This window comes from Magnolia sinica, chromosome 7, assembly GCF_029962835.1.
Source record: "Magnolia sinica isolate HGM2019 chromosome 7, MsV1, whole genome shotgun sequence".
NCBI lineage: Eukaryota > Viridiplantae > Streptophyta > Magnoliopsida > Magnoliales > Magnoliaceae > Magnolia > Magnolia sinica.
Window position 1 is genome coordinate 65309416 of NC_080579.1, and position 72089 is coordinate 65381504.

The 72089-nt window shown below is 39.6% G+C and overlaps 1 protein-coding gene and 1 long non-coding RNA gene across 2 annotated transcripts; both read left to right on the forward strand.

Moving 5' to 3' along the window:
- The first annotated feature begins 7461 nt into the window (after window positions 1-7461).
- LOC131252114 (uncharacterized) lies at window positions 7462-8101 on the forward strand. Its single transcript, XR_009174194.1, has 4 exons — window positions 7462-7541; window positions 7704-7778; window positions 7865-7966; window positions 8051-8101. It is a non-coding gene; the product is annotated as an uncharacterized LOC131252114 (long non-coding RNA).
- A 44741-nt stretch (window positions 8102-52842) lies between these two features.
- On the forward strand, window positions 52843-55154 carry LOC131250651 (uncharacterized). The gene is made up of 4 exons (XM_058250934.1): window positions 52843-53070; window positions 54197-54270; window positions 54409-54499; window positions 55074-55154. Exons 1-4 carry the CDS (start codon window positions 52852-52854, stop codon window positions 55152-55154), a joined length of 465 nt encoding a protein of 154 aa, XP_058106917.1. The 5' UTR covers window positions 52843-52851.
- Window positions 55155-72089: the final 16935 nt, after the last annotated feature.

The following is a 72089-nucleotide window of genomic DNA, read 5'->3' on the forward strand; positions in this document are numbered from 1 at the left end:
GAATCCACGAGGAAAATAAATAGAAATAATTTTAAAATATATGAAAGAAACTTGTTAATTATTGATAAAAGAGTTTACAACCCTTCAAATAGGAATACCAAGACTCGGAAGAAGTTTAGGAATTAAACTATAACTAAATCTCCCTAAAATTCATAATTTACTATAAATAGTAAATTTCTATTTATAGTAAGTGTCCTATGTGGCTTAACCACGTTATTCTTCTAATTTTTCTAAATACTTTTCATGTTGGACACAACTCCTAAAGCCAAACGGATGAAGAGTTATAATCAAATTAAAACTTACTAAAACTAGAAAAAATGGAAATAAACATGAAATTTGACCATGGATCTGATGGAATCTCACCAATTCGACTTAGGTAACCTAGCATAGCTAGGTTGGTTGGCTAAAGTAGCTCATCCTACCCCAAAATCATATATCTTACGTCGAGTAACTCATTCCAGTTTGTGAGATATGCCTGTTTTAAGGTTCTGACAGTCTTGATGACTTTTGCCTCTAATCGGGCCTTCTCTCATCCATCTTGGATATGAAAGTGTCCGCGACCCACTTTACATCACCACCTCTGAAACATTCATGGGCCGTTGAAAGTTTTCTATTATAATTTTATTTTTTCAATCTTAACCAGGTGAGAATGCTGCATGCTTTATGAATGATTTAGATTGCATATAAACATTATAATGGAGTCAGCGAGCTACCCCTGGCCTCTGGACCAAGGATGTTTTCGGCAATGTGTTTGTAACGGTCCAACAAGCTGCTGCCCAGCTAGAAAGTATTGAAAATCAGTGGCAGAATGATCCAGGTGAGGACCTTTCCATTGAGCTTGAGCAGGCTAGGCAACAGTTGGTGCTTGTTGAGCTCCTAAAAGAGGTTTTTTGGAAACAGAAATCAAGAAATTCGTGGCTTGAGGAAAGGGATACAAACACCAAGTACTTTCATTCTCTAGCCAAAGATAAAACTAAAAGAGTTTTCATCAGCTCTATAGAAGTAGAAAATGGTCGAGTAATGACGGACCAAATGTTTATTAAATCAAAAGTAATCAATTTCTTCTAAAAGTCCTTCAAGGCAGACCCCTCCCTCCTCCAATCTGACTTCTCTTCTATCATCCCAGCATTAATTTCTGCACAAGATAATGCTAGTCTCTTGGCCCCTCCATCCTTTAAGGAGGTCAAACAAGCAGTTTCAGCTATGTTGAAAGATTGGGCGCCAGGCCCGGATGGATTCTCAGAGGCCTTCTTCACTTCTTATTGGCCCATTGTTGGATCTGATCTCCACAAGGCTGCTTTCTTTTGGTTTCAAGGGGGTCCCTTGCCGAAACCGTTCTCTTCCTCCCTAATTTGTTTGGTCCCCAAATCTGCAGCGGCTTCTTCTTTTGGAGATTTTTGGCCAATAAGCCTGTGTAATGTGATCTATAAAGTGTTTTCCAAAATTCTGGCAGCTAGGCTTAGCCTCCTTCTCCCCAAAATTATTTCTGGTGAACAAGGTGCTTTCATTAGAGGTCGTTCTACTGCAGAAAATGTGGCCCTAGCCTAAGAAATGGTCAGGGGGCTAAATATAAAGGTTCGTGGAGGAAATTTAGTGCTGAAGCTTGACCTTGAGAAGGCTTACGACCGAGTTGATTGGAATTTCTTGAAGGGTGTGTTGAAGTGTTTCGGGTTTAGCGAGGCTTGTATACCATTGTTGGAATCATATTGGAACAACAATTGGTTTTTAGTTCTTATTAATGGGGAGGCAGCGGGCTACTTCAATTCCTCAAGAGGACTAAGATAGGGCGATCCGATCTCCCCAGGATTGTTTGTTGTTGCGGCTGAAATTCTAAGTCATGGCTTTAAGGCACTAGTGCAGTTAGGTGTTTGCCATCCATTTAATCTCCGTAGGGGCTGTCCAACCATTTCCCACCTCCTCTTTGCAGACGATACGCTCTTGTTTCTCATTGGGAGTTGCTCTTCTCTTCAGGCCGCGAAGGACTTCCTGCAACTCTTCCAAGATTTGTTTGGCCAAAAAATCAACAACATGAAAAGTTCCTTCCTATGTTCTGATAAATTGGCAGCTAGTAGAATTAGAAGCATCGATCATTTCTTAGGGATCTCCAAGGCCATGTTGTCTAGCCGTTATCTGGGCATGCCAATTATATGAGGTAGAGCCAAGACCTTTGACTTCCAATTCGAGCTCGACAAGGTCCTCAATTGCATCAGTGGGTGGAAGACTCGGCACCTATCTCAGGGTGGATGAGCCACCCTAATTAGGCACATTCTGGGAAGTATTCCCATCCATGTGTTGGCAACCTCGCAAGTTCCGTGGAAACTGATTAGGGCCCTTAAAATGAAATTTTCTGATTTCTCTGGGGCTGGGCTAAGGGCAATAGAAAGCTCCATTGGCTTAGCTGGAAAAAAAATCTCAAAGACACTACAGGAAGGAGAGCTAGGGATCAGATCCTTAAGTGAGGTGATGGAGGCATTCAGAATGAAGCTGGGCTGGGCTGTTTAGTTTGGTATCGGTGATTCTCTATGGGTAGCTCTCATGAAGGTGAGATATGGTAGCGACATTTTTGCTGGTAATGGTGTTGGTGCGGCAACTGCCCCCTCCCCACTGTGGAAGAAAGTCAAGGCCACGTTCTAGATCCTCGAAGAAAAGACCCAATGGTCATTGGGGCATGGGGACTGCAGTCTTTGGGAATCTAACTAGACTAATCTTGGGGCCCTCTCTAGACTCGTTGTCTAGCCTATCCCAATCCCTCTTCTCCATATGAAAGTGAGTGACTTCATTAGTGCCGCTGGCCCTCTTCCCCTATCCTCTGTTTTTGCTCTCCTCCCTTACGAAGTGGTGGACACAATCTTCCAGGGTGGCTTTGCAATATCCAAAGATTTAGACAGCTGCTTCTGGCCTCTAGACCCGTCTGGAAGCTTCTTTTTAAATCTACCTAGAGCTTATGTAGATTGCCTGGGCCTCAGCGGTCCTGGATGAGTAGAATTTGGCAGAGCAAGATGCCTCCAAAGATTATGGTATTCGTGTGGAGATTACTTCAAGGCGCCATTCCCCTTGATGAAAGAATTCAAGATAAAGGTATTCCTCTAGCCTCTAAATGTGTGGGTTCTCCTGAATGCAGGCCGAAAGTCGAATCCCTGGCCCATTTGTTCCTTCACAGTCCCTTTGCAAATCATATTTGGGTTCACTTTGGCAGAATTTTCGGTATCCCTCCCTTCGAGCTCTTTTGATTAAAGCCAAAATGAATCAATGGTGGCTCTCCTCTCCTTCGGGCAGGTGCCTTTCTTCCCTCTGTAACCTCTTCCCTAGCTTAGTGCTATGGGAGATATGGAAAGCTAAAAACGAGGCTAAATTCGACGGTAAGATTATGTCTCCTATAACGGTTATAGCTCGTGTGGTCTGGTGGCTGCAACAGCTAGGGAAGAACCTGCATCTTCCCACGCCTACTAAGCAATCTGCGGTTCTGACTTTACACAACCTCAGAATTAGCAATCATGTCTAACCTCAATCCTCTTTGAACCTGGTCAAGTGGGCTTCCCCTCTGACTGGTTGGGTAAAGCTTAATACAGACAGGTCCTCAAGGGGCAATCCAGGCCCCTCTGGCGGCGGTGGAATCTGCAGGTCTGAGAATGGGACTTTTCTTTTTTTGCTTTTGCAGTGGGCTACGGAGTTGGCTCCAACAACCTGGCTGAATTAAGAGTGGTTTGGGACGGTCTGATCCACTGGCTTTCCCTGGGCCTAACGAGGATAGTAGTAGAGTCTGATTCAAGGTTGGTAGTGGACATCCTCAACCACTCTTCCAACCCATGCTGGATTTGGAAAAATTTGCGCTCAAGAATCTCTAACCTGAAGAAATATGGGCAGCTATCATTTCGGCATGTGCTTAGAGAAGGTAACGCTCTAGCATATGGTTTGGCAAAACTAGGGAATGACACTACAAGAAAAGGGGGCATTAGCCTCGGTTCAAAATTGAGGCTAAAAAGGTTTAAAACTGAGGCTAAAGCCTTTAGCCTTAGTTTTGCCTCACTTATCCAAACCGAGGTTGAAACCCCTATGGCTAAAGGCTTTAGCCTCAGTTTTAGTAACCGAGGCTAAAATGACTTTTATAGCCTCCGTTCTTCAAGTGAGGCTAAAAAAACCTTTTTAGCTTCAGTTTTCTCGAAATGAGGCTAAATTTTGATTTAGCCTCACTTGTTTCCAATTGAGACTAAATCCAAATTTTAGCCTCGGTTGCCTCCAATTGAAGCTAAATCTATTTTTAACCTCGGTTCTCAACAACCGAGGCTAAAGCCTTTAGCCACGGGAATTTCAGCCTTGGTTCTCAACAACCGAGGCTAAATCCAAGCCTTGGTTACAAATTGAGGCTAAAAAATGTTTAATTTTTTTAAATATTTATTTAAACTACTAATCCATTCATTCAATCCACTCATGAAACAATCAATCATGAAAGCCATAATACCAACAAAATAGTTAACAACTCAATCAAACAATCAATCTCACATGTTTACTATTTAAAGTTTTCAAAACAAACTCAATCAAACTATTACACAACATTAGGTTCCACAAATAATACAAAGTCACAACGCAAGATTTAGGTATGACTTTTGCTTGGCTGATGAACAACTACAACTTGTTCGGTTGTTTGAAAGCATCTGCAAAGAAGAAGAACTCGCCATTAGTAAGCATCATACCTTCTTCACATTATTAGGTTCTGATGCTTCCTTCAGTACCTTTTGCACACAAAGAAGCTGAAGAACATAGCTTTCGAGCATCACCTGGTAAGATGGGTCACCACTGGCATGCCCCTCGCTCCCAATTTTAGTGTTAACAGCTCTAGAAGGTTCTTTCTCTGCATTTAAACGTCAAAGAAAACAAAGTTACCAAATGAAGTCTAAAATAGACTTGTTTGACACATGTACAAGCACATGGATATCCAAGCAAAAACATATGAGAGCAAAAGAAACAAAGTAAACCTTCATTGCCACTTTGCAATAAAACAGGAACATCAGCATCATTGTTATATCTGTCAAAAATGGTACAGATCTTCAGCAGGGGAAAAAAGTTCTTCAATCCAATGGTCAGAGTTACTTGATGCTAGCAGAATATATCAACCTGTATGCATGCACACAAACACTTTACATGTGGCACAAGTATGCAGTGTTACCTGGACATGACATGTGTGCCAAGTGTCGAAGTGTCTTGAAACATCCAACATGGGGAACTCCTAAAATCCAGGCACAGGGACACTCGGTACATAATTTATTTATTTTTTAATAAATAACTCGAAAAAAGAAACAAAAAATAAAAGGAAAATTGACAAGAACATTCATATTGTCTAATAAAAAACAATTAGTAATGGGGTAGACTTACAAAAAGAAAGATCCAAAATCATGCCATAATCATCTCAGTATATAGATGTTTGCATGAATGCTACTATCAACATCACCTGTTCTCTTAAAAGACCAAAGAGACCAAGCAAAAGAAGAACAATGCAAAAAAGAAAAAGAGTTGTGATTTTGTTTATGTGAGTTATAGTAGCTAAAATTTATTTACTTTAAATATCGAAAACCTAGAGCATAAAAGGGAGACCTCGTGAAGAGTCTCTTTCATGCCAAGAGACTAGAAGCAAGCTGAGGGCAAGGTGTGAAAATCTGCAGCTTGAAAAAAGAATTAACATAACAGAAAATTGAAATGAAAAGAGACCTTCATTGAGAATGTTCGAACACCTTAAATTGCCTAACATGTAACACTTTCCAGTGCCATAACTAGCATAAGTGATACATCCAAGCCATCCATCAAATATGGGTGCCACCGAAATTCCAAACTGTCCCCAGTCACATGTGACCACACATGTGATCATAGGGGTCTTATAGAGCATAAGATCATGGACCCTAAGTTTGCTAATAACATTAGCAAACTACCCTGCATATGAGAATACCATGCATAAAAGGTCCATGTGCATGGTACGGTTGGTGTTCTAGTCATAATTGGAGTCTTGTGGTTATTTTAATTTCCATTCTAATCCTACATTTCTAGAAGAATTGTACATTTCCAGAAGAATATGCCTTATCCATAAGTTTTAGATATCACTAGGATCCAGAGATAATTGTCATTTCTAATTTGATGCAGTTGGAAGTCCATTGGGTTTCTTGTATGCAAAAATGTCTATATCTATATAAAGGATATAGGGTCTTATGTAAGGACTGATTTTTCATTTCTTTCTGGGAAAATAAAAGAAATTATAAGTTTCCTTTTTTGTAGAAGAGAGGGGTGTGTGAATACCAGTCGCGACTAGTAGGTTGCTGGGAATCCTCCCACAACCATTTACCGTTACATTCTCTACTTCTTTCTTGGAGTCTTTCTGGTGGTCTTTATGCTGCAGATCTGGTAAACACTTTAAACTTCGCTGCAGTTAGTTTTCTTCTTGATTCTACTTGCATTAACAATTTGCCAGAACACATTTTACCATGTCATATCATGTCGAGGAGACCCAAGTGTCGGCACGGGGAAAAAACAAAAATTAGAAAGTATGTAGTTAACACTGTATGTAACTTAATCCAAACTTTCAAAATTATGGACCCAACCGAAGATGGGCCACAACCCAAAATTCACACTGAATGGATATTCCCAACTGTCCGATGGTGATTATTAAATGGACAGTTAAATGGGAAAAAATAGTTGATCAGCAGCTACTCCCATAAACAGAGTAAAAACAGAAAATATCAGATTCTCACCCTGCACAAAAAGAAAAGAAAATATCAGATTCTTGCCCTACACAAAAAGATGAGACCTAGATATGTGGAGCCACAAGAAACTATGTAAAGAACAAAACAGTGAAATTCAAGTAAGCTAACATGTTCAAGGTTTGCAAGATCTGGAAATCTGCCTCACGAAAGTGGGAAAAAAAAAAAAGAAGAGAGAAGGTAAAATATAGTGAGAATCAGCAAACAAAATGCAGAGGAGCTAAAAGACCCTGGTTACAAGTTCCAAAACCCAATTTCAGGTTCAAGATGATGACACTGAACCATGCACCAAAAAAATCTACATCTAAGAGATGATTGTCTATAAAGATGAATTGGATCCAGGGACTCTTACTTCTTGCCAAGGAACTGCCCCATACGAGCTTCCCATTGGCCACATTTGTGCAGTTAAATAATGATGGAAATCTGGACAAAAAAAATATTCACTAGTATTAAAGAAAGCATCAAATGACCTTGCTTTTGTCAGATAAATAATGTTGGCCAGTCTCTAAAGTTGTTGCCATCGGATATACTCCAACGGTCACGACCATTATAACAGTCATCCCGTCGTAAATTGCCAGAAAACCATGAAAAATCAATTTCATCTGTAGGCACCTCATCCATAACTTCAGCTGACAAACAATACTATGATTAGAAGATCATTGGATTGTAGATCGCTACTTAAGTATCATGTACAGGAGTATGAGAGGGTCTTCCGTGAGAAATTTCCTGCATGTTCAATTGTGGCAAAAAGGCGCATTAATTCCACAACAACGATCATGTATGTTCATGGCCTGGTATGTGGCATGTTTGTTCCTTTGTTGCAGTTGGCTTTTTGCATTTTGAATACACTTTGTATCTTTTACATTAGAGGGATTCTCGTCTCTTTGGAGATTCAGGTCCATTTGCATCAATATGGATGACACATTTACCTCACATGGGTTCATTTGTGAGACACAGGAGACAAAAAATTTAACAAAGTATGCTTGGGACCTCCTTGCTGGCATGCAGAAAATTGATTCGAATTACTATCCTGAGGTACCTAATTCTTTTTGTCACTGGGAATGTTCATGCTCCAAAAGTTTTTTGGTGAATTATTTAACCTATTAATTTATTTTATGCAGACATTACATCAGATGTTCATTGTTAATGCTGGTACTGCTTTCAAGATGTCTTGGATGAGTGTAAAGAAATTTCTTGATCCAAATACTATGGAAAAGATACAAGTAAGAGACCTTCCTTTGGGGACTGTGCTGATTTTATAGCTTTCTGCCGCTTTGGGCGAATATGTTTGGGTGCTAAATTTGCAGGTGTTAGGATCCAAATTCTAGAGTAAATTACTTGAAGTCATTGACTCGAGTTATGTTGATTTTTTCCTTATGCTTTTACTGTTGAGTTTTCCAAAATGTAGGATGTTTTCTCATTTTTCAGATTGTATCTTCTTTTAGTCAACTTCCAGACTTCTTGGGTGGCTCATGCACCTGTTCTGTTGAAGGAGCATGCCTTAGGTCTAATAAAGGACCTTGGAAAGATCTTGAAATTATGAAGGTAAGTTCTAATAAAGGACCTTGGAAAGATCCTGAAATTATGAAGGTAAGTTGCATTATGCTGTTGAGTGACTGGATGCATACTTCTATCACTTATTGGGCATGATTAACTAAGGAAAAAGTACTGATGCATACTGTTTCCTCATAACTTGTACACATTGCGGAAGCAACATTTGTAAGGGAAGTCACACTAATATCAGAAGGAGAACAGAGAACCAACTCCTATACTAAGCTAAAACCATTGAAGGCAAGACTCTATCGAGCTATTATAGGTTGTTGGTTTGGTATAAACGAGATGGTGTTGCACTGAAACAAGTTGCAGGACAAAGCGTAGGAAGAGAAAATTCAGCAAATGTCTTCCCACATGGATTAAGTTGTGAATTGGCAACAGTTTTGATAGCAGGGAAGTATGAGCAGAGATAATTTCTAACAGGAGATCAGAGTCGTATGTACAACTAGTAGATAAGAAGCAATTGAAGGTTCCTAAGAATCTGTGTTTTATTGCAGGTTCGTGTATTTCAAATCACCAAAAGAAACAGAAAATCCAATGAAATCTCAAAATGTATTTCAAATACATGATATTACATAAATCAAAGATAAATCTCTAAAATCTAAATACAAAAACCTAAATTACAACTTAAATCAGCAAGAATCGAAACAAAATCCAATGAAATCTCTAAGAATAAAGAGACATAAGTTGGATCAAGATCAAAACAGATCAAGCACCAGAAATCAAGAAAAAATTACAAAAATCAAAGCTCCAAACAATGAGATCCGAAAGGAAAACAGATCTATCAGCAAGAATTGGATCAAAATCCAACGAAATCTCTCAGAATCGAGAGACATGGATTCATATTAAAATAGATTAAGCACTAAAAATTGAGAAAAAAAAATCCATAAGTGGAAAAAAGCTCAGTCTTTTGAGGATCTGATGATCGGGGGAGAGAGAGAGAGAGAGAGAGAGAGAGAGAGAGAGAGAGAGAGAGAGAGAGACGGTAGATCCAATGAAGAGGAGAGAAATATTGGAGAAGATAGAGAGAAGAGCTAGGGTTCGTTTCAGTGAGGAGTTGCAATCGGTGTATATGCCCCTTGTTTATCTAGCCTGCACGGAAATCGGCAATGGAGGAGCAGATTTCGCAGCAGAGAACAAGGTTTTGCTCTCAGATCAAACACCAAACCCTAATTGCTGATATTGCAATGTAAAAATGACAGGATTTTCCACTTCTTGAGCAAGATTTCAGTGAAATCAGCAAAAAAAAACTCCTCAGATCGAACCAAAAAACGCGGAAATTGGATTTTGAACGGCCAAATGGGGAAAAAGCACGAAAATGAGAGATTTCTGCCCCGATTTCTGATTTTCGAGAGAAATCAGTAGAAAAAAAAAAAAGAAAGAGATCGAGTACATGAAATCGGTGAAGAGATTCAGAAGATGAAAAATTAGGGCTTGAGCTGCGGATTGATTGGAAAACGTACCGACTGCAATGAAATGCGTCGGCTTCGTTCTTTAAAGACTGTTAAGCCGACACGCGTGTACAACTCATCTAGTGCATAAACCACCACGTATGACAGCATGGCATATAGATGAAATAAATCCATTCCATTCATCATGTAGATCTCACTGTATATATGCTTTTATAAGGATATAAAGGTGGTCTACTCATTTTTTGGGCCACTAAATCAGAAGTAAATGGACGTGTTATAAAACTTCAATTGATTTTTTTCACAATGGTATTTTTTTCAATTAATTATGGCCCACCTGTCTAGTGGACCGATCTGGTTCCAGGGATAGTGAATCTATATAATGATGCCCTTCCAATGAATGGCTTGGATTTTGCAATCATGTGTCATGCTGGTGTATTTGCTGGCATGTGCGTTAGCTGAGGTTTACACGTGTGTGGGCTTAGCAAAAATAAATATAAATAAAAGCAAAGAGGGGTTGAGAAGCTGGACCGTTGCACTTCAGAGTGAGGTCCTTCATATCAACGATTTGGATCACGGGGAAGTCAGCCACTCTTGTAAGAAAAAGAGTAAAAGCTGTGAAATAGTAATACTTTCTTTTTCATACGAAGTAAACTTTTGGCCTCGGTTTGTAACTGAGGCTGAAAACGTAGAGTTTTGGCCTCGGTTTGTAACTGTGGCTAAAAGAAGGGTTTCAGCCTCAGTGTCTCTACAACTTAAGCTAAAAAAATTGACTTTTGGCTACCGTACCTATACAATTTAGGCTTTAAAAAAAGGCTAAAAAGTAGGTCTTTCACCATGGTTCCTATGCAATTGAGGTTAAAATCTAGACCTTTCGCCTCGGTTCCTATGCAACTGAGGTTAAAATGTAGACCTTTTGTCTCGGTTTCTATGTAAAGGAAGCTAAAAAGTAGACCTTTCGCCTCAGTTTTTATGTAACTGAGGCTAAAAAGTAGACCTTTCGCCTCAGTTTCTATGTAACTGAGGCTAAAAAGTAGACTTTTTGCCTCGGTTTCTATGCAACGGAGGCAAAATTGTATATTTTTGGCCTCGGTTCCTATGTAAATGAAGCTAAAAATTAGACCTTTTGCCTCAGTTCCTATGTAACTGAGGCTAAAAAGTAGACTTTTCGCCTCGGTTCCTATGCAACTGAGGCTAAAAAATAGACCTTTCGCCTCGGTTCCTATGCAACTGAGGCTAAAAAGTAGACCTTTCACCTCGATTCCTATACAACTGAGGGTAAAATGTAAATTTTTCGCCTCGGTTCCTATGCAACTGAGGCTGAAAATTAGACCTTTCGCCTCGGTTCCTATGCAACTGAGGCTAAAAAGTAGACCTTTCGCCTCGGTTCCTATACAACTGAGGTTAAAAAGTAGACTTTTAGCCTCAATTACCAGCAACTGAGGCGAAAAATGAACTTTTAGCCTCAGTTCCTTAACAACCGAGGCTAAAAAACACATTTAGCCTCCATTTTTTCAACTGAGGCTAAAAAATTGAGGCTAAAAGCCTACTTTCTTGTAGTGTGAATCCCGTTCTTATTCCTATTTTTCTATACCCACCTTGCTTCCACCGTCAATTTGTGGACTGCTTTTCCTAGATAAAATTGGCCTAGGTTCGATAAGAAAATCCTAAGCCAACCACCGTCTAGTCTTAGGTTTCTCCCTCTTTTGATTATGGCCGCCTCTTGTTTTAGATATGATAGGCAAGGTCCGGTTCCTTGGTTCCTTTTTGTGAATGACTGTATAGTCCAGTTTCATATTAATGAAAATACGGTGGTGGATCTTTCCACCTTCTTTTAAAAAAAATAAAAATAAAATAAAAACATTATAGTGGAGTCCAAAAGGAATTCAACCATAAGCAATCCTTTTCCACTATTTCCAGTCGGGCTGCCCACTTGAGTTTGGGCTCCACGTAATTTTTTGTCTCATATCTCAGCGTGAGTTGCCAAAACAGATGGACGGATTGAATTTCTCACAAACATCAGTGGATCCAGCAGCAGTAGGTGACCAATGGTCAGGTCATTCCAACGTCACGCCGGCCTAAAATTGCAGCTAAGAGGAGTGGGCCTGGGCCACACACAACATGATGCGTTTCTCATTGTATGGCCCACCTTCATATACGTATTGTACGTACACACCGTTCATCCGGTTCTATAGATCATTTCATGGCATGGTCCCAAAAATGAAGCATATCCACATCTCAAGTGGACCAAAATACAGGAAACAGTGGTGATTGACCATTACAAACTTCTTGTGGGCCATTAAAACTTTTGATCAAGCTGATATTCATTTTTTCCCATCATCAAGGTCTCTGTGACATTATCAACTGGTTCGATTGCCAATTAACATTACGATTGGCTGTAGGTAATTTTTATTGGTGTGCGTTCAATCACCACTATATCCTTGCTGTGGCGCTCCTGAGATATGGACCTGCTTATTTTATGAGCTCATACTCTAAAATGAGATGGAAAAATGGATGGATGGCATGGATATACAGTACATACATCAAGGTAGGCCTCACTTTGAGGGCTGCACCATGTTTAGTGAGGCCAGGTCACACCTAAGCTGCTTCCTGTTCCGGGTAGAGCTGGGCATTGGACCCAGTCGACTTAGATTGGGTCCAACTCAACTCGGTCCGAGTTTTGAATAATCTGACCCGAACTCGGTTCAATCCGGGACTGAGTCAGGGTCATCTGACTCGATCCGATACTAACTCATACTGGGCTTAACCGATCCGAGTCCGACTCGGTCAGGAAACCGAGTCGAATCGGATTTGGCCAGGTTCAGTTCGGTTGTGCACTTGTGGGATTTTGTAAGGGTTTGTGAAGGGATTTTGACCATTCACGAGGTGGGGCCCACAATTTCTTGTATTGTGGTAACCTTAGGCAGGGGAGTTATGCAGGCCTCCATTTTAGTGTACTTGCAACAACATTCCAAATGGTTCTAACTCACTGCGATGAGAAATGACAATTCCAATGAACAGAGATTGAAGATGTGATTAGAAATACATGTGCTAGAAGTACCTAGCCATTCATCAAGTGGGTCACACTGCAAATGTGTCCTGTCCCATAAATCAGGCAAATCCAATCATCAGGCTCCAAACATTGTGGATGAGATCAACAAACAGTCATAGTAAAAGCTAATTGTCTATATTCAATATACATGTGTTGCCTACCCGACGAATGGATGAGCCCAGGGACCCACCTGATGAATGACTGAAACCATGCAAGAATACCATGTTGGCACATAGGCCAGGAATCACCTCTTCAATATCATACAGTGAAATTTTCTATCAGATAGAACTTACAAATTAGAATTAGGATCTTCGGCAAAGCAGAACTTCGGAGTCTTGAAGACCTTTCTATTGATCTTGCAATGTATATGAGTAGTGGGTTTCTGCCAAACAACAATATCCCGCTTCTCCTTTAACTTCTTCCAGCAAAGGCTCCTCGCTATGGCCTCGATTGCAGATTGCTCATTACTCAAGTCCTCCTCTATTCCATCCACTGCCAGATGAAAATTTGGAGAGAAGACTGGCGTCGAGCAGGACTCAGGAGCGGTCGTTCGGTCGGGTAGGGTAAAAGAGGGGAGAGGCTGAGTGAGAGAGTAAAAGATTAGGGTTAGGATAGGGTAAAAAAATAAAAATCCCTTTTATAGTACCCGTTCGGGTCGGGTCTATTCGATTAGGTGCGGTTCCACTCGGTTCGGATTTTCGGTCCAAATTTGTTCGGATCAATGTCTATCCGGACCAGACCCAAAAAATGGACGAATCTGAAAATCAATACTCAATCAGGCCTAATCTAGACTATCGATTCTGTTCGGAATGGGTCTGATCGGGTCGGATGGGACGGATCGGGTCAGAAATGCCCAGCTCTAGTCCCGGGTGAAGCTAGGTCCATCATATTGTTTGTACAAATTCCATGCGGTTCATACATTTTGGTGGATCATTGTAGGGCACGACCCCAAAAATAAGGCAGATCTGAAGCTCAAGTGGGCCACATAATAGAAATCCGTGTAGAGTCTATTTTCAACGTTGAAACATTTATGAGGTTACAGAATCTTTGGATCAGGTCATTTCAGTGGGAATGATCTTCTTGTGATGAACTGTTTGGATTCAATATCATTGTGGGCCGCACCTGCGGTGGAGTCACTGATGGTTAGGTCATCCAAACGTCATCTCGTAATTGCAGCAAAGAGATGGACTTCCAGTGTCCTGGGGTCGAAATCTATATATATGTGGGGCTCACCATCCTTTTCGTGAAAAATCCACACCGTCCATTCGTTTTGACAGATCATTTTATAGCACGACTCAGAAAACGAGGCAGATATAATGCTCAGGTGGACGACACCAGTCAGATTCATTTTAAGATTCAGAGATTTTCCACTGTTGAAACCTTCCCAATGCCCACGTACAATTCAGATCTGCTTCGGTTTTGGGCTCATGGTCGGATAGACATCATGGATCACACGGATATATAAAGGTAGGCGTAGACACCTTAACGGCACATTCGTAACTTTGGGCATCAGTTCAGCCGGTTTGAGGCCTTTTTTCTCCATATTTGCAGCCGTGATGTGTTTTGCTTTAAATAGTTTGAAAACATGTGTTTTTCGAGCAATACGCGCTTGTATGAAAAAAAAAGGAAAGAAAAAAAAGAAGCATGTACACGGTGGTGAATTTCCCTAGTTCAGAAGTTAGGTGAGACACCATTATATTTTTTGGACATCCACCCCCTCCATCCGTTTTTCTAGACTAATTTAGGACACGAGACCGGAATTCAGGTGGATCCAAACTTAAGGAGGCGGATTATGTACTGACTAAACTCTATGAGATCTAATCCGCTCCCGCTTAACATTGTGTTAGATCGTAATGTCGCACCGAGTTAACTAGATTGAAGCAGATTGCCTCCTGCACCCGCCAGGATGGACTGTCCAGATTCCGTATTGCATGCCACGGGAAGTTAGGTGGGATCTGTCACGATGTTTGTCAGAAATCTACCCATTCATAGGTTTTTCTAAACCATATTAGGGCATGGCTCAAAAATGAGGCAGACCTAAAACTCAAGTGGGCAGCACTACAAGGAAATAGTGAATTAGGAAATGCCCACCGTTGGCACCTTCCTACGATCCACTATGATGCTTATACGCCGCCTATACTTGTTATAAGGTCATTTCTTACCTGAGATGAGTTGGAAGTAGAAAATATTAGCTGTCATCCAAAACTTTATGTGGCCTCACAAATATTTCAACGTGGACATTCAGTCCTCATTGTTACTGTCCTCTAGCTCACCTGAGTTCTGGATCTACTTCATTTTCAGGTTATTGTCTTGATAGGATCTGGCAAAACAAATGGACAGAGTAAATTCCACAAACATTACAGTGGGCCCTACCTCAGTTCTAAGCACAGGAACCTCCTGAGATGGGATCGCAGGCGTCCCGCCTAAGTAGGAGCTTTGTAGGGCCACCAACATGTCTGGATTTTATCCACACCATTCATCCCTTTTTCCATATCATTTTAATGCATGAGCTAAAAAATTAGGCAAATTCAATTCTAGAGTATTAGCATTATGATGGTGAGGATGATTTTGTATTGATTGGTTGGTTCTCAAATATATATATATATATATATATATATATATATATATAGAGAGAGAGAGAGAGAGAGAGAGAGAGAGAGAGATATGCTCACACACAACTAGTTGGACATTGCATTTTCGTCCAATTAGTTGATTAATTCAAGGACTAATTAATGCTATTTAATAACAATACTGAGAGAAGTTATTGTAATAGGAAAAGTAGCCAGCTATGGTGGCGCCACTATAGTATTAATATGAAATCCACCCCAATCATCAATTTATAAAAAAATCAGTATCATCCATGGTTCAAGTGGACCACATGATTGAAAACCGTGTACAAGAAAAACTCATCTTACAAACTATTTTCATTGGTTTGGCCCACCTAATCACGTATGCCTCGGATTTTTGGACATAAGCCATAGTTTTTAGTACCATATTAATGGTTGGAGTGGATTTCACACGCTTATCATGTTGAGCTTGGTAAAAATGAAGGGTGGACGTCTCTCCCCACTGTTTTCATTACCGTGGCTGAGTTGAATCAATGGTTAGCATGATTTTTTGGCTCTAGGCCCGGGATGGAATCACACGTCTAATGATGGGGGTGAATCTTACTTGCACATCACGGTGGGCCCTGTAAAAATAGGAGGATAGTTGTCTGCGCCGGCGGATTCAGATGGCCCTGCTATGGTGTTAATTTGAAATCCATTTCCACCATCAAGTGGATCACCCAATGTTAGATCAAGGGACTGAAAATCAGCACCAACATGATTTATTAGTTTTATCCACGCCGTCCATATATATTTTCAAATCATTTTAAGGTATGATCCCAAAAATGAAGCAGATCCAACGTTCAAGTGGATCACACCACAAGAAACAGTAGGGATTGAAGGCCTACCTTCAAAAACTTCTTGAGATTCACAGAAGTTTTGGATCAAGTTGATATTTATGTTTTCCCTTCTTTATCCAGGTCTGTATGACCTTATCAACAGGTTGGATGGAAAATATACATCATAGTGGGCCCTAGTAAGATGTCAACACCGAGCATCATTGTTCCCACTGTTTCTTTTGGTGAGATTCACTTGAGCTTTGGATCAGCCTCAGTTTTCGGTCCATGCCTTCAAGTAATATGAGAAAATGGATGGACGGCGTGGATAGAACACATATATCATAGTGAGACCCAAGGAACTTTGCCCTCGATACACGCCCAAGCTATGTGGTACACTACACAGTCTAAGTCCGTTCGGGAAGGCAGCAATCTTTCCTTGGAACAAATCGATCCTTTCTCGGTACTAGAATATTTTCTAGGAACCAGTGCGGGAGGCACGCCCGCAGTGATATTTTACCGGGCCAAACCTTGATGCTTACGTGAGATCAACTCCGACCATTATATTTGTAATCCCATGGTAGGCTAGTAAACTAAAAATCAGATGATCTGTTATTCAATTGAGGCACACCAAGGAAAATATTTGGGAGAGAGACGTCCACCCTCGATTTTTACAGGGCTCACTATAATGTGTATGTAAAATCCGTTACACCCATTAGATGCGAAACCAGAAGATATCCTTAAATGCTAAAAAATCAAGCTCACATGGGATTCAAGTGGGTCACATTTAGGGAACAGTGTAGAGGGTGAGATTTTTCCATAAAAATTTTCCAATCGTGTGGCCCAATTGAAACAAAGATCGGCAGAATTTTTGGGCCTGGATCAAACATGAGGAGACTCACCTGATGGTTGGGGTGGATTTCACTTTAACACCACAGTTAGGCCCACCCAATCTGGGTACTCATTTTGCCTAGTAACGTGGAGCTGCGTGTCTACGCTAGAGAGCATTTATTAACATTACTTGATATGGGATGACTTTTGAAGCTGCACACGTGTTGTATTTGTGCGTTGAACTAGATGAATAAGAAATCTGATATGTTAATTAGATTTTTTTAAAAAATAAAACATGTGAAAGACATTTTTTTTAAAATGATTAATAATATAATATTTATTTACAAGAAAACGAGGCTATCAGAAATCCATTCTAGGCCTACATAATCAACTTATATGTGTGGCTTCAGTAATGAAGATCATGATGATCGTTTATTAATTTTTAGCAGATAAAATATAATTAGTATGCCTTATTTGATGGATAGGGTAGATATTTGACATATAATTTCTATCATACTTATATAAAACTTGATATTACAAATACTCACATGTGTTATATCACGTGTGGTGGAATAATAATTTTTTGCTATTTAATATACAGCTAGTTGGACCAATTTAATTTGTCCAACTAGTTGTGTATGAGCATTATTGAGTCTCGGACTCCTTCGCACAAGGCCGCATGGAACTTTAATGCGAGCTTCTATATGAGCTGTTAGATTACACTCATCAGCTAGGATTCAGCAGAAAGAGTCTGCAAAATAATGACTCGTGCACCAAGATTTTTGCAATCTCACGGGAATTGCAGAGATTCCCTTGTGCTCACGGCAATGGCACCATGTTTCTAATTATGTAGCTATTGGACAATGCTTTGTGGGCCGATCATGATGTATGTGTTTTATCCACGTCGTTCGTTTTTCATATCATTTTGGAGCATGAGCCCAAGAATGAGGTAGATCCAAATCTCAAATGGACCACCCCACAAGAAAGGAATGTATATCCACGTCGTCCCATATATATATATATATATATATATATATATATATATATATATATATATATATATATATATATATATATATATGGGAAAAGGTACTATACGCTCGATCGTATTATACCTTCTATAAGGTTGAGTGCTGGCGACACATTATTTGTCGGATGGTGAAATTTTTAAACAAACCGGGAAAATTTATAGGGTTGTGAGTAATTTATGTGCAAGCCTTTTATTGTTGGAAGATCATGTGCAAGGATTCTGTGCGGGGCCCATTATGATGTTTGTGATAAATCCAAGTCATCCATCCATTTTTCAAAATCATTTTAGGACATACGACCAAAAATGAGGAGGATCAAAATATTAAATGGGCCACATGAGAGGAAATAATGGGGATTTAGTGACCACCGTTGAAACATTCATATGGCTACAAAAGTTTTGTATTGGTTTATGTTCATGGTGTTTTCATTTCATATCAGTGAAAATGACCTTATAAACGGTTTGGATGGAATATAAACACCAAGGTGGAGCCTAGGAAGGTTTTAACGGTAAGCATTCCTTTCCCCACTATTTCATCTCGTATGGCCCACTTGAATTTTGGATCCTCCTCATTTTTGGTATAATGTCCTAAAATGATATTTAAAAATAAAAGGACGGATTGGATTTCACACAATGATCACAATGGGCCCCACACAAAATTCTTCCTCTAACCTTCATGGGAAAGGCTTTAGTAGGAAATCCGCATCCCTGGGTTTTGAGTTTGGAAAACGGACTAGCTACTCCCCTGCCACCAGCCAATGGTGGGTGGTCGGTGCTATTTGCGCCCCACCATGATGTATGTGTTTCATCTATGCCATCCATCGTTTTTCCATCTAATTTAAGGGGTTGAGCCCAAAATTGAAGCATATCTAAAGATCAAGTTGATCATGCCTGGGAAAAAGTGGGGATAATGATTTCCACCGTTGAAACCCTGTTAGGCCCCATAGTGATGTTTATTTGTCATCCAACCTGTTCATAAGATCATACATACATGGATGAACGGAAAACAAAAATATAAGCTTGATCCAAAGCTTATGTGGCCCCCAAGAAATTTTCAACAATAGAAGTTCAATTCAACTGTTTCATGTGATGTGGTCCATTTGAACATTGTATATACTTCATTTTTAGGATCAAGCCATAAAATTTTCTGTGAAAATGGATGGATGGAGAAGATAAAATACATAAATCATGGTGGAGCTTACACAGCTTACTCAGTAAGCTGAGCAATCCCCTTCTGTCTAGGAGGGAAACGGATTGGCTGGTGTATTACACACCAGTTATATAGCTGGTGTAGATATGTGTCGCACGAAGACAAGTGTCAACGCTCCTCGAGCTCTGAGTTGCACGAACGGTTCAAAGGAGATGAAAGTTACATGGCCCCACAATGATTTGTTTATTATATCCACGCCCTTCATCCATTTTTCGAGATCAATTTAGACCATTAAACAAAAAATAAATCATATCTAAAGCTCAAATGGACCACACCAACAATAGTAGTGATGATAATGATTTTCATTGTTAAAAATTTGTAGGCCTACATTACAAGACCCGTATCCTAGATCGTACTATTACATAGGCTTTCGCGGTCCTCCTGGTCGAATTTCGACAACCCGCGATCTGTTATCGGCATTTGCGCCCGACCCTGGGTCATATCCCTTATTCCAGATTCGGCTCAATCCGAAACTGATACCCTAGTGGTCACGCCGTCGCCGTGGTTCCGACGCCGCATATTGCCCGCCGAGGCGATGCCCAGGCCAGAAGATGTGGGCCCGTGTTCAATTCTAGAAAACACTGCGCATTTGTAAATCCAAGAGAACATCACATTAATCTCATCAATCAAGTACACATCATGTCAAGTACAAGCAAACCCCCCCCCCCCCCCAAAGTCAACTCTCTCTCTCTCTCTCTTACACACCCTTACATGTCATATATATATCACTCACCTTTCACCCAAACACCCATCTCTCTCTCCTTACATCTCTTCTCTCTCATTTCCCTTCTCCATTAGCAAGCTTGGACGTCTATGGTTTCCACCCCATTTTAACCCATTGCATGCACCATCTGCCCCCATCTCAACCCTCCAAATCTCATCTCGACCATTGAATCGCATCCCTTGGAGCTCTAGGACGCGTTGGTCGAAGAAGGAAGAAGAGATCAAAGGTGGGTGTCTTTCTAGGATTAGAATTGTATTTTTGCTTGGATTTGATTATTTGAGGGCCCACTTATGGTGGGACCCATCTTGATGTATGCCTTATATCAAAGAGGGGCCCATAGTGATGGGGTCCCTCCCATCTCCACTGCTCTCTCTCTCCCTCTCTCTCTCTCTTTCTCTCTCCCCTTTTTCTTAGATTGCTGATCCACTTAGGATCAATCCAGACCGTCCAGATGGACTAGACAGTCTGGATGAAGGGACGATGCAAATACCAGCTTTATTCAAGCATGTGGCCACGCGGTCTGTAAGACCCGTATCCTAGACCGTACCGTTCCGTAAATTTTCACAGTCCTCCTAGTGGAATTCCGACGACTCACGATGCGTAGATAGCATTTGCGCATGCTCTTGAGTCACATCCTGTAAACCCGACCCGACTCAAGCTGAGACCTATGTCATCGTGACCGTGCCGTCGCCGCGGTTCCAACGACGCGTCTCGTGTATTAATGTGACGCTCAGATTATGAGATTCAGCCCATGCATTATCTCAGCCGTTGATCGCTTGATCGCGGGACCCACCTATCCCTGTTGTTGTACTTCCCTAGAAACATAATTACTAGGATGTCACCCTACCCTACCCTACCCCACCCCAGCCATAACTCCTTATAAGCAACCACCCATTCCCTTTTTCCCCATAAGTCAAACTCATTAATTGCCTAGAAACCATCACCTCTCTCTCTCTCTCTCTCTCTCTCTCTCTCTCTCTCTCTCTCTCTCCTATCTCTCTTTCCCTCCCTCTTTCTTACTCATTCTCCTTGGCAAAAACCATGGACGTCCAACCCATCCCAAAAATCCAACCATCTCCCATCTTATATCCCCACCAATCTAACCTCTAGATCGTCATCTTCACCATTGATAGAGCTTCATAGAAGCATTGGAGTATATGGGAAGAAGAAGATGAGTAAAGTGGGTGCCTCTCTCTCTCTCTCTCTCTCTCTCTCTCTCTCTCTCTTCTTCTTCTTCTTCTTCTTCTTCTTCTTCTTCTTCTGATGGACATGTGGCCCACCTGATTTACGAGTTCCATCCAGCCGTCCAACTGGGACAGTGGAGCCCACCTGATTTATGTGTTACATCTGCACCATGCATTGTTGGACGGTGCTATACAGGGGCCACCATGATGTATTTGTATGTGTGACCCACCACGATGTGTGGATTTGATCCACACCGTCCATCTAGTGGACGCTGCTGGATAGCTATCCAGCAGCCGTGGGAACACATGATATATGTGCTATATCCACTGTCCATCCCTATGAGGCCCTACCATAATGATGTATGTGTTTCACCTCGCTGTCCATCTATTTTGGCAGTTGTGGGCCCACCCCACACGTGCTGCATGTGTGAGGGGTGGGGCCCACCTTGTTTGTATCTGTGTGGCATCCAACCGTCCACCCGTATGGGGATGTGGACCCCACTTTGAATGCATATATTGAATATCCAGATTGTACGAAGGTCTGGACGTGGTGTGGTCGTGGAGCCCACCATGCTGTATGGGTTTTACCTGCACCGTCCGTGCAGTGGGACCCACCATGATATGTATCCCATCTAGCCATCCACCTAGGAGATCATTTGGTGACGTAGGCCCCACTAGGACGTGTGTTATTTCCAGACCGTCCGTCAGGTGAACTTCCATGGCCTGGACGTTAGCTATAAGCCAGAGAAAAAAAATAAAAAAAATAAAAATAAAAATAAATTAATAATAGTAATATATTAGATATTAATATGCATAAAATTATGGTGGGCCCCACGTGGGACCCACCTACATTAGAAGTAGGTTGGCTGGTCTACCACCTCACCAGCTATATAGCTGATGTGCTGGCATCAGCTAGTACGTCTGATCAGACGGTCGTAATATCTAGACCATCCGTCCATTTTGCTGGTGGGCCGCACGTGTGGACCCCACCATGATGCATGCGTTATATCCCACCATCCATCACCCCTCCATGACGGATGTCTTGTATCCACACCGTCCGTCCGGACACGGGTCTGGACGCTGGACTAGTTCTATATATTAAAATAATAATTAAAAAAAATAATAATTATTATTTCTTTTATATATTGAATATAATATGCTTTTGGGGAGGGTGGCCTACACGTGGGACCCATCCCTCTTTTTCTTTTTAGGCTGCAATGAAGCAGCAGCAGCTATGTAGCTGCCGTACTTACGTCAGCTAGGGTCTATGGGATCAATCCACGTCGTCCATCCATTGGACGGGCCACACCACATTGCAGGTGATGGTGAGACCCACCCCACGTGTGAGATACACCGTGATGCATATATATATATATATATATATGATACATAGTATATGTTGTATTATGTATATTATATATAGTATATGTTGTATTATATATATTATATATAGTATATATTACTGTCCAGGCCGTCCAGGCCTGGACTTTTGATATATATATATATATATATATTATATTATATTATATTATATATATATATATTATATTATATTATATTATATTATATAATATATACATGAAGGTGGGTCCTACATGGGACCCACCTCTGCTTTTTCTAGTGCAGCAAACTGCTTGTATAGCAGCTATTTAGCTGCTCCTTTGGATGGCAGCAAGCTCGTAGGCCCCACACTGATGTATGTATTTTAGCTACATCGTCCACTGTTTAGACGATAGGGCCCACCATGATGCATACATTGTATCCAAACCGTCCAACTATATTGAGATATAATTTTATGGCATGAACAAAAGGATGGGTCAGATCTAAAGTTCAAGTGGACCCCACCATTTAAATAGTGGACTGTGACATCCACCGTTCAAACTCCAGGGCCACAGTAGTTTCCAATCAAGTTGATATTGTTTTCATTTCATCTATCTCTATGTTAACTTATGAATAGGTCGGATCTCAAAAACACATAAGGGTGGGCCTAATTTAATATACATGAGGCCCATTGGTGCGGCCCGATTTGATATACATGAGGCCCATTGGTGCGGCCCGATTTGATATACATGAAGCCTATTGGAGCGGCCCATCCATGAGGCCCGTCATGATGTATTTTGGCCCATGGGTGGGGCCCACCTGTTTGTATTGTCAGGCCCATGCACTAAAGCCCACTTGATATCTGAGGCCTAGTATTGAGGCTCGTGCAATGAGGCCCATATGATATACTTGAGGCCCGGGTGCAAGGCCCACCTGTTGTGTATTTGAGGCCGATGTGATGTAAATGAGGACCATCATAATTGTATGTGAGGCCACGAACCCACTATATGCTTGGCTCTATGTAAGCCACTCATTAGGAGCAATGTTGGTTAGATGTCCACATTGTGACCTTCCCTTGGGCCTTATTAGGCTCATTCTCATAATTTTCTTGTGGGTTTCGCGCTAGTGGAATTGATATAACCACGACCGAGGGTCGATCCTTATATTATGGTTGATCGGCTGTTCATCTATGGAACCCATCTTGTTTATATGCCGATTGTCAGTGCCAATTATCAATGTTGATCATTGGTGCCGATTGTCGAGGCCGAGTATCGAGGCTGATTCCAATTGTCGAGGCCGAGTCCGATCGATGAGGCCGATTCCGTATGTCGAGGTCGATTCCGATTTGTTGAGGCCAGTTGTATAGGCCGATTCCGATTGTCAAGACCGAGTCCGATCGACGAGGCCGATTTCGTATGTCGAGGTCGAGTATCGAGGTTGATTCTGATTTGTCGAGGCCGGTTGTATAGGCCGAATCTGATTGTCGAGGCTGAGTCCGATCGATGAGGTCGATTCCGTATATCGAGGCCGAGTATCGAGGTCGATTCCGATTTGTCAAGGTCGGTTGTATAGGCCGATTTCGATTATCGAGGCAGAGTATCGAGGCCGATTCCGATTGTCAAGGCCGAGTATCGAGGCCGATTCCAATTGTCGAGGATGAGCATCGAGGTAAATTCTGATTTATCGAGGCTGATTGTATAGGCCGAATCCGATTATCGAGGACGATTGTTGAAATCGATTCTGATTGTCGAGGCCGATCATCGTGGCCGATTGTCGATTCCGATTGTTGTGGCTGATTGCCGATTCCGATTGTCAAAGCTCAATGTGACGTATATAAGGCCCATTGTGATACATTTGAGGGCCAGACGATGAAGCCCATTGTGATATATGTCAGACCCATGTGAAAGGCCCATCATGATGTGTATTAAGCTCTCGAATAAGGCCCATTGTGTTGTGTATTTGGCCCTTGTGCGAGGCCATGGGTCCACTATATGTTAGGCTCTATGTGGGTCATTTCTCGGGGGCAATGTTGGTTAAATATCCACATTGTCGAGGCCGATTATTGATACCAGTTATTGATACTAATTATGAGTATGTGACAGCATAGCATCATGATACATGCCCATACGCATCATCTGCATGTTTGTTATGAGATGTGGTTGACGATTGTATATGTCATTGAGAATGTTGTTATGAGACTCCCTGATAGGTGAAGGTTATCTCACATAAGCGCACGGTATGCGTAGGATTGATGCATGACTGGTTCGTATGACTCATGTATCTTGCATTATGATTATTGTACGCCCTCGCGACATCAGGGCCATAGCCTCCACAGGCATATCGTGGATGGTCAGATGAGACACCGAAAATTTATTCTAGCATTGGGCTGCCATAGATGGCCCTGGGTGAAAATCCATAAACCCTCTTGGTACTAGAGGACGCCCCAACGTCAAGACCGAGTGGATACATGAGCGCCCAAGTGCCGAATACCAGGAGGCTGCATCTCCCACTGTGTCGCGGTCCTTTGGGAGGGGGTGTGGCCTTACCCACCCGAGCGTAGGGGGCATTACTAGGCTGAGTTTAACCAGCTCGGACTATTGGCCAGGTGAATAGTGAGGTGTCTTACACTCACTTGGACTGTGCAGCTGGGAGAGCGGCAGTGTCATTTGGAGTGTACTAGACCCCGGTGATGATTCCAGAGAGGAACCGTACTGATATGTGGACTTATTGAGCAGGAGTTGCATACTCATTCATTCATTCATTCACTATCCACTTAGGCTGGTGGTACGCAACTATTTGTTACGTGTACCTTCACAGTGGCTAGGATTTCGGTCGGGGCCCGCGATTAACCTGAGATCAGGAGTTTACCACTTCGAGTCTGACTATCCAAATTTAGGTATGGGACTGGTTTGGATAGAAGTCCCTTGTGATGGACCCCATAGCCTGCGACCCTATGTACTATCATCCTGACTTCACACTCTAGCATGATCATTCCATTTGCACTGCATATTGCATCGCATCCTCAGCATCTGATATTTGGCTCTTTATGACTCTTCATTTGCATAGTTGTTTTATATTGCGTATTCTTATATTCTTTGACTCATGGACTTGTCCGTATTTCCGCCTACTCTGCTATCGTATGATTTATGATCTTGTCAGTATTTATGCTTACTCTGATAATTCTTGATCTTGTCAATATTTCTGCTTATTCCGACATTGTACGATTTATGGATTACTAGTAATTCCGGTATTGTATGATGATGACATTGTATTGAATACTTGGCACTTATCATATGCACACACTTACACCACCCTCTAAGCTTTCTAAAAGCTTATGCACGATAGATGCATGCAGGTGATGTTAGGTTGTAGCAGTGTTGAGCTTGGAGCGTGCAGCAGTCTTCTGGGCATGCAGCAGTCTTCTGGAGCTTAATTTTCAATTTATGTATTTTCCTTCCAGCATTGTACTCAAATGATTATATTAGTAAATATATGATGATGATGTTCCCTTAATGAATTGGGTAATCTTGTGGTTATGCTTATTATGAGTTAAATATATATATAAAAAAATCATCCTTGTAGGATCCCAAGATCAGAATCTGGTGTATGGATGCTAGGAGCTGAGAATGGGGCACTACGGAGGCTGTCGGTACCGGATTTGGCGATCGAAATTCTTGTGAATCCGATTTCTGGATTTGGGGCGTGACACGGTGTAGCCCACCTAATGAATGTGTTTCATCCAGCCGTCCAGCTGATTGGACGGTGGACCTCGCCATGATTTATGTGTGAACCCATGCCATCCGTATATGGCGTGGCCATGATTTGGATGGGCTAGATGGGCCAGGACCGCTGGACGGGCTGCTGTCCAGACCGTCCAACGAACCTGGACGAAGGCAAACCACAAATATCTGCTTGATCTAAACTCCGAGTGGGCCACACCTATGTGGACCCGCCTTGATGTATTGTATCCTGCACTGTCCATCTAGACGTATAGGGCTTGGGTGGGCTGCACGTTGCAGCAAGCAGCACTGTCCATGTTATTGACGGTGGGCCAACACCCCTCCCCTGCTGTCCGTTTGGATGCGAGGCACCTGATGTACGTTTTTCATACAAACCGTCCATCCTTGGACATGGCCCACTTCATGAATGTATCTTATATCTGGGCCGACCATCTGTTGGACGGCCAGTAGCTAAGTTGCCTATTGACGTCAACAAGTCCTGTGGGTCCCCTTGATATATATGTTATATCACACCATCCATCCATATGATGTGGCCCACATGATGTATGTTTTAGACCCACATCGTCTGCCTGTTTTGCCAACGAGGGATCACCGTGATGTAATTGTTTCATCCACACTGTCCAGACCATCTGGACGGTGCTGGACTACTTGGATAGTGCTGTGGACCCCACACATGATCTATGTATTTTATCCATGCTGTCCAGTAGCGCGGACCCCACATGCATGTGGACCCCACCGTATGATGTGTGTGCTATTTTCCATGCTGTCCATTTGACAGGCTATGTGGGGCGTACCGTGATGCATTTGTGATCCACACCGTCGATCTATCAGGTGGACCACATTACAGAAATCGGTAGGAGATTGAACGTCCACCATTAAAACCTATAAACATCACAGGAGTTCTGGATCAATATAATAATTATTATAATATATATATATATATATATATATATATATATATATATAGTGGGTGGGCCACACCTACGTGGACCCACATGAAATATGTGTTGTATCCACCACCGTCTAGCAATGGATGGTGGAGCCACATGACGTAAGTGTTGTATCCTCAACATCCAGAGGACTTGGGACCCACCCACTTGCTGATGTATGTGTTGGGGTTTTATTAACACCGTTCACCATCCATATGATGGTGGGACCACCTGAAGTAAGTGTTAAAATCTGTTGTATATGTTTCAACCACGCCGTCCATCTGTTTTATCAACGCCGTCCATCTATTTTGATGTGGGAGGTGGGGCCCACCTTGCTGTATGTATTATGCATTCACACTGTCCACTGTGAGGGACGGTGTGACCCACTGTGATATATGTGTTTAATCCACACCGTCTAGTAGTGCTGGATGGTGCTGGACAATGTTTGGATGGTGCTGATTTACGTAGACAATGTTTGGATGGTGCTGATTTACCTGGACAATGTTTGGACAGTGCTGATCATCATTAGTGGGCCATGTGCCCCATGGAATGATAGCGTACAGTGATACATATGTTACACCTATAACCATTGAAATGATTTTTGGTGTGGTCCAAGTCCACTTGAGGCCCATTGGTGCGGCCCATCCATGAGGTCCATCATGATGTATATTTGAGGCCCATGTGATAGGGCCTACCTGCCTTGTATTTTGAGGCCCATGTGATAAGGCCTACCTACCTTGTATTTTGAGGCTCATATGATAGGGCCCACCTGCCTTGTATTTAAGGTCCATATGATGGGGCCCACCTGCTTGAATCTGAGGCCCATGGGCAAGGCCCATTGTGATGTATTCGAGGCCTATGGGCAAGGCCCATAGTGATGTGTATTAGGCCCGTATGAGTGGCCCATAGTGATGTGTATTAGGCCCGTGTAAGCGGCCCATAGTGATGTGTATTAGGCTCATGTGAGTGACCCATAGTGATGTGTGTTAGGCTTATGTGATGTGGCCCATAGAGAGGAGTGTTAAGCCAACGTGATACGGCCCATAGTGTTGTGTATTAGGCCCGTGTGAGCGGCCCATAATGATGTGTATTAGGCCCGTGTGAGCAGCCCATAGTGATGTATTTTAGGCCCATGTGATGCGGCCTGATGTGATGTATAAGGCCCATGTGATGCAGCCCGCTTGATGTATGAGACCCTTGTGTAAGGCCCATTGGACTTGTATGTGGCCCATTGTGATTGAATGTGTCCCATTGTGATTGTATGGGGCCCGTTGTGATGTAATTGTGGCCATTATTGAGGCCCGATGTGATGTATTTATGGCCCAGTGTGATGTATATTAGATCCTTGTGTGAGGCCATGGGCCCACTATATGTTTGACTCTATATCAACCACTCCTTGGGAGCAATGTTGGTTAAATGTCCACATTGATGGGCAATGATGGTTAAATGTCCTCATTGTGGCATTCCCTTAGGCCCATTGATAGGCCAATTACCGATACTGATTTTGAGTATGTGACAGCATAGCATCATGATACATGCCCATACTCATCATCTGCATGTTTGTTATGAGATATGGTTGGCTATTGCTTATGCCATAGGGCAGGTTGTTCATGAGACTCCCTGATAGGTGGAGTTGTCCCACATGAGCGCACGGTATGCGCAAGATTGATGCATGATTGAACTATGTGACTCATACATCTCGCATTGTGTGATTATGATTACCATACGCCCTAACGACATTAGAGCCGTAGCCTCCACCGACATATCGTGGATGGCCAGATGGGACACTGAAAATCTGTTCTACATGGGGTGCTATAGATATCCTTGGGTGAAAGTCCCAGAACCCTCTTGGTTCCAAAGGTTACTCCAATGTCTAAACTGAGTGGATGCATGAGCGCATGAGGGTCGTATACCGTTAGGTCGCGTCTCCCACTGTGTCGTAGTCGGTTGGAAGGGAGTGCGCTATTAACGAGAGTAGGGGGTAAAGCTAGGCTAAGTTTAACTAACTTGAGGAATGGGTCTGCTATTGACGAGTCGGGCCCGATATTGGAAGGCTGATAGTGAGGTCTCTTCCACTCACCTTATTGCACGTGATGTGGTAGCAATCTGGTTTAGAGTATACTAGACCCCGGTGATTTCTCAGAGAGGAACCATACTAATAGGTGGACTTATTGAGTAGGAGTTGCATACTCATTCATTCATTCATGCACTATCCACTCGGGCTGGTGGTATGCAACTAATTATTATGTACCTACGCATGGCCAGGATTTTGGTTGGGCGCATGACTAACTAGAGATCAGGAGTCTCCACATTGAGTCTGACTATCCAAATTTAGGTATGAGACTGATTTGGATAGAAGTCCTTTGTGATAGACTATGTAGCTTGCGATATTACGTACTATCATTCCGACTTCACACTTCAGCTTGGCCATTCCATTCGCACTGTATATTCAATTGCATCATCGGCATCTGATATTGGCTTATTATGTTTTTGCATCACATAGCCTTGATATGGCCATTAGCATTCATGCCTTGCATCGCATTGCCTTGGTACGACTCATGGCACTCATGGACTTACCAGTATATTTCCGCTTACTCTAATATCATATGATTCACGATCTTGTCAGTATTTCTGCTTATTCTGATATTGTATAATTTATGTCATTGTATTGCATACTTGACACTTACCTTGTGCACACACTTTCACCACCCTCTAAGCTTTTTATAAGCTTATACACAATAGATATGTGCAGGTGGCATTAGGTTGTAGCAGCATGGAGCTTGGAGCATGCAGCAGACTTCTGGAGCTTTGGTTTTAACATATGTATTTTCCCTTTCAGCATTGTATTCAAATGTTTATATTAGTGGATATGTGATGATGATGTTGCCTTTGTGATTTGGGTATTCTTTGGTTATGCTTCTTATGATACAAATGTACGTTGAAAATCCTCCTTATAGGATCCCAGGATTAGAATCTAGCGTATGGTGCTGGAAACCGAGAATGGGGTACTATGGAGGCTGTCGGCATCGGATTCGGCGATCGAAAATTTTGTGGACCCGGTTTCTGAGTTTGGCGCGTGACATACATAACTTTTATTTTCCATCCAATTTGTTAATAAGATCACAAATACATAGATGAAGAGGAAAAACAAATTTTATATTCATCGGAGGCTTCTGTGACCCCAAAAGAGTTTTAATGGTAAACGTTCAATCCTCAACTGCTTTTTACGGTGTGGTCCACTTGATCTTTATATCTGTCTTATCTTTAGGCTCAAGCCTTAAGAGGAGCTTGCCAAATGGATGGACATTTTGGATATAACACATACCTCATACCTCATGATGGGACCCACAAAACTTGTTTACGTTAATACACTAGCTATATAGTTGATATGTGGTACACCAGTCAATCTGCTTCCATCTCGGAGTGGGACACGGATTACCTAATGGGAGGTTGAGTAGCTGAAGTCACATCACCAAGTTCTGTGGGTCCCAGCATGATGTATGTATTATATCCACACCGTTCATCCATTTTGAGAGATCATATTATGGAATTATCCAAAGAATGAGGCAGTTTAAAAGCTCTAGTGGACCCCACCATAGAAAAAAGTGTGGAAAGTGATGCTCATGGTTAAAATCATCCTAAGGCCCACTGCACTATTTATTTGACATCCAATTTGTTAATTAGGTCATACAGACCCATATGAAGGAAAAAAATAAAGATAAACTTGATCCAAAACTTTTATGGCCCCCAAAAAAAATTTAATGGTCACGCCCATTCAACATTGTTTACTGTAATGTGGTCCATTTGAGATTTTTGGTCTCATTACCATAAAATGATCTATAAAAACATATAGACAACATAGATGAAACACATATAGCATGGTGAGGACCACATGACACCTACCACCCGCCGTTGGCCGGTTGTGGGGGAGTAGCCAGTCCGTTTCCCAAACCTAGGGACATGGATTTCCTACTAAAGCCTTTCCCATGAAGATTCGTGAAAGGATTTTGTGTGGGGCCCACTTTGATCTTTGTGTGAAATCCAACCCGTCCATTTGTTTTTAGATATCATTTTAGGACATTATACCAAAAATGAGGAGGATCCAAAATTCAAGTGGGCCATATGAGATGAAACACTGCAGAAAGGAATGCTTACCGTTGAAACCTTCCTAGGCTCCACCTTGGTGTTTATATTCCATCCAAACCGTTTATAAGGTCATTTTCATTGATATGAAATGAAAACACCACGAACATAAACCAATACAAAACTTTTGTAGCCATATGAATGTTTCAACCGTGGTCACTAAATACCCACAGTTTCCTCTCATGTGGCCCATTTAATATTTGGGTCCTCCTCATTTTTGGTTTCATGTCCTAAAATGATTTTGAAAAACGGATGGACGAGTTGAATTTATCACAAACATCATAGTGGGCCCCACACAGAATCCTTGCACATGATCTTCCAACAACGAAAGGCTCGCACATGAATTACTTGCGGCCTTATAAAATTTCCCGATTTGTTTAAAATTTTCACCATTCGACGAATAACGTACCGCCAACACTCGACCTCATAGAAGGTATAATACGGTCGAGTCGTATAGTACCCTTTCCCTATATATATATATATTCTAATTGCAAGCATTTCATGGGTCCTGCCAATTTGTCACTCATGCAAGATACCCAATCCATGCAAATGTGGGCTACATCATGAACATCATGTGGGGGAAAAAATCAGGATGGTCCACTAGGACACACCACCTATCTACAAGGTGTCTGGACTCTATGGGCCCCACCATGATGTATGTGTTTTATCCACTACATCCATCCATTTTTCCAAGTTATTTGAGGGCATGAGCCCAAAATTGGAGTATATCCAAGTTCCAAGTGGACCACGCCACAGAAAAATAGTGAGAAAATAGTGGAGATAATGACATCGACCATTGAAACCTTGTTGGGGCCCACATAATATTTATTTGTCATCTAATACCTTGATAAGGTCACGAAAATGTAGATGAATGGAAAATACAAATATCAGCTTAATCCAAAAAATTCTGTGGCCCCAACAAGTTTTCAATGACAAGCATTCAATGCCCACAGTTTCCTGTAGTGTGGTCCGCCTTAGCTTCGACAACAGCCGCTAGACTGATTCAGAATACAGGCACAACTCATCTAATCTAATGTGGTGGATCCACTGCAAATTTCAAAGGACTTGATCTCCATGGTCTTGTCCATCTCTTACATGATTTTAATGCTTTATGTACATAACACAGTCGTAGGAAAGACATGTGGCCATAACAATTCATGTACAGTGCCTGTGCGTCATCATTTCTTCAGTTTGTACAAGTGGGTCCTTGATTAAGTAATCCAGACCATTGATTAGGTCGGCCCCACTATGCATGTTCCACACTAGGAAAATCTCCTCTTTGGGAGAAGCGTGGTCTTTCAAGTTTCCGCTTGCATATGGACGGTTAAAAATAAGTAAAAAGATCCACATGCAACTGGAGAAAAGGGTCAACATTGGTGGCCAGGATCTTCCTGTAACGTCCTTAAATTTGGGGTTCGAGCATAACTCAGCTCCCGAGTTTCAAAACATCACTTATGCAATACATGTAATGATGAATGTATGTTGTCTGTATTAGTGCATAAAACATGAAGTAGATTAAGCCAAAATAGCAAACATAATCTAGGGACAAGTAAAATATACAAGCGGAAGTCTGAAGAAACATATATATCAATATAAGTCCCCAAGATATGTATGCTCTGCCAGGTCATAATTACAAGTGTTTGTCTCAAAATACAAGTATCAAAATGAGATAAACCACTACAAAGATAGCCCGGAATCTCTGTCGCTTAGGACACGACTCACATGAACCCGCCTGAGAACTGTATGAAGGAGAACGCCTCCTCATCATCGTAATAGTCCGGCTCTGCCTTAAAAGCATCGCCATCACCTGTAGCTAAGACAGAGTCTGGTTGGTGTGTACAACACTGTAACGCCCTGAAATTCGGGGGTCGAGCATAACTCAGCTCCCGAGTTCCAAAACATCACTTATGCAACATATTTAATGATGGATGTATGTTGTCCGTATTGGTGCATAAAACATGGAATAGATTAAGTCAAAGTGCAGATATAATTCAGGGATAAGTGAAGAAAGCAAGTAGAAGACTTAAAGAAATATATGTGTGTACATGTGCGAATCCCTGAAATACATACACATACCAGGTCGTAATGTAAGTGTTGCTATCAAAATTACAAGTATCAAATTACATCATTTAATTTTCAAAAGAAATCCCAGCATCCCGCGCATCAGAACAAGGCTCACTAGAACCCGTCTGAAAACTGCATAAAAGAGAAAGCAGCCTCATCATCATCAATCTCCCGCTCTGCCTCAGAAGTCGCATCAACATCTGCAACATCAGCAACTAAGACAGAGTCTGGTGGGTGTTTAACACCGCCCCAGAACGTGGGAGTGAGTGATCAACTCAGTGGAACAATAAAGCACAGGTTAACATGTTATCAGTTCAATCAAGCAGTAATGATAAAGCAGAACAATTAAACAAGTCCTAAGTACTCTTGTTAATGCAAGGATGTATGCAGAATGATGCGTGCCCTCACGCGTACACCCTCAGCGTCTTCATCTTACGTTACGCATGACATCGCCTCAAAGTGCGCCACGTCTACAAAGCACATGCAAATGCGGTGCATGAACATGAGTACCAAGTTGTTATTAGTCCTTTTCATACAGCGGGATTGGGAAGCTAAGGTACCTTCCTCATATCACCATCTAAACAGTGATCCATTCTAGGGTCGTCAGTCCTAGACAGCTCATACGATCATATGGTTTTAGGTCGTTGAAAGGGGCTCGTCACCAATCAATGCATGCCTATCATACCTTCGTTACTACACTAAGGCTCGTCACCTCAATGCAGTATCCAGGTATGCTCGAGGTCACTACAAAGGGCTCGTCACCAATCAATGTAGGCCGACATCACGAATATAGTGTCCCATACCACCATAATCGGCTCACGAGTTTGGTTGCTCATTGGTCACTACGGGGAGGCTCGTCACCCTAGCGTAGGCAGACAACTCCACCACGGTGTCCCATACCACCATGTCCGGCTCATGAGTCTTAGCGGATCAAGGTACCATGGTTAATAGGATTTCATTGGTAAGCTTGGTACCCTAGATTCAAGCAGTAGCGTCCATACATGGTGAACATACATCGGACAATCGGATTACTTGACGAACTCGACTAGCAGGAGCGCACGTTGGGTTGAACGACATAGAGTGCGCAAACACTCCGCGTGGCCAAACCACTGCTGACAACTCTAATACGACTCGAGTTCGTCTAATCACGTCCTACGTGGCGAAAGCAACATCAACCACGAACTTAAGGTCGATTACCGATTTCCTGAACTAATGCATAATCCCACACACATTACACTACCACAGATATTCGTATTGAATGTAGAACAGTAAAGGAACAACAACTCAAATCATGTGGTACACAAGCATTTGAAGAATATCAACTTAACATGAATGTAAGCATAAGTAATACTTGAATTTAAACAACAAGGAATGTAACTTATATGAAGGAAATCATACACACTAGTGGGAGAGTTGAGAATCGCTTCTCAGCGCCCATACTAGGTTGATATATCATACTTTAGATCATTCAGACATTTCTATAAATACTTAGAATACATAATACAACATACAGGACATATGTTGAAATACACACATTTGGACAATTCCTTTTACCGAGGAGTTGCCGCACATACAACTAGTATAAGCACACGACAAATAATCATGGCAATCACATGTTCATATTTTATACGCATACGGTACTTTATACATACCCATAGAATGCACAAATCTCAATATAACACATGCATATCAGGAACGCAGAATAAACATAACATTTGGCACGTGAAATCTCATCCATAGCAAGAATAAATCATTAACTGGCATTGAAAGCCTTGAAAACCATAACCTATACACTTAAAGTCCGCACCTTAAGCCAGAAAAGAACACCGAACTGATTTCAGATGATATGTCTTCATCAACGGCGACAAGATAACCTAAGACAAGAATAGAAATGAGATACAACAACACCAAGACTATTCTAAGCTCTAAAACAAATTAGAGTTAGGTTAACTTACCCAAAGATGAACTCAGAATCGCCGGAATAACGATTCAAAGTGAAGGTTTAAGGATGAAGAAGAACAGGAAAGAATCTAAGATGATTCACCAACTTCTCTCTCACTTTCTCTCTCTTTTCCTCTCTCTTTCTTAGCTAGGGTTAGAAAATTCGTATGGAAAAGAGAGTTAGGGTTTCAAGGTCTATAAATAGGCCTAACATTGATGAAAATAACCCCAGGGCCAAGGTATACCTAGGGTATAACCAAAATCGGCCTCTCACAATCCAACGAAGCACTTCTGGTGGGCCTATTACCATGAAAGGTTGGACTTAAGCTCACTAACCATGGATCTAGGTCAAGCTGAGTTTTCGTACCGACTGGATCTTCAGATCAGCCGTGGCGGACCACACTCAATTCAACGGTCACCGAATCTCGATTAGGTCCACAAGCACTAGGACATGACTGGGACACCTTCCCTGATCAGAGGGTGAAATTGGGTCAGAATCCAACGGTCAGATAGCTTAAAATCGTCGCGCAAGCGACACGACTCAGATTTCATAAAATCTTATTAAAGTTCCAACCGTTCTCACACTCTTCACTCTGAACTCAAACAAATCGACCTAGAACATCATCTGGACTTGATTTTCGAGGTGATGGTCAAGCCGAACATGGTGACCGCAACAGCCTAAGATCATCGCTATCGGACTTTCGACGCGCGGTCCAGGTCCGATCCAGAACTTCCAAAAATTTCCCAGAACAACTGGATTTAGCGATGAATCCTAGATTTCAGAGTAACATAGCGCCAACTAATCTACAGGTTTTGAGTCGTGCAGATACAATTTAAAGTGATTGATGCAGATTTCACAAGCAATCGAGTATAGTGCTAATTACCCCAAAAAAACTACTAAGGAAAGATTAGCACAAAATTTTCAGGGTTATTACAAACACCGTCCCGTAACGTGGGAGTGAGTGATCAACTCAGTGGAACAATAAAGCAAAGGTTAACATGTTATCAATTCAATCAAGCAATAATGATAAAGCAGTATAATCAAACATGTCCTAATTACTCTTGTTAATGCAAGGATGTATGTAGAAATGATGCATGCCCTCGCTTGCACTTCCTCAGCGTCTTCATCTTACGGTACGTACGACAACCTCCCTGAGTGCTCCACAACGCCAAGGCACATGCAATGCGGTGCATGAACATGATTACCAAGTTCTTATTAGTCCTTTTCATGCAGCAGGATTGGGAAGCTAAGGTACCTCTCCTATATCAATTCCCAAACAATGATCCATTCTAGGGTCGTCAGTCCTAGACAATCTCATACGATGTTATGGTTCTAGGTCGCTGCAAAGGGCTCGTCACCAATCAATGCATGCCTAGTTATACCCTAGTTACTACAATAAGGCTTGTCGCCTCAATGCGGTTTTAGGATATACTCGAGGTCACTACAAAGGGCTCATCACCAATCAGAGTAGGCCAACAACACGAATATAGTGTCCAATACCACCATAATCGGCTCACGAGTCTGGTTTGCTCACTGGTCACTACGGGGAGGCTCGTCACCCCAGCGTAGGCCGACAACTCAACCACGGTGTCCCATACCACCATGCCTGGCTCATGAGTCTTAGCGGATCGAGGTACCATGGTTAACGGGATTTACACTGGTAAGTTTAATACCCTAGATTCAAACAGTAGCGTCCAAACATGGTGAACATACAATAGGGCCAATCGGGTTACTTGACGAGCTCGACTAGCACGAGAGCACGTCAAGTTGATCGACATGAAGTGCAAAAACACTCCGTGTGCCCTAACCACTGTCGATAACCGAAGTACGGCTCGGATTTATCAGGCACGTCCCATGTGGCGAAACAACGTCAGCCACAAAATCAGGATCTGTTACCGATTGCCTAGGCTATACCATAGCCCCAAACACATTTATTTTCATCAAGTAATCATATGAAAAAATCAAGCAGTAATGAACGAATAATTCAAATCTTACAATCATATGAGCATGTAGTGAAAAGCAACGTAAACATGAGTTAACACACATTCATTCCATAATGAAACAGACATCATAGTATAATGTACATGGAGGAAATCATACACATAATTAAGGTAGCTGAGATTCACATTGCAGCCCTCATACAAAGTACTCCCAGACAACATCTAGCACATTTAGACATTCTTACAAACACTCTAGACTACATACATCAACGTACATGACGTATGTTGATCACTCAAGTATTAGGCCAAATCCTTTCACTAGGGAGTTGCCCCATATATAACACGCATGCACCCATGACGGATAGTCATGGCAAGCATGAATCCAAGTTCCATGTTCATTCATTCATTTCCATAAACACTTTGACTACACACTTCAACATACATAACATATGTTGGCCGTGACTTGATTTAGGGCAAGTCCTTTCAATAAGGCGTTGCCGCATATATAACAAGCATATATCCACGACAGATAATCATGTTAGGCACAAATCCAAATTCCATACGTATTCAAACATCTCAACATATACATAGAATACACTATATTCAACATAATTCATATATGATTGTAAAGCGAAATAGACGACTCATTTTTCATATGAAATAGTACCCACGTCAATTATAAATCAGTAACCGACATTAAAAGCCTTGAAAACCATAACCTATACGTTTATAGTCCACACCTTACGCCGGTAGACACGTAACGAACTCAATTTGTATGTTAATACGTAGTTTACAGTACAACGACAACCTACAGCATGAAATATGTTAGCTATTTCATCTATTACACCATTTGAATCCCTAGAACGGATTAGAGTTAGGATTTCTTACCCAAGTATGGAGTCGGAATCATCAGATTAGCGACACAGATGTGGTAGCCAAGCCCGTGGAGCGATGGGATGGAATCCCATGAACTCTCTCCCACTTTCTCTCTCACTTCCTCTCTCTTTCCTTCTCTTTTTACTCTCCTCTCTCTCCTAGGGTTTCCAAATCGTATGGAATAGAAATGGGGTGGGTTTAGGCCTTTATATAGGCCCAGGACTGATGGAAATAGCCCCAGGGCCATGGTATACTTAAGTTATAACCAAATCGGGTTTATTTCAATTCAATGAAGCGTTTCTGGAGGTCCTTTTGCTGAATGCGGTCGGACTTAAGCTCACTAATATTGGATCTTAAGCAAGTTAAGTTTTCAGTCCGATCAGGTTTCCAGATCGTCCATGGCGGACCAATTTCAGTTCAACGGTCACTGAAACTTGATCAGGGCCACAAGTACTTTGACATGTGTGGGCCATCTTCCCTGATCCAAAGGTGAATTTGGGTCAGAATCCAACGGTCAGAATACTTAAAATTGGCGTGCAAGCGACACGACTCAGATTACTTAAATTCATATTTAATTTCTAAATAAATTCGCTTTTCTCACACTCTTCACTCTGGACTCAAGGAAATCATCTCAGGACATCATCTAGACTTGATTTTCAAGGTGATTGTCAAGTCCAACTAGGCGATCATAATTGTCTAAGTTCATCGCTATCGGACTTTCGACGAGCAGTCCAGGTCCGTTACAGAGTTTCACAATGCTCCCAAGAGCAACTGGGTTTAGAGATTGACCATAGGTTTCTAGGTAACATATCATTAGTGGTCCTACTCTTTTTAGGTCTTGTAGTTCGTATTTAAAGTGGTTCAAGCTAATTCTACCGAGGATTCAGTTTAGTACTTAACCAAATTCTACCCTAATTATGGCAGAATACGGTCCTAGGGCCATTCTATGCTCCGTTTTTGGTACTTTTAGTACTTATATTATTTTAATTATTTTTATAGTAGTTCATCATCAAGTTTACCCAATCTCCACCAAATTTTATGAGATTTCGTGTTGTAGAAAAATTTTAAAAATTTCAGAAGCAGCAGCTGTCCAACAAGTAATTTTTGGATAGTTGTCACAATAATGTACTTTAAACTATATTAAGTATTTTATTATATTTTTCACATATTTTTATACAAAACTAGACTCATTTATCTTCAATCTAATTTTTGAATCACCTAAATCGGAGTTATAACGAGGGAGATATGATTTTTCAAAGTTGGACAAAATGTGTAGAAAAAAATGCAGAAAATAGGCCGCCCAATCCGCTGTACGGACGAGTCCTCGCCAAACCGGCGAGCCCCTCGCAGTTCACTGGACATATGGGCGAGGGCTCACCCCAGGGGCGATGTGCCCCCCCCCCCCCCTCCGGGGTTGCCGGAAACATGTGGGACCCACCCCAGGTCCCCTCGAATTGAGTCGTTTGGGCCCACGAGTCCGTCGAGGCATTATCGGGTCTCATTTGCAAACCAGAATGAGTTTACTTGACATGCAATATATGATTTTGGGGTAGGATATACTAATCTATCCAACTAACCTATTTATTTTGTTAGATTTCAAAATTTTAAGGGTCAAAAACCCATTTCGTCCATTTATTTACTATATATGGTAAGTTTTAGTTTTAGTAATGTTCTTCATCATTTATACCCTAGGATTGGTATGTATTATGAATGTTCTTAGAAAAATTTAAAAGATAGGATAGTGAAAGGTGAGATTTCGAAGGAAAATGGTTAAAAAGGGACTTTACGCTTTGGGATTGAGTTTTGGAAGGTTAATAAGGTGTTATGATCGTTCCATTGCCTTAGGACGTCTATCTCCAAGTTAGCAAAAATCCGGGGTGTTACAATCTACCCCCCTTAAAAATAATTTCGTCTCAAAATTGGTTAAGGGTAATAAGTAAGGATTTCACTATTTCTTTTGCCTAAGCTTTATTTATTTTAAGTTGATATGGGTGGTAGGGTGTATACTATTTTTGCTTGTCTGGCTCACTTTAGTCTAACCTCCTTAAAACATTCTCGCCCTGAAATTGGCTAAGGCTCCTATGGGGTCCATATTCAATGAGTACATTAGTGGATACCTTAACCTTGGCTATTGTAATTCAGCTCGTACCTATTTTAGGCTTATTCCTTTGTATGAATTGGTTTAATATTTGAACCTTAATTGCTTTCCTTTAATGACTTCACTATTGACATTCTAGGGAAGATTCAAATCCGATTTAGTGACCTAACCTTACGTGTATCCTAAATCAATTTCCTTCGATCCTGGGCCAGTGGGGTAGGGGCCCACCATGCTTACGCTGCGCCACTCTGATCAAACGAATGTATAAACCGACCTAACTAGATTGGGCTCATGATGTTCTACCCCCCTTAAAACTTATTTCTACTCTCAAGGTTCAAGAATCTCTGTCCTAATTCGTCTGTCGGGACAAGGTGTAATTTGGAACCTATCCTTGACATGAAATGGGATATGATCTCCCAATACATTGGTTTTCCCTTCATCGATAATGTGTACTATAACATTGGTACCATGGTTATAGAAAGGAGATGATGGGTGTTGTGGTTGATTTCAGGGACAGGTGCGAGTTGGTAGCTAGATGCCTAATTCTACCTAAGAAGGACTTTTACCACGGTCTCGACTTATCTTCATTAATCATATCCGGTTTCATACTGTATGATAACCACGATGTTATTAGTACCTAAGGAATTTGGACAAAATAGGTTAATGAGCAGCCTAAGTTCCTAAGTTCATATGTAGACCAGAATGGTCTGTGATTCGGGATCTAATTCCTATCTGTCTATTGCCCATTTAAGAAATTTCTTGGGCCAAAAAGGAAAAATCTCTATCGGTTATATATTCTTAACACTTCTCAAAGACGAAGTAATAAATTTGTGGTTGTAAGTGGTTGGGCCAACACGGAAGGAAAGTTCTGTAGTGGGTCTAAGCCGGATACATAGACCTTCTGCCTAGTCTATGATAGAAAATTTGTTGTATCAGTTCTTAATCCTAGTTGATCGCGATCTTCTACTTGATCAGAGCATTGAGTTCATTGGTAACTACTAGGATTGAGAATTCGATTCAAACCATGAATACTTCGTCTATATATAGTTGCTCTACTCCGTGTTCCCGATTGTAATAGGTCCTTGAGAAGGCAATTCTAGAGGTGTATTGATTTGGCCTAACATTAAATCCAAGGATATATAAGCTTTCTCTGAGAGTGAATAGTTTCTAAGTCAGACAAGCTTCCTAAGAGTTACTAAAGAAGCCTACGAGTACCAAGGGGATTCAACGAAGGAATGGGGTCTCATTCCAACCTAATGAAGCCTACTAACTAAGTTTATCATTCATCTATCCTAGCATAATCAGTCTTTTACATTCCTTAGTATAACCAGTGGCCTAGTCTTAATTTAGGAGTAGCAGTAATCCAATAGTTGTGATCTAAAGTCTATGTTTATGCGCTAGATGATTTCATATCATTTCTAATACAATGAATTATTTTACCACTTAGGGTCAAGGTTGTCTGATTGGAATTGAGTTGCCTGAACTTGAATGTAATAGCGCTCGAGCATTAAACACATGCTCATACTAGCTAAGAAGGTCCTAGGGTTCACGTTCTTAATTTATTGAATTTCCTATACTGTCAGATTTTATTTTATTTTTTGAAATCTAAGAGTACTAACTTTAGGTCCAAAACTCTAAGGGACTGTTTGGCCAGTGATATTAAGTTGTATTAAATGGATTTTGTTGCTAATCCCACCTCGGGATTTGGAAATGACATGTTTGGAAGGAGGGTGGGATGGGATTAAAATCAATTGCATAGGCTTTGGAAAATGAGCCTTGTGTTGGAAAGTGTGAGATGGGATTTCCAAATCCCATGATAATGAATTTCCAAGCGTAATTTGAAAAGGGAATCCTGAAATTTACTTTTAATTACATACATTCCAAACATGGTATTAGAAACCATGGGATACACCCAATCTAGGGACAATACCTTACACATGCATTTATTGTTACTTTTACAATTCCATCTACCCTAATCTCACCTAATGCAATTGGTCGAACGGGCCTTAAATGTCCCGTCATTCGGAGGTTGTGAAGGTTATGGGACACAAAAATGTGGGTTGGAAGTGCTCAAATGAAAGGGAAAGAAGAAGAGCACTGCTGTGGAAGAAGGTTTCGAAGGGGTGGTGTGGCTGGTGCACGAAAATGGAAAGAGAAGTGCTTGGAGGGGTGATTTGGGATCGACTCATGCGATCACGGATGGGTATAGACCTAAGCAAAGTGATCGATTTCGGTGAACTTCACCAATTGGCGAAATCGGGGAAACCTAAGCTTATTTCTACATTCCTCTCGCACCCAACTATGTCGAAAAGCGTCAGCGTACGTCGTGTGACCATAACCCAAGTCCAGTTTAATCCAAATCATGCTCTGATACCATCTTGTAACGCCCTGAAATTCAGGGGTCGAGCATAACTCAGCTCCCGAGTTTCAAAACATCACTTATGCAATACATGTAATGATGAATGTATGTTGTCTGTATTAGTGCATAAAACATGAAGTAGATTAAGCCAAAACAGCAAACATAATCTAGGGACAGGTAAAATATACAAGCGAAAGTCTGAAGAAACATATATATCAATATAAGTCCCCAAGATATGTATGCTTTGCCAGGTCATAATTACAAGTGTTTGTCTCAAAATACAAGTATCAAAATGAGATAAACCACTACAAAGATAGCCCTGAATCCCCATCACTCAGGACACGGCTCACATGAACCCGCCTGAGAACTGTATGAAGGAGAACGCCTCCTCATCGTCGTAATAGTCCGGCTCTGCCTCAAAAGCATCGCCATCATCTACAGCTAAGATAAAGTCTGTTTGGTGTGTACAACACCATCCCGTAACGTGGGAGTGAGTGATCAACTCAGTGGAACAATAAAGCAAAGGTTAACATGTTATCAATTCAATCAAGCAGTAATGATAAAGCAGTACAATCAAACATGTCCTAATTACTCTTATTAATGCAAAGATGTATGTAGAAATGATGCATGCCCACGCCTGCACTCCCTCAGCGTCTTCATCTTATGGTACGCATGACAACCTCCCTGAGTGCTCCACAACGCCAAGGCACATGCAATGCGGTGCATGAACATGATTACCAAGTTCTTATTAGTCCTTTTCATACAGCAGGATTGGGAAGCTAAGGTACCTCTCCTATATCAATTCCCAAACAATGATCCATTCTAGGGTCCAGTCCTAGACAATCTCATACGATGTTATGGTTCTAGGTCACTGCAAAGGGCTCGTCACCAATCAATGCATAAGTAGTTATACCCTAGTTACTACAATAAGGCTCGTCACCTCAATGTGGCTTTAGGATATACTCGAGGTCACTACAAAGGGCTCGTCACCAATCAGAGTAGGCCGGCAGCACAAATATAGTGTCCTATACCACCATAATCGGCTCATGAGTCTGGTTTGCTCACTGGTCACTACGGGGAGGCTCGTCACCCCAGCGTAGGCCGACAGCTCGACCACGGTGTCCCATACCACCATGCCCGGCTCATGAGTCTTAGCGAATCGAGGTACCATGGTTAACGGAATTTGCACTGGTAAGTTTAGTACCCTAGATTCAAACAGTAGCGTCCAAACATGATGAACATACAATAGGGCCAATCGGGTTACTTAATGAGCTCGACTAGCATGAGCGCACGTCAAGTTGATCGACATGAAGTGCAAAAACACTCCGTGTGGCCTAACCACTGTCGACAACCAAAGTATGGCTCGGATTTGTCAGGCACGTCTCGTGTGGCGAAACAACGTCAGCCACAAAATCAGGATTTGTTACCGATTGCCTGGGCTATACCATAGCCCCAAACACATTCATTTTCATCAAGTAATCATATGAAAAAGTCAAGCAGTAATGAACGAATAATTCAAATCTTACAATCATATGAGCATGTAGTGAAATGCAACGTAAACATGAGTTAACACACATTCATTCCATAATGAAACAGACATCATAGTATAACGTACATGGAGGAAATCATACACATAATTAAGGTAGCTGAGATTCACATCGCAACCCTCATACAAAGTACTCCCAGACAACATCTAGCACATTTAGACATTCTTACAAACACTCTAGACTACATACATCAACGTACATGACGTATGTTGATCACATAGGAATTAGGCCAAATCCTTTCACTAGGGAGTTGCCCCATATATAACACGCATGCACCCATGATGGATAGTCATGGCAAGCATGAATCCAAGTTCCATGTTCATTCATTGATTTCCACAAACACTTCGACTACACTTCAACATACATAACGTATGTTGTCCGTGACGTGATTTAGGGCAAGTCCTTTCGCTAAGGAGTTGTCGCATATATAACAAGCATATATCCACGACAGATAATCATGTTAGGCACAAATCCAAATTCCATACGTATTCAAACATCTCAACATATACATAGAATACACTATATTCAACATAGTTCATATATGTTTTTAAAGCGAAACAGACGACTCATTTTGCATGTGAAATAGTACCCACGTCAGTTATAAATCACTAACTCACATTGAAAGCCTTGAAAACCATAACCTATATGTTTATAGTCCGCACCTTACGCCGGTAGACACGTAACGAACTCAATTTGTATGTTAATATGTCGTTTACAGCACAACGACAACCTACAGTACGAAATAGGTTAGTTATTTCATCTATTACACCATTTGAATCCCTAGAACGGATTAGGGTTAGGATTTCTTACCCAAGTACGGAGTTGGAATCCTCAGATTAGCGACACAGATGTGGTAGCCAAGCCCATGGAGCGATGGGATGGAATCCCATGAACTCTCTCCCACTTTCTCTCTCACTTCCTCTCTCTTTCCTTCTCTTTTTACTCTCCTCTCTCTCCTAGGGTTGCCAAATCGTATGGAATAGAAAGGGGGTGGGTTTAGGCCTTTATATAGGCCCAAGACTGATGGAAATGGCCCTAGGGCCATGGTATACTTAAGTTATAACCAAATCGGGTTTATTTCAATTCAATGAAGCATTTCTGGAGATCCATTTGCTGAATGCGGTCGGACTTAAGCTCACTAATATTGGATCTTAAGCAAGTTAAGTTTTCAGTCCGATCGGGTTTCCAGATCGTCCATGGCGGACCAATTTCAGTTCAACGGTCACCGAAACTCGATCAGGGCCACAAGTACTTTGACATGTGTGGGCCATCTTCCCTGATCCAAGGGTGAATTTGGGGCAGAATGCTTAAAATCGGCGCGCAAGCGACACGACCCAGATTACTTAAATTCATATTTAATTTCTAAATAAATTTACTTTTCTCACACTCTTCACTCTGGACTCAAGGAAATCATCTTAGGACATCATCTAAACTTGATTTTTGAGGTGATTGTCAAGTCCAACTAGGCGGTCATAATTGTCTAAGTTCATCGCTACCGGACTTTCGACGAGCGGTCCTGGTCCGTTACAAAGTTTCACAATGCTCCCAAGAGCAACTGGGTTTAGAGATTGATCCTACTCATTTTGAGTTTTGTAGTTCATATTTAAAGTGGTTCAAGCTAATTCTACCGAGGATTCAGTTTAGTACTTAACCAAATTCTACCCTAATTATGGCAGAATACGGTCCTAGGGCCATTCTATGCCCCATTTTTGGTAATTTTAGTAATTATATTATTTTAATTATTTTTCTAGTAGTTCATCATCAAATTTACCCCATTTCCACCAAATTTTATGAGATTTCATGTTGTAGAAAAATTCTAAAAATTCCAGAAGCAGCAGCTGTCCAACAAGTAATTTTCGGATAGTTGTCACAACAACCTACTTTAAACTATATTAAATATTTTATTATATTTTTCACATATTTTTATATAAAACTAGACTCATTTGTATTCAATATTATTTTTGAATCACCTAAATTGGAGTTATAACGAGAGAGATATGATTTTTTAAAGTTCAACAAAATGCGCAGAAAAAATGCAAAAAACGGGCTGCCCAATCCGCTGTACGAACGAGGCCTCGCCAAACCGGCGAGCCCCTCGCCGGTCACTAGACATATGGGTGAGGACTTACCCCAGGGGCAATGTCCTCTTCCCCTAGGGTTGCTGGAAACATGTGGGACCCACCCCAGGTCCCCCCGAATTGAGTCGTTTGGGCCCACGAGTCCGTCGAGGCATTATCGGGTCTCATTTGCAAACCGGAATGAGTTTAGTTGACATGCAATATATGATTTTGGGGTAGGAGATGCTAATCTATCCAACTAACCTATTTATTTTGTTAGATTCCAAAATTTTAAGGGTTAAAAACCCATTTCGTCCATTTATTTACTATTTATGGTAAGTTTTAGTTTTTGTATTATTCTTCATCATTTATACCCTAGGATTGGTATGTATTATGAGTGTTCTTAGAAAAATTTAAAAGATAGGATAGTGAAAGGTGAGATTTTGAAGGAAAATGGTTAAAAAGGGACTTTACCCTTTGGGATTGAGTTTTGGAAGGTTACTAAGGTGTTATGATCATTCGATTGCCTTAGGACGTCTATCTCCAAGTTGGCAAAAATCGGGGGTGTTACACTTCCACAGGTACAATATCCAAGCCGTCCATCTAAAGGATACCACTATATAGATTGCTCATCCTAAGAATCGGATTGGTCCAGTAGTCAGGTGGCCCACAATTAACTGATCGAATACACAGTTGTGAAAAAATTGACCCAAGTTCTCTAACCTACCCTCTTATTTCTAATATCATCACACCCCTTTTCCACAGGAGCATCTACATGGTGAGGTTCGCATGATGGATGGCTTGGATTGAACCTTGGATCACTCACACACTACTATCTCGTAGAAATTTTATTTTGGGTGAGTCAAAAATAAAATAAAATGAGGTTGGACATGAGCCTAACCCGAGGACTTTGACAACATGAACCCAAGTTGCAGCCCTACATCAATGGGGCTAACAATGGGCTAGATTCCATCAGGCTGAGGTCAACCCAAGTCCAAACAACTTGAATTTGGGCCTGAAAGTTAGACCCAAGTGCAGCCACGCATTTAGGTCCAAAACTATCCAGAAGTGCAGCTACACAAGGAGAAGATTAATTAGGTGCGGTCGGGCCTCACCTTATATTTGTAATATTAAAAACTTCCTAAGGCCTATTTGTTTGTCAACCAACCTGTTGATAAGGGAGAATATCAACAGGTTGGTTGACAAACAAATATTAATGGTCAATTAGCACTATTTCATGTGATGTGGTCCATCTAAGATTTTGATCTACTTCATTAGTCGATCCAAGTCCTTAATCGAGCTGACAAAACGGATGGACATCATGGATATACAATACATACATCAAGGTGGGCCCCTGGTTAGGGCCACATCATATTGGATGAGGCAGGGCCACACCTAATCCTATCTCAACCCCTCCAGAGCGCATTAGGTGAGACCCAGACCTCACCCAAGATCATGAAGCCTTTATGGTGGGGCTCACCTTGATGTATGTATAACGTCTCAGAAAAATCTATACAAAGACCCGAGTACCATCTCAGGCAGAATCACCTAAGGACGTATCCTATCGTAATTTAGACGAAAATTAATCAAGTATTAAACTAAATAATTGGTGGATTTACCTCGAACCACCATTTTCACAAATGGCAAGGCCTAAAACCATCAATACCGCTGACTCAACATTACATAAAGACCTAGGAGAAATCCCAAGAGCCTATCGCTCTCGGGAGTACATTGAAACTCTGTATCGGACCTAGACCGCACGTCGAGAGTCCGATGACCGCGAAACTATAGGATTATGTCTGTCCTACTGGGCTTGACAACCTTCATGAAAATCAAGCCTAGGTAGTATCCAGAAACGCACAACTAGAGCCCTGAATGAAGTGTGTGAGAAACGTGAATATCTTTAGAAAATATAATGAAACTTAAGTGAATTGGGTCATTCGCTCATGCACGAAATTGAGGATTTCAGACTGTCAATTTTTTACCAAACTTCACACATGGGAAAAGAAAATTTTCCTACACGTATCCGTATACTTGTGACCCCGATCGAATAAGTACAACTGTTGATCTGACACAGGTCCCCCACAGTCGATCTGCTTATCTGATCGCACCGACACATCTTGGCATAGATTCATTGTCGAGGAACTTATCCTATGACGTATGTGAGTAGTGGGCCTCCCTGTGGGCCTCATTTGTTGAAAATAGCTGCCCAAAGGGTATAACCCATGTATATAGTGGCCCTGGGGCCATTTGCATCACTTCTGGGCTTATATATAGCCCTTATACCACCCCACATCTCTCTCATACGAATTTCTCTAAACCCTAGGAAAGAGAAGAGAGAAAAGAAGAGAAAAGAGGAAGGAGAGGAGAAATCTTGGGAGATCATTGCTGTGATCCTCTACCACGACTCCACGCCTCGAATCATCTCCCCGTTACGCTACAAAATCAGTCTCGGCTACGATTTTGGGTAAGAAATTCTAATCCTAATCTTGTTATAGAGATCTAGGCTGATTATTTGTCAAACCAGCTAACAGTTTACGTTATTTAGTTGCCCGATGTTTCATTTTCGGGAACATAGTGTTCGAACCGAGTCCGAATCGAGTATTCCGACGAAAGGTGCGGATATAAAAATTTAGGTTATGGTTTTCAATGCTTTCAATGTCAGCTAATGATTTATGTCTGACTTGATTGCTATCGTATCATCTTAGACACGTCGATTTTGATATATTTTACATGTATGAATTATGTTGAACAAAATATGCATCCTATGTGTTTGTTGAAATGTTTGAATGAACATGTAAACATGATTTGTGCTTGCCATAACTACTAATCTAGGATTCATGTTTGCCATATGCATGATGACCTCTTTGTGTAAGGAATTGCCATAATATATGTCATAACTAACCTAGTCTATGTATTTTGGTGAAGTGTAACTTAAGTGTTTAATAAATTGTTTGAATGAGAAATTGTTGATGATTTGTATTTATTAATGGTATTGAGTTAGGATTCTCAATTACCTTATTCATATGTATAGTTTCTTTCATTGAATCTTATTTTCCTCAATGCGATTTATGGATAAAATGCAAGTGTTTGATAATATGATTAATGTGTTTGATGAAATGCTCGAATGTGAGATTTATTTGGATTGTTTGTAAAATGCTGACATGATTGTCACGTGTGTCTACCTATTGCATTTGAGTAAGATTGGGGCTACAAAATAGTCCAGGCAATTGGTAACAGTCCCTGTTCGGGTGGCCGAATTAATTTCGCCACATTTGGGTAAACTCAATGAATCCAGGTCGCACGACGATTGTCGATAGTGGTTAGGCCATAAGGGGCGCTTATGCACTCCATGTTGATTAAGTCAGTGTGTGCCCGTACCAATCAAACTTGCCATACAAACCGATTGGTGCCATATATGGACACCTTTGCTTAAATCTATGGTACCCCTTTCCAATGTAAAGACCCACTTTAACCATGGTACCACGATCCGCTAAGACTTATGAGCCGGTCATGGTGGTATGGGACACCGTATTCGAACTGTCGGCCTACGCTGGAGTGACGAGCCTCCCCGTAGTGACCAGTGAGCAACCCAAACTCGTGAGTCGGGCATGGTAGTATGGGACACCGTGTTCGAGCTGTCGACTTACGCTGAGGTGATGAGCCTCCCGTAGTGACCGCGAGTATAAACTTTGAACTTGCCTATCGACTGCTTTTCATTAGGAGTGATGCCCTACAACTTTCCTATCGTATGTGATTAACTAGGATTGACGACCTTGAATGGATCCTTCAGTTCGGGTTAGTGATATAAAGGGAGGTACTTTAGCTTCCCAAACTTGTTGTATGAATAAGCTTAATTAAGTACTCGGTTAACACGACCATGCATCACATTGCATTAGTTAGGATGTGCTTTTAGTGAGGAAGTTACACTTTAGGGAGTGTTGTCATATGCGAAATTGGTTGTCAGAGTCATTTTTTGAGGGAGCTTTGTGTGAGGGTATACATCATTACTTGCACTCCATTCCTGCATTAACAAGAGTAGTTAGGAAGTAATTGTTGTATTACTTTATTATTACTGCTTGATTGACTTGATAACATGTTAACCTTTGCCTTATAATAACACTGAGTTGATCACTCACTCCCACCTTGGGATGGTATTTTAAAACACCAACCAGACTCTGGTTTAGATACAGGTATTGATGAAGTCTATGCGACGGATCAGGACTTCATGTATGAGGAGGAAGACTTCTCCTACATTCAGCTCTTGGGCGGGTATATGTAAACCTCGTGTCGATACGCAGTGACTACAGGGATATTGGCTTAGTTGAATATCTTACATTTCCACATTTTGTATATTTTGAAACATCACATGTATATATTCCAACCCGGTTACATAATCATACTCCGGAGGTTGTGAAACACTTTCATATTTAAATACAAATGCTTTAGACTTCCGCTTGCTTAATTTAATTATATCTAGAGTATGATATGTTGTTTTAGTATAATCTCACTCATGTTTTAACTCATTAATATGGACGAAATCTAAACATAATTATCCATGTTGCATAAGTGATGTGCTGGATCTCGAGAGTAGAGTTTTACTCGACCCTCGAAATTCAGGGCGTTACAGTATGTATTACGTATCCGCGTAGTTCATCTATTTTTCTGGGTCATTTCAGGTATTATTTAAAAAATAAACCAGATCCAATTATCAGGTGGACCATATCGTAAGAAATAGTGTTGATTGACTACTAATGGGCCACAAAAGTTTTGGATCAAGCTGATCTTTGTTTTTCCCTTCATCCAGTCTTCTGTGACCTTATAAATAGATTGGATGGTAAATAAACACTCTGGAAACCTTAAGGATTAAGGTGCTCCCTATAAGTTTTTAATAGTAAGACAGTTAATCACCACAGTTTCTTACGATATGGTCTACCTGATAATTGGATATGCTTCATTTTTGGGATAATGCCCTAAAATGATCTAGAAAATGGATGAACGGCTTGGATACATAACACATACATTAAGGTAGGCCCACGGTAACCCCACTGTAAGGGCCGCACGCCTTGGGTGACGCTGAGGTCTCACCTAATCCGCTTTCCAACGCCACATGCTCTCCTCACGAGATAATGACAAAAAAAATATGAAAGGCAGAAGTTTCGATACATTAGAGCAAACCATTTCTCTGACTCCAAAACTCAAGAATATCATGTCCCTATTCTAACACATTGGTTCTGGCCCACAAGGGAACAAATGGTGGGGAAAACACAATGAGATTATCATAAAACCACAAGATTCTACTACTAACGCCAAACATAAGTGACTGGGCTCCTCACTCAGTGCTGCTCGCTGCTCCATGTAATCCATCCAAATGAGTCCGTCCAATTCCCACCCTTCTTGGACTCGAAAGTGACATTATATCTCAACTTCTGCCCCACCTCCTTAAACACAAGTCTGGTGGGCCTCACTTTCACTCCAACACTCATCGGTGCATCAACTGTTACACTATAGGCTAATCATGCCAGACCCACATTCGTCACCTCACGGCCATACTTGATCACCATACGTGATTTGAATTGTACCACAAAGAAGGGGTAGTTAAGATTGCCCGGGTCTGATAATTTGTGATCGCACATGAAGTTGGGCTTTCCGACGATCTCTTCCATATCTTTGGCGAAGTAATAATAACATAGGTAGTTGATGTAGTCTTCAGTTGTGATGTCGTAGATGAGGCCCGGGGAGAGAGCCTTTTGGGGATTGATATGGCTTGCACCGTGACCTAACACTACAATAAAAATGTGTAAAATTGGCACTTTGGGTGCATCATGCACCAGCACTATTTAAAAGCGGGCCCATGGAAGTTTTTGTATAAAAATAAAAATAGAACGTAATTTCCATTTTGCTCCCAACTCTCTCTCTTTCCCTCTCCCTCTCCCGATCTCTCTCTCTCTCTCCCGACTCTCTCTCTCTCTCTCTCTCCCTCCTGACGACTCTCTCTCTCTCTCCCGACTCTTAGCTTCTTCCTACCCCCAACTCTCTCTCTCTCTCTCTCTCTCTCTCTCTCTCTCGCGCGCGCCTCTCAGCTTCTTCTTACCCCCGACTCTCTCTCTCTCTCTCTCTCTCTCGCGCGCGCGCGCGAGCTGCCATTAATTTCAGGGCTTAGATGAAGATCTGAAACAAGTAGGAGTCTAGATTTCATCAATTTCAACCTTAGTGATTTCCTAATTAGGGATTTACAATGTTGAAACCCTAATTAGGGATTTACTATGTTGAAACCCTAATTTGTTGTTGGCTTGTGTTAAACAGGATACTCACTGTATTTTTGGATTCCAGTTTTTTGTTTACTATTTTGAGTTTCTGTTATATTCTCTTAGCTTTCGGGCATAATATTCTCCTATTCTGATTTCTTTCTCATGAAATCTAGGCAAATTCTTCCTTCAAATTATCTTTGCAGATGATTTCTTGCTTCATTGCATCTCTGCATAAAATTCATTATATGTAAAAACAAAAAGTATAGAAGAAGAAGAGATTTTGGTGTTCTGACATGTATTACATCCTGATTCATCCAGTCTGTATGTGGGACCCATGGTTCAGTGATCTAGACCATTGATCTAATGTGCCCCACCATGGATAGGGATGCAACAAGAGTATTCCTGATCGGGGCAAACCCCTTCCCTGTTTGTCTCTGCTGTGTGAAGCTGAGATTGTGAATTAGTCAGCATGGCTCCTGGGATTAGGAGTAGCATTTGCAAGGAAGTCCTTGAATCTCAACCTGCAGATCATGAGTTATCCATTGCAAGTGATGAATTGGAAACATTCCAGCTAACTAAGTCTACTATTGCTCCTAGCATTAAAGGAGGTGTATCTTCCACTAATGCTGTGAATGAGCTTCTTAAGTGCCCTGTCTGTACAAACTCAATGTACCCTCCCATACACCAGGTTGAACTCTGCTCCTTCTAACTTCATTCACAGTCCTTCTAACTTATGTAAGTCAAGAAGTTACTTCTTATTTAGTTTGGTTATTAAACTTACATAAGTATCTCTTAAGAAAAAGTAAGTTACTTCTTTTACTTCTACGAGGTTTGGTTCCTTGGTTAGGTTAGCCATCGATTCTTCTGCCAAGTTAACCAATAAATCCCCTGTTGCATTAGCCTTTAACACATTTATCAGATCAGCCAATGGATTTCCAATGTGGGGCCCAAGTGGTCACACTGACTGTTGGATCGGATGGCTCCACCATCGATCATAAATGGCCCAAGATCTACCCTTACTGGATGATTATGCCCATTTGAATACGGGACTGTAAAATGGAAATAATGAGCATTTTTCAAGACTTGAATGGCCTGTGATCATTGGTGAGCCCTTGGGCCCCATGTAGGGATTTTCATCGTGATAATAAGGCAAGAAGAATTCTCATTGCTCTTGTTTCTATTATTTCTATATTTTCTTTCTTTCTTGATTTTTTTAGGCATTTTTTTAGTTTTCTAATAAAGTTGCTTTCTTTTATGCACAACTCCAATAATAACTTTGTGCTCGAGCTAGACTTTTCGCCCTTCACTGATTCTCTTTTCCTCAACCTACTCTGTCAAAATCCATTGGCAATGGTGTAGAGTTCCTAAATCAGCACATTTCTTTGAAAACGTTTCATGACAGAGAGAGCTTGTGTTGTTTGTGTTGTTTTCTATGACATATATACAAGGAATATATTATAAATTGGTAAAATGGGAGCCTTCATATCAAGATTGACACTCTCTTTATTCATTTGCTAGCCTTTTTTATTATGTTTTCATGTTTTGTTTTTTTTCTTAACTCTCTCTTAGTATTGGAAAAAAAATGCATAGGAGTTGTTTGTTAAAACCTCAAAGAAATGTGATTTTGTGGAGAATGGTATGCTTTTAGTTTGGTTCTACTCTCTCTCTCTAACTTCTTGAAATGTGGAAAAAGCAATGGATGATGATCTATCTTGGTTGAATGGCTTGAGCCATGAAACCAATGAATGATGTTCAGGAACCCATAAATAGTTGGTTATGGACACTGATTTTGTTTTTTCCTCTGTATTGGGCAGGAATACTTGCTAATGTTTCAGAGGTTTGTAAGCAAGATCTTGACTTTATGTGTCCCAACCATTGCAGTAATTCGGTGAATTTCTACATAGGAGATAAATTACAATTGTTATTTCTAGCTGACTCCAATTCTAACATGTTTCCATGTTCAAATGATTGCATTTATTTCATAATCTTGGAATTAGTTTCTAATACAAGGTGACTATCCAAACAGAGGACATGTAGTTGGCATGGGCTGCATTTTTGCATTGGCACATGACTATCGGCTCATGGCCTCTAACTATGGTTATATTTTCATGAATGAGGTAATGATTAAAATCACCAAGGGTGCATTTGGATGTGTAATTGAATTGAATTGCAATAACTATTGAATATATTCTTTCATGACCAAATTGTAATTACAGCTTATTTTTTTAAAGTCACTGCAATTACAATTTGGAGCCTAGTTATCAATACTTGGGAAGGTATAGGCAATTCAGAAGTTAAAAAATAACTTAAGTTTAATTTTCATATCCACAATTTCTTTGATGTGTTTGGTTACTGCTATTTATATTTCTTAGTTTAGACACTACCTAATTTTTAAAAAGTCATGTTTAATTTACATTTTTTTGGCCTAAAGAATTTAAACATAAATTAAGACATTTCCTAAGTTTTTGTATCAACTAAACAAAATTAATTCTTCATTAATAAATATTACAGGCCCTTTAGCATCCATTTCGATTGGTGTACATACTCATTGTGGAAACTAGAAAATCTTTGGTTGGAATTCAATTCGCTTGTGCATCCAAAAGCAGCCTAAATCAGTTGAACTTAGTTAGGAAATAGACATGAATACTCTCATTTCTTATTTCCTTCTTTCTGATAACATCGTCAATGTAGGTTGATTTTGGGTTGCCATTTACATTGGGGAATGTGAATGTTCTCCAGCTCAAGCTAAAGTCAGGAAGACATTTTACCTGATGAATATATGCAAGCTATTCAAGATTTGGTTGTCCCAAGGACTGAATTTGGTAATGCATCAGAGAAAGAGCATTACCATGTGAAGGTATTATTTTAGCCTCTGTGGCTACTTTGTTACTAGTTTCCATTGAATAGATGAAGTTGTAACGCTCAAAGTTTGTTTGTTTTTTTTTTTTTATATATTTAATGTAGGTGCTTGACAAACATGGAGTACTCTTTCATGCAAATGTTCTACAACAGAAGATGGTGGAAAACTTGAGCTTTGTAAGGCAAGTATTGCGCCTTCCTCTAGTTAATATTCATAAATGGATGCTATTAGTAAAATGCATGTGCATTGCATTTAGGAAATAATTCAAAGTATGCAAAAGAACAATAAAATCACAGATCACTCCATGATTTATATGATCGAGGTTAATCTGTGTATGTTGATTGCTCTCTGGGGACCAAAATGTGTCCAGAAATGGATCCATCCACACATGAGTGAACCATTGTTCTGTCCATTGGATGGTTTACATGTCAAAAATCCAGCTCATTCATCAGGTAGTGTACACTTTGTCCATGCCCTGGGCCAAAAACTGATGTTGGTCTGCTAATCAAGGAAAATTATGCTTCTATGAGAAAAATCCTAGTACACTGCACATATACTCAGGCCAAAGATCATGTTGCTCCTTTGTGATAAATGGGTTGGGAATCTTAGAATCGGATTTTTGTGAAGGTTTCACCATTACAACTGAAATGCAGGTAAGATTCTCACATGCTTGTGTAATTAGTGAATGTAGGGGTGTCTGCAATTAACATGAAATAGAATTTCTAGATGAAACAGATCTTTTCCATAAAGAGTAATTAGATACAAAATTTGAATTCTTAGGTTGATATTCAGTCTAGTACATGTTACAGGTTGAACTAATCACAAAGCGACATTTCATCGCAGATACATTATGCCTCAATAAGGATTTCCACCTGAAGATGACGTTGTTCACTAGGGGGGCTTAGCTGGCTTCCAGGAAAGGATTATATTGGAGACAAGTTCTTGGTTGGTGCAGTTTGGCACAACAGATTTAAGGTTTTCAAAGGTAAAATGTTTCCAAAAATTGTTTGTTGGAGAAAAAATTCTCAAATTTTTAGAGATTAGCTGTCGCCATCTGGAACAATGTCATATACTTCTGAAATTTGACCTTTGCTATTATGTTTTTTGACTGATTCAGGTAGTAGTAATGGGCTTCCAACTCATGGTAGTAAGCTTTAATCTTCCAAGCTCTGGAGCTTTATATATATTTGTTGGTGGGATGCTACTGTAAGTAATAACACCCTAGCCTGGAGATTTGATGATCTTGAAGATGAACACAGAACTAGAATAAGCTTGTAAATATTTAGAAACTAACACCAAATCTTTGAATCTAGCGTACGTTTGGAAAAGGCTATTCATACCAGTTTTATGGAAGAACCAAATTTCTCTTTCTCAATGGCAAAATACCTTAGAAGGGTGGGAGTTCTTTATTGGGGGCACTTTCCAAGGATCCCAAACAGGGAAGTTTCATGTTGGTGACAAACAGGGAACTCGACATCTAAAATGATATTTAAAATCCTGCTAAAGTATAATTTACTAAAATACCTTTAAAATAGTAAGGCCCTATTTGGTAGAAACCTAAAGATGAGCTGATCTCATGTTAGTCAATTGTAATTTTGTATTAGAGATCTTAATCTCTAATGTATTAGGGATCAAGATCTCCAATACACGCTTACTGTTAAAGAAATGAGATGAATTCATTTTTAGGCATCTACCAAACAAGGCCTAATATATAACCATTATAGTTCAACAATGCTTAAGTGCCCTTAGAACACACATAAGTCATAATGCTCCTAGCTGTATTTAGACATTTAATTTTAAACAATCCAATTCATTGATCTAAACTTTCATTAGATCCAAAGCACATTTCACATATCATGGGCTACCATGCAAACATCACATGATAATGTTAAACATCTTCAGTAGCCTTCAATATGGATGGTAAAGATTGATTACACAAAAGCACTTAGAGTAAGGTCCAATGTGAAATGATCTTAACATTTTTGTCATCTGCCGATTACTTCCGGCCAAAGTTTTTTCTTTTAGAAAACATGAGGAATTTTGTTTCTTTTAACAAAGGGCAAACATTGCCAAATTTTAAATATATCAAGTTTACAACTGGTGTATATATATATGCACATATTATTTTTCTAAATGATTATAAAAGAGCACGTTTCCTCACCCCAACAATGCATACTTAAAGCATGATTGATTGCAACATCCTGTATCCTTGTAATGTTTTTATCAATGGGTTTTGGCTCTTGAAAAACATCGCCACTTAATTACATAAAACAGGTTGTTGAATGTATTTCTTTGCCAAAGATGAGTTTGTTACCACACCAGTCTAGTCTTTCCTTAACAACACCCATATTTTAGAGAAAATTCTTCATTTCAGGAGCTAAAAATATAGCATATAAGAGTGTGGTTCTTGGCTGTTTGTTATAACATTAGATTCCCAGCTTTTGCTAGGAGTTGTCAGGGAAACTACCTTACAGTTTGGTCCTCATGGAGGATGCAACCAACAAGGAGAGGAAGCTTGAGGAGATGAAGAGAGATCAAGTGATCTCTGGAGCTCTTAATTCAGTTGCCCTAGTCAGAGCAGAGGTTGATAAGCTCTCACAAAAGGTGACTTCTAAAATTCTACCAACAACATGCCAACTGCATTGTAGTTGAGATCATAGTTAATTTTCTTCAAGTTGTGGTTGCCTTTCCCTTTCTTGCATATCGTGGACCTTTTCATGTGTCTAGCTGTCATCAGTGGGTTATAGAGCTTTGTGACTTTACATCTACTAATATAGGTATTCAGTCAGAGCTCAGCAAAGGGCTTATCATTCCCTAATTGGTTTAAAGGTTTTGATCTATGCTTATACTTGAATTGCTATGGTTAAATATAATGTAGATACTTCTTTCATGTGAATTGGAGTCTAGAGGAATTATCTTCTCCTCAACTAAATATGTGATGGCTTGATCTAGTTTTGTTTTTCACATGGGCATTTTTCATGAAATTTTTGTGAGGCTTTATTCATGTTAACTAAATGCAAGAGGTTAATATTCAGATATGATGATCTTTTGGGAATCTAAAATCATTAGTTGCTATCAGATTTATTCAAAGTTGTTGATCGAAGAGCAAAGCTAGTTGCGAGTGAGTTGTTAGATGAGCAGTCCATACGACCACCAAGTATGCAACCCAATGCATTTAATGGTTTTCTATTTAACAATGTGTTTTGTTTGTACGTGGAGGGGGAACACCTTTGTTTTGAGCATTAACACACACACACACACACACACACACACACACACACATATATTTATGGTTGTCTACTACTTAACTTTTCTCTGTTTTCTTCTGGCAACAAATAAGCTTCCAATGGTAAAGAAACTCAAGCCAAGAGGGAGAAATCAAAGGAGAAGGTATTTAAATGCCTATCTTTCATTTTATTTATTTGCTTATGGGCAGAATACTTAAAATGTGTTTGTTGCCCAACAACAACAATTATGTTATTTATATTAAAAATTCTCAAACTTGATTATTTTTATAGGGTCAGTTGACACTCTCCACTGCTAAACCTCCTAATCCTACAACAAGTGTGACATCTGATAAAGATGAAGATGCCCCAACTGAAAATGTTGCTGCCGTGTCCAGTAATTTTACTGACTAGAAAAGTACAGATGTTTTTTGTCGAGTTGTGGAAATTGAAGCCATTGCCTGAAGAAAGGAAGTGCCATTATCAGTCATTATATTTGATGCCACTAGTGCTAGGAGCAGACCATATAGAGGATTATTTATTTATTTATTTATATTCAAGACCATTTTCAATTTATTGTAATAAATATTATATTTTTTTATTGTGTAGTAATATAAATTTTGTTTAATATTAGTTTTAATTGTATTGCATCATTTTTATGTTTTAAATATTAAAAAAATATAGGTTTCAATTGAATTATGTATAATAATAATAAATTACTAGTGACCTTTTCAAATCTATACAAAAATTTTACTGGCGCTTGTATAGATTTTTGTCGGCGCTTTTCTGTGAAGAAAAGTGTTCGGAAACCAAGCTTTTGCCGGCACTTTGCTGGCACTTCTGTTAGAAATACCAGCAACCAGCAAAAGCGCCGCTAAAGGCAGAGTGGGCACCGCAAAAGACTACACCATTACCGGTGCTCAGACAAGCGCCGGTAAAAATGACTTAGCACCGGTATAACTTTTATTGACATACCCCTTGAGCGGTGCTTGTCTAGCGCTGGTAAAAGTAATACCAATGGTTTTGGACACTTTTACCAGCAGTTAAAAGTCTCTTTCCTTGTAGTGTAAAGGGGTGGAACTAACCCCGGCTGCATCATGGAGGGGGGATTTCGTGTTGTCAAGTGTGTAGGCTGTGGTCATGAGAGCTGACTTAATGGCACTTGGGCTCTAGTTAGGGTGTGCAGCCTTGACCAACGCGGCCACACCTGCAATGTGAGGGCATGACATTGATGTACCTGCATTACGAAGAAACCAGCGTTTATAGTAAGCTAAAGAGATCTGTAGAAATGCTAATGTGAGTCCAAAGCATTGGCAATAATCATATGATCCTAACTATTTGATTTCTGTTTTCGCTATGGAATGTGGACCTTGGGTTATTTTGACAAGGCTAAGAATCGAATGGCGAAGAAACTCTAATGATTGTGATTTTTGTCTATGATGCATGTAGTCCTAGCACAGGCAATCATAAGATCCTTATTGTTCAATTGTTGGAGTTCTCATACATGGCAAGCTTTCAAAAGTGGAATCCATGGGAAAACAGAGGAAAAACTAATAATTATTTAATAATGATTTTTATGAGCACGGTTAAAGTATGGATTCAATTTTAGGGTTCTTGTTTGGATGACAACTAAAATCTCTTAATCCTCTCACAAAATCACCTAATTATTTTCTGCCAAGAATTCAAACAGTAAAAAAGTATGATGATGATTTTGTAGATTTCACCTTATCCTTTGCCATCCAAACAACATAAATTGCCACAAATCAAATAACAATCATTTTATATTGTTAGGCTTGGAATCCATTGTATCCCAAACATAGACTTGTGTGAAAGTATCTATAAGTGAATCTCACTAAAGGTCCAACATGAGGCCCACTTGCTTTAATCTTTTAGAAGGCGGTGGGGACCATGTCCGCGTAATTCTACTATTATAGATGGCTTAAATTAAAGAGCTAAACCATGTTGACAGTAGGTCTGTTGTAACTGCCATATTTTTTAAAAATAAAATAAAATTTAAAATTTTTTAATTGAGTTTTGAGTGAGAGAGATCCGCCGATCTCATCTTATCTCTCGTTATTCCAACTCTCCCTCTAATCTCGTAGTCTGCCAACAAACCCTCTCTCTTAAATAGGGAGCGTGTGAGAGCGAGAGTCTTACTAAGAATTAAAGAACCAAAGAAAAAAATTTGTAGAGAAATAAAATGAGAGAGAAAGTGGGAGAGAGGTTTTTAGAATTCGCTTATTCATATTAGTATAATGATCTTTTCATTATTTCTTTCTATAGTAGTTTAATTCGGTATTGATCGACACATTGAACTGATTAGATCAATCAAGTGTCTATTGTGTATGTCAAATTCATCCATGTAGAAAAGTACACTAATGGATCTATCGCTAATGTGCAGAAGGTGGGATTTTTCCATGATGGACAATAATCGATATGATCTGTACAGTTCATGGGTTTTCTAAGACTTAATTATGTAATGATTCCAAGAATCAAACCTATTCGACACCTCAATGGACCGTATCAATCATAGATTTACCAAGGTTCTTCCTTAATTTAAGGAAATTAAATTAATACCGAAAGAATAATTCTTTACATAAGTTACAACTTAGCACAGAGAATTATATGATATAATTTGAAACATGTGATTAAATCATCACCATTCATTGGATTCTTAAAAATAAAACCAATTAAAATTCTAAATTCTAAATAAATTGGACCATTAGATGGGCTGCATCGATCTAAGGAAATAGTAGACAATGAATCATATGTAGATTTATTATGTGGAATTATTAGATGTTTGAGATCTAACTCAATCTAGACCGATTATCAAAATATGGACATCAAATGATAACGACATCCAGATTTGATAACCGATCTGTCCATCTAGTGGGCCGCATTAATCAAACAATATCATTATTAAGAATTTTAATAAATTAATGTATGGATGGTCGGATTAATATGATCATCGATTGTCCCTTGAAATTGATCAAGTGATGATCAATGGTTGGCCTTGATCCATCTATCAAATGTGGTTCACCCCTTTTCATTATGAAAGTAGATAAATCCCAAAAATAATTGTGTAAATCATCACAAACTGCATAAAAATTCAAAATTTGATGACTCAATTAGAATTTTTGTTTCAAGGTCAAGGGGTTCTAGCATAAAATTTCATAATATTATAAAATGCCGCTAGAACTTTTAGAAAAATCAACTTTCAATACTATTATGTTACTAAAAACAACCCGAATCTATAGAAATTTCAAGGGGCTAATTCTAACAGCACCTTAATGTTTGCAATGTTATTTTCTAATTTATGAATTCATTTAAATGAGGTATCTTGTTATTTAAATGGATTTAAATCGATCAAAGGTGAGCCCCAACATGTGAACTAGTTATATTAAAAAATAATTTTCATTCATATGATTTTAGAAAATTCTAATTCATATCAAACCGGGTTATGAAATCATCTCTACCACATTAAGGTGAGTAATCCCGATGTATTTCCCCTCTATTAAGTTAAAATAGATGGATTGTTTGATATGTTGTATACTTACCCTGATGTAATTGCCACATACTCTTTCTTGATTTGGATGAACGTGTGATTTTTGTATTAATATAGTAATAATGATATGATTAATGTGTTAGTATATTCAATGATCTGATTTGTTGTATTAATGCAACAAATATGTTAAATTACTAATTCGACATGAATTGAATGATATACTGAAATTACTGGATAGTATGGGACTGTTGATTTAAATCTAAAAATCAGAATGATCTATACAATGCATGATTCATAACTACTTAATATGCTTATGCATCCATCATTTACATGTACAACACGTGTTGAATTCCTAGGGAACTTCCCTAGATGATATACTTGGTATAATCATTACCAGAAACTCACTATATTAGTAGAAGCCTCCTCATGGAGTAGGCTCAGTCCTTACCTATCTCTATCAAATGGCAGGAGAATGCAAAGGGGCAGATGCGAGTTGACGAGTTTCCAACTCAAGCAAGTGGACAAATTCCTACTTGATGCATTCATGCATAACATTTGCATTTTTTTGAACTTATATTGTCTGCGATTGTTGTTATTCTATTTTAATTTGATGTGAAAAATCATGTCAGGACTTCTTACTAGGCATGGCCAACTTACCCTATATTGATGTAGAACCATATAGATGTGATTGCGGGTGAGCCAATGGCTCAAGAACAGGAGTACGTAGTCGAGCCATAAAAGGACCTTAGGGACACAAGACTCTACTTAACAGAGGAAGAAGTAGCTACCCTGGACAAGCCATGATTATATTTCAATTATATTTGATGTTTTTGGATTATTAATTATATCTTTCAAGTCTGTTGGACAAGATTTATTTTATTGCATAAAACCCCTGATGAGAGAGTCTTAACTATGTTAATAACTGATAATTGAAATTGATGGTTGGTTTCTTATTCATGAGATGTGACTAAGTATGAATGAAACTTATATCTAATGTAGTACTGAAAGTGCCATTGTTTGTTAATATACGTGTATGTTGAGTCTTAAAGTCTAGTGAGCCCCACATGAAGACTACAAGATCAAAGACTCACCAAGTTGAAGAGGTTCAAGTACGTAACATACGTATATTTAGCCTCATATCCCTAACCAAATCCTATCAGGTAATAATCTTATAGTCCCTTTTTGTTGTCAAATTTGTGGTGCCAAAGACACTGTTATGAAGCTTATATATGTGAAGAACAAAGCTCTACTCAAGATCAGCTTTGATTGACAAGCACTGTTCACAAGTCAAGACTCGAGAAAGTGAGATTGTTCGACTTAATTCAAGACAAGGATAATGTAAGATCTCAAGAAGCTTTCAAGTTCAACCTCAAGATCTCAAGAAGCTTTTAAGGTTGAGCTACATCAAGACTTCAAGCTTCATTACTTTAAAGGTCACTCGTCTCTAAGTTTCAATGTCCTTACTTCACTATTGAGGTATGACTGTTCGACTAGTCGTATGAACAGTGTCAACTATTTCTTCGACCAGTCGTAGTCCTACGACTCAAAGTACAGTGTTGAAATTCGGCTATCTTCGACTAGTCGTGAGCAACCTACGCCCAATCGAAGGAGACTTACAACCAGTCGTAGACCACCTACGACCAGTCGTGAAACCGCCAGATCTTATCGCGCCTAAATTTTTAAATATCTGTTGGTTCTACGACCAATCGTAGAGATCTTTAGACCAGTCGAAGATGTGATTTGCTCACCTATAAATAGAGCACGAATCTCAGAATAAAATATAAAATTCAAGCTAATTTAATTCGACCTTCTAAGAGATAAGTCCGTGCTCTATTTGAGCTAAGTGTGCATGTTTAATATTCTCTTTCTTTAGCTTTTAAAATTGATTTTGTTTCTTGTATTCCAATCTGATCTGAAAAAGAGGAAGTTTCATTTTTCCTTTTTCTGGAATCAAAATCAATTAGAGCTAGCCCCATTTGGTTTAATTTAAAATCTATTAGAACCTAGAACCATTATAAAGTGAGTATTGGACATTGAACTTTGACATTCAAATCTCTACTCCGACTTGGTTCTTCTGGGCTGCTACAACGAAGGAGAAATTCAAGTATTTTACGTTTATGTAATTTACTTTCATTTGATTTTCTTTTGGGATTTTCCAGAAAAATCTCATTGTATTGGTTATCTGAGGAGAGCCAGGAAAACTCAGAAGAGGGAATTTTTTAATTGTGTAAGCCCACAGAGAAAGACATAATTGTGAAGGTTTTGGGTGAACCTAGAAAACCTATCTTTGATAGTGAACGCTGATATCCCCTGTGTGAGGATATTAGGAGTGGAGTAGTTGTGTGGCTGTTTATTAACAGTTGGTGTACACACAGGAGAGCCATTATAATCCCTTGTGTTTTGTGGTTGTGTGGTTTATATTTCATATCTTTAATTATTCATTTGTGGGATGTATATGTGGATGTGAATGCTGTAATCATTTTATTTCAAGCTCAGTGGGGAATGTTGTAATAGTTTAGATTTATATTTCTGCAATTTATCTCTTGCTACCTCTTCATTAGTTTGAGCTTCAGTTTCTCTATTTCTTCTAGTAAGGTTGCCCTACCATTTTTATGGTGCATGGTTGTCCTTGGAACAATCAATATTTTGAGATTGCATTCAGCATGTGTATTGATTTATTTATTTGGCTATCTCTCTTTCTTTATTTTCGCTATATTTATTTTAAATTTAGCATATTCCTATTCACCCCCCCCCCCCTCTAGGACATATAGCTTGGCCATTTCAAGTGGCATCAAAGCCTAATAGCTCTCTTTCTTATTTGGATTTAATTCTTGAGCTAACGATCTAAGCTTTATATAAGATGTCAAATTTTGATAGCCTTTCAGTCAGTAGGCCTCCACCTTTCGATGGCACCAATTATGCCTATTGGAAAGCCAGGATGGGGATCTTCCTCAAATCCATGGATAAAACTGTATGGCTATCCACAGTGAATGAATGGATCCCCCCTACCACTGAAGTAACTGAGATTGACGGTTCAAAATCTATGAAAGTTACACCATATTTCTCTTGGACCACACTTCAGAAAAATGAGAGTAGTGCAAATGCTAAAGCACTAAATGCAATTACTTGTGCACTATCACCAGATGAATTCAAAAGAATTATATCCTGTGATTCTGCAAAACAAGCTTGGGTTATATTGGAAATAAGACATGAGGGTACTTCAATTGTCAAGAAATCTAAGATACAAATCCTCCCAACTAAATTTGAGGAAATACGTATAGAAGAAAATGAAATGTTCATGGACTTCTATACCAGATTGAATGACATTGTAAACTCTATGTGGGGTCTAGGTGATAAAATTCCTGAAAGCAAGATTTGTGCTAAAATACTACACTCACTTCCTGAACGGTTCAATTCTAAAGTAACTGCAATCCAAGAACTTCATGATACGGACAATATGAAGGTTGACGAATTAGTTGGCTCATTACAGACTTATGAGTTAACCTTTGAAGATCCAAAAGGTAAATCTATTGCCTTAAAAACTTCTAAACATGGTTTTTAAGAAAATGATTTAAACTCTGATTTAGAAAACTCTGAAGATGATATGGCTCTTTTGGCAAAAAGGTTTTATAAAATTTTTAAAAGTAAAAAGAGGATTGATCTTCAAAAGGCATTTGATAAAAAGAAACCTAAACCTAAATCAAGAAAATCATTAAAAGACAGTTAATGTTTCAACTGCCATGAGTATTGGAATTTGGCTAACAAATGTTTCAATAAGAGCAAGTCAAAAAAGAAAAGTATGATGGCTACTTAGGACGAGTCCTTTGATTCTGAAGCCTCCTCTGAATCAGAAGATTCTGAAACTGAGTCGGGTTGTGATGTTAAGGCCCTTATGACTCTAGCCAAATTCACTTTTTCAGATAATGATGACTCGACTAGTGAAGAAAATTTGAATAGTGAATGTGAAAATAAAGATGATCTTCAAGATGCATACAATGCCCTATACAAGGAAAGTTGTAAAATTGCTGTGAAATTGAAACTTCAAAAAGAAAAATTTTCTAAACTCAAAGAAATTTATGAATCTCTTGTTTTAGAAAAGTCCCACATTTCAGACTGTTTTGAAAAGACAAAATGCGATTTGGATTTTAAAACCTCCCAGATTAAAAATTTTAAATCTGAAAACGAACAACTAAAACATGAAGTCTCCTCTCTCTTGAGTTTAAAGGAAACCTGAAAATATGCCTAAGGTGATCTTAAATTAGAAAAAACTCTTATCAGGATTGAGAAAATGTGGCGATCGATCTGGTCTGGGTTATGATAAGAATGTTTCTCCTAAACCAAAAAATACTCCTCCCAAGTTTGTAAAGGGAGAGACCTTAAACTCAAAAGGGAAAGATCAAATGTTTTCTATAATCTCTAAATCTTTTCAAAAACCTAAAATTTATTATATCAACTATAAAAAAGCAAATCAAAATCTTTTGGCTGAAAAGATAGTTGATTTACTTAAGGAGCTTCTAAAGTCTAACTCAATAGGTCATACTTATAATTCTTACAAACAAAAGAAGACCAACTATCCACCTAAATCCAAAATGGTTTTGAAATGGGTTCCAAAGGTCACTTGTTTGGTTGCTCACATTGCTTTTAAAGCAACAAGCCATTCTAAGTGGTACCTAGACAGCTGATGCTCAAGGTATATGACTGGTGATAAAGGCTTATTCACCGATTTCAAAGACATGACTGATGGTTCAGTCACATTTGGTGATGGTAGCAACTGCAAGATTATGGGCCAAGGTACAGTTCAACTCTATAACCTTCCTTTGTTTAAAAATATTTTGTATGTTGAAGGACTGAAACATAATCTTCTAAGCATATCTCAAATTTGTAATAATAACTATAGTGTACAGTTTTCTAATCAAAGCTGTGAGATTCTAAACAACAAGGGTTCAGTAATACTAACTGGACGTAGAACGTCTGAAAACTGCTATATTGTTAGCGAATCCAGCTCATCTAATCAATCGTGTTACATGGTCCATATAGATGAGACTGATTTGTGGCACAAATGTCTTGGACATGTACACTACCGAAATCTATATAGATTGAGCAAACGGGAACTTATAAGAAGTTTACCCAAACTACAAAAATTATATAAAATATGTGGTAAATGCCAGATTGGCAAACAAACGAGGAACTCACACAAAAAGGTGAATTTCAATACCACATCAAGACCACTCGAGCTTCTCCATATGGATCTTGTAGGACCTACCAAGATGGAAATTCGAGGTGACAAAAGATATATCTTGGTAATAGTAGATGACTTTACCAGTTATACATGGGTTGTCTTCTTAAGAGACAAATCAGAAACCCTTGAAGAAGTGAAAAAGGTTCTCAAGTTAGTAAGATTTGTAGTGATCATAGATCTGAATTTGAAAATAGCGGTTTTGAGAAGTTCTGTAGTGACCAGGGAATATTACATAAATTCTTAGTGCCCAAAACTCCACAACAAAATGGTATAGTTGAAAGAAAAAATAGAGTGCTTCAAGAAATGGCTAATGTCATGTTGAATAGTATGAAGCTCTCTAAGAATCTATGGGCTGAAGCAGTCAATACAGCTTGCTATATCATTAACTGGGTTTACACTAATAAAGGTAATAATAAAACGGCTTACGAAATGTGGTTCGATAAAAAGCCTACTGTCGAATACTTTCGAGTTTTTGGCAGCAAGTGCTATATTTTACGAGATTGTGAATATCTGGGAAGGTTTGATATGAAGAGTGATGAAGGGATCTTTTTATGATACTCTTTAAACAGTCGAGCTTATAGGATTCTGAACAAAAGGACCGGTGTGATTCAAGAGTCTATTAATGTAATCATTGATGATCACTTAAACACACCAGTCTCAAGTTCAGATAATGATGAAGTTCTAGTAATTAATAAATCTGATACTTCATCTAATCAAACTGATTCTGACCTGAGGATTGTTAAAGATCATCCAACTACATAGATTCTTGGAAACCCTCTCACTGGTGTTTGTACCCGTAGACAACTTGAGGATATATGTAATTACGTATGTTTTACATCCCAGATAGAACCATCTAACGTAAAAAAAGCTCTTGCTAATGAAAACTAGATTGTTGCGATGCAAGAAGAACTTAACCAATTTGTGAGAAATGATGTTTGGTATCTCGTACCTAGACCTAAAGATAAACACATCATTGGAACCAAATGGATTTTCAAAAATAAGTCTGACGAGCTTGGCAATATAATTAGAAACAAGGTTAGGCTAGTGGTACAAGGTTACACTCAAATTGAAGGTATTGATTATGATGAAACATTCGCACTAGTAACACGTTTTGAATCAATTAGACTCTTTATATCCATTGCGTGTTTTAGAAAGTTTAAGATTTTTCAAATGGATGTGAAAAGTGTATTTTTAAATGGCGATCTACATGAGGAAGTCTATGTTGAACAACCGATGGGTTTTGAAGATCCCAAAAATGCTGATCATGTGTATCACCTTAAAAAGGCACTTTACGATTCAAAACAAGCTCCTAGGGCATGGTATGAGAAACTAACAAAATTTCTATTAAGCCATAATTTTCAAATGGGATGTGTTGATAAGACTCCGTTTATTAAAAAATATAATGATCACATTTTAATAGTACAAATTTATGTTGATGATATCATTTATGGATCTACCTGTACTGACATGACTTTTGAGTTTGCAGATTTGATGAAATCTCAATTTGAAATAAGCATAGTTGAGGAATTAAATTATTTCTTTGGGTCGCAAGTAAAATAAAAACCTGATGGAATGTTCATTTCTCAATCTAAATATGCTATGAATTTGTTTAAGAGATTTGGATTTGAGAATTGTAAGAATTTTGATACTCCTATGAGTATAACTTTGAAACTCTCAAAAGATTCTACAGGTAAAAATGTGGATCCGAAATTATATCAGAATATGATTGGTAGTTTACTGTATTTAACTGCCAGTAGACCCGATATTGTTTTAAGTGTTGGTATTTGCGCTAAATATCAGTCTGATCCTAAAGAGTTGCACTTGACTGCTATCAAGCGGATTATGCGATATGTCGCAAGTACTGTTAATCTCGGTCTCTGGTATCCACATGAGACTAGTATTTAATTAGCTAGGTACTCGGATGCTGACTGGGCTGGTAATCTTGATGATAAAAAATCAACTAGTGGTGGTTGCTTTTATATTGGAAACTGTTTAGTTTCTTGGTTTAGCAAGAAACAAAGTTCTATATCACTTTCAACAGCTGAAGTTGAATATATCACAGCTGGTAATGCGTGTACACAGCTTGTTTGGATGAAACATATGCTAAGTGATTATGGAATTAAACAGGATTCTATGTTATTATATTATGATAATTCCAGTGTCATAAATATTTCAAAAAATCCAATTCAGCATTCTCGTACTAAGCACATTGACATTAGATTTCATTATATTTGAGAATTAGTAGAAGAAAAGGTTATATCTTTGTAATATATCTCTATCGAGAATCAATGTGCTAACATTTTCACTAAACTGCTCGACAAAAGCAGGTTTAACAAAATGAAATTTGATCTTGGCATGTGTATTTTAAAATGAGTATTTATGGCTATTTATATCATATTGTATATAATTGTTTGATTAGATTTTAATTTTTGTATATAATGCTGAAAATCAGATTTTTGGCTGGTACTCGACTAGTCGTGAGTTTACATGACCAATCGTGTTACGACCGGTTGTGTACATCCACGACCAGTCGTGCATCGCATGAATCACTTAAAATTGGGGAAAACGCTTCATCTTCTTCATTTCCTCTTCACTCTCCAACAAGCCGACGCCCGACTAGTCAAACCTTTCCTTCAAAATCTTCAAGATTAGTGCTCCATTTGCATTTTTCTTGTAGATTTGTGTCTAGATTACTTATATTTTACTCTTAAAGTTATCTATTTCTAATTTCGTTGAGATTTGGGGTATTTATTTTATAAAATCTGATTTGAGAAAACCCTCTTCTCAATCCTTTGCAACTATTTATTTTCTTGAAATCCTTATTGCAAATAACATCTAGAGGGAGAAAGACAACATCCCGTGGTCCATCTTCTTCCTCCAGATCGGCCCCTATCACTAAGCGTCATCTTCGGGCTCCCGAGGATGATCCATCTTATGTTCGGGACATCAGATTACGTAACGTTATTGTTGAATATCCTGTTGATATTAATCATGTTGATCCTTTTGATATCCTTCCTATGCTCCAAGCTGTAGGTTGGGATAACTTATTGCATTAGGGTGGGCCAGCATACCGGTCCATTGCCCAGTCCATGTTCGCATGCATAAGTGTTTTTTCATTGGAAAATTTAACTTTTAAGATAGCCACAAGAGAAGGACCATTTGACGTTGATCGTCATTTGATTTCAGCTCTTATGGAAATTCCTGTGAATGATGGGGGCATTCCTATCCATAACTTATCTAAAAAACCCTTAGTAACTGAAAAACGTATGCTCACTAGAGATTTATGCAATTTAGATGTTCAATGGACACATAAAGGGAATGCGCTTCCCTCAAAGTATTTGTTACCCAAATAAAGAGTTCTTCACAAAATCTTTGTGTCTAACTTATATCCTCGATCAGTTAATAAATATGAATTTACTTCCTTCATGGTTCGTGTTCTTCATGTTGTTGCCAGTAGTGCTCATGTTTGTCTACCATCCTTGATTTGTCACTCCATTATTTAGTTTCGACTCCATCCAGGTCACAGTGACATTCCTTTTGGTTATCTGATGACTGTATTGGCTACGTATATGTTAGTCGATATGCCGGTTGGAGAGGCCCCTATCCATCATCTGATGTTTAACAATTCTAATATCAACAAGATGAAGCTTGATTTCCTTCCTGGCCAAGGTGCTGGTGTTGGCAATGCTGAAGCTAAACATGAGGAAGAAGCTAGTGATCTTCCTCCTGATGATATTAACATGGATGATATTTTTAACGAATTTGAATCTAATTCTACAAATGATCCAGATTATGAGCTTTCTGAGTTTGATGCACGTCTGCGTGCATTAGAAGATAAGGTTGAGAATACGAATGTTAAGATGGAAAACATGTTTGTTGCCCATGATTTACAATTCAAGTATATGCGCAAATATCTTAGACACTTAAAGGGCATGCATCAACTTGATCCTTCCATCCCTACTCCTTCATCTGGTTTAGATTAGTTCTTTTAAGTTTACTAGTCTGTTATAACTTTATTACTCTTGCGCTAGCTTAATTGGTTTTGAGATTGTAGTTATCTTTGACTTAGCACAGTTTATGAATTATGTGGGTTGCTTATGTTGGTTACTCATATCTTGTCGTGTTACCTCTCATATATCTCTTTACTTCTTTCTCCTCAGTCGAAGGAGACCTACGACCAATCGTAGACCACCTACGACCAGTCGTGAAACTGCCAGATCTTATCGCGCCTAAATTTTTAAATATCTATTGGTTCTACGACCAGTCATAGAGATCTTTAGACTAGTCGAAGACGTGATTTGCTCACCTATAAATAGAGACGAATCTCAGAATAAAATATAAAATTCAAGCTAATTTAATTCGGCCTTCTGAAAGATAAGTCTGTGCTCTATTTAAGCTAAGTGTGCATGTTTAATATTCTCTTTCTTTAGCTTTTAAAATTGATTTTGTTTCTTGTATTCCAATCTGATCTGAAAAAGAGAAAGTTTCATTTTTCCTTTTTCTAGAATCAAAATCAATTAGAGCTAGCACCATTTGGTTTAATTTAAAATCTATTAGAACCTAGAACTATTATAAAGTGAGTATTGGATATTGAAATTTGACATTCAAATCTCTACTCTGACTTGGTTCTTCTAGGCTGCTACAACGAAGGAGAAATTTTGGTATTTTATGTTTATGTAATTTACTTTCATTTGGTTTTCTTTTGGGATTTGCTAGAAAAATCTCATTGTATTGTTTATCTCAGGAGAGCTAGGAAAACTCAGAAGAGGGTTTTTTTTTTTTTAATTGTGTAAGCCCACAGAGAAAGACACAATTGTAAAGGTTTTGGGTGAACCTGGAAAACCTATCTTTGATAGTGAACACTGATATCCCCTGTGTG

What these genes read in the sequence shown, in the direction of transcription:
- LOC131250651 (XM_058250934.1), top strand. Translation starts at nt 52,852, where the DNA reads ATGGCTCCTGGGATTAGGAGTAGCATTTGCAAGGAAGTCCTTGAATCT. An exon ending in CCAACCATTGCAGTAATTCG is followed by an intron (nt 54,271 to 54,408) that starts GTGAATTTCTAC and finishes CTATCCAAACAG; the next exon opens with AGGACATGTAGTTGGCATGG. An exon ending in GTTATATTTTCATGAATGAG is followed by an intron (nt 54,500 to 55,073) that starts GTAATGATTAAA and finishes TCGTCAATGTAG; the next exon opens with GTTGATTTTGGGTTGCCATT.